We start from the raw sequence: 70,922 nt of genomic DNA, 5'->3' as shown, positions 1-70,922 counted from the left end.
AAAGGCACGTCTAGTGAATAGGTGTCTTCGTTCACTCCCATCTGCCTCCCTTCCCGTTACGGCGAGGTTTAGATTCAGATGTCCACTCAGGGAGGTTTAGATCTGAGATTTCCACTCACATTTCCACTCAGATATGCGAGACAAATGCATTTCCTTTTCTTAAAAACCAATTTATCGACGAGCAACGCGTACAACCGAACGGGCGATGGCGTTCTATGGACTCCCTGGCAGCGTTGCAAGACGCTGTCGCGTTTCACTCTTGAAGGCGAAGCTCAACGTCTTAACACATCAGTGACACAAGCAGCAACACCGCGCTTAAGGCTTTCGCCTCACCGCACTTTAGGTCAACAAAGTGCCCTTCTGAATTTTGAGGAAAGGAATGGCTAATAATTGGCTGCCTGGTTCAATGGACGCCTCAATAGCGCTTTCAGGTACGTGGCGGTGCTGAGAGATAGATATGGGCTTCATTGGCGCAGATATGGTGGTGGTGGTGGTGGAAAACATTTATATACAGGTATAATACAGGAGGTTATGCATGAGCTGACCCAGAGGGGGCCAGCCCTTACAAATACTAGGTGGAGGTCCCTAGTTCGGGACCCCAGTGGCATCGGCCGCCGCCCAGGCTCGCGCGACCAAGGCCCGTTGGGCCTGCAGGTCAGAGCAGCCGAGCAGGGTCGCCTCCCAGTCCTCCCGGGTTGGGTTGGGGTGAGGGGGGATAGCAGGGTTGGAGGGGCAGGCCCACACCATGTGGTAGATGTCCGAAGACTTCTCCGCACAGTGCGGACAGCTGCCCGAGAAGGAAGGGTCGAAGTGTTTCAGAGCTGCCGGGCACAGCAAAGTATTAGTATACAGGCGGAGCAGAAGCCGCTCCTCCGCCTTTGACAGACCTTTACACGGGCGGGGATAAAGACCATGGCCAGATTGATAGAGTAAAACGATGTCTTTGAAGGTGTAAGCTGGAATAAATTCGAGTTCCTGATCGTCAGGGTCGGAGGGGAATGTCCGGTGAGAGAGCGCGCGGGCGGCGGCGTCAGCTGCCTCATTTCCCTCAAGGCCCATGTGAGCGGGAGCCCAAACGATACGCCGGTGCGCGGGGTCACCGGTGTAGACGCTGTTTTGAAGAATGCGGTAGGCTAGATACGGTACCCAGCCCTGCTCGACGTTCCGACATGCCCCTCGCGAGTCGGAAATAATTGTTTTTGAATTGGAATCAGATGCAGCCAACGCAATGGCGACCTCCTCCGCGTGTGTTATGTCACGGGCTCGGAAAGTAAGGCCGTTCACTGTTTTGGATTGGTGGACGACTGCGGCTGTGTACCATCCCCCATGGTGGGGGCCTGAGGCATCCACGTAGAATACGCCGGGTTTCGATCCATAGTGGCGGGCCAGGGCTTCCGCCCGCGCCAGGCGCCGGCCATTATGGTCCTCACGGTTCATGTTCGCGGGAAGAGGGCGCACGTGGAGGGCGCATCTCCACTGGGATGGAATACGTACGCGCTCTTCCATGAGAGTGGTATGTTGGATGTGTAGCCGGGCAAGGAGGCGGCGACCCGACGATGTCTTCGAGAGACGTGTGTATTGGTTAGTCAAGTGGGCTTCCCGGAGCTCCCGAAATGTGTTCACCATGCCTAGGCCCAGGAGGCGTTTGTTGGAGGTGGTCACGGGGAGGCCTAGAGGCCGCTTAATAATTTTGCGGAGGATGACTTCGAGTGAATCCTCGTCTTGCTTCCGCAGGTGGAGGTATGGAGTCGAATATAGAATTCGACTGGTTACAAATGCATGCGCCAGCCGCAAGGCGTCCTTACATCGTAACCCCCCGCGCTTGTTAGAAACCCGGCGGACCAAGCGGCCCACCTGGTCCCCCACCTGACGGAGTTTGGCCAATGTTGTTTCTGACCGTCTGTCTTGATGTATAAAGAGCCCCAGTACCCGGACTTCGATATTTTCAGGGATTGGACCTGTCTCAACAGACAATGAAATTTTGGCTGTGCACTTTGGTGAGGGGCGTATGTGCACAAATTCAGACTTTTGGGTGGAGCATTGGAGGCCGCAGCGGCGAGCATAACGGTCCACTATGGTCGCCGCCTCCTGCAGGTTAGCCTCAATGTCTGCAAGGGAACCGTGCGTGGCCCACAGGGTGATGTCATCAGCATACAGCGCATGCTGCACACCGGCGACAGCATCCAGCTGGGCCGGTAGGCGCATCATAGCCAAATTGAATAAGAGAGGAGAGAGCACCGCGCCCTGGGGTGTACCCCTGGTTCCTAAATGAAAAGGGCCATGTTCTTTATCCTGGATCCGAATGTAAGATTGTCTGTCGGTTAAAAATTGCCGAATGTATTGAAAGGCATTTCTGCCGCAGTTAGTTTGAGAGAGGTGGGTGAGAATGATCTCGTGGGTAACGTTGTCGAATGCACCCTTCAAATCCAAGGCGAGTACGACCTTGTCATTGTGAGGGCATTCCACGGGGTCGAGGACAGCCCGATTGAGGTGTAGCAGGACATCTTGTGCAGATCTGTGTGGGCGAAATCCGAACATGCTGTCTGCGAAAAGGTGTTTGGATTCGATGAACTCGGACAACCTGTCACGTACCATCGTCTTCATGAGTTTTCCCACACAGGAAGTCAGAGAGATGGGACGGAGGTTGTCCGTGTTGATGGCCTTGCCAGCTTTAGGAATGAAGGTGACCAGGGCGGTCTTCCACTCGATGGGTAGTGGCACTTCCCCAAGCCAGATTGAGTTAATGTAATTCAATAAAGACATGTATGCTGGGTCGGGGAGGTTGGCTAACAATTTGACTGTAATTTTGTCCCGACCCGGAGCGGTGCCGCGTTTCATTTTTGCCAGGGCCGCCTTCAGGTCGTGGAGCTGGAACGGTTGATCCAGCTCAACGTTCTCAGAACCTGCATAAGAGTACGCCGGCCCGCGGGAGTCCTGGGTGGTGCACAAGTACTGGTCCCGGAGCTTGTGCGCCAATTGATTTGTGTTGCCCTGAAAGCTGTGTATTGCTCTTTGGAGGTGTTTTTGAGTTTCCGTGCGTGTTTGCGTTGGGTCAATTAGGGCGCGAAAGAGTCGCCACGTGTTCCGGCTGGACATTTGATGCGCGGCCGTATTGCATCGGGTCACCCAGTTGGAGTCGGCGAGTTGGGCCGCATACTCAGCCGCTCGTTGAGTGAGCTCGGCGATGCGAGCTTTAAGTTTCCGGTTGTGCTTTTGCCGGCGCCACCGACGGACGAGGCAATGCCGGGCCTCCCAGAGATGGAGCAGGTGGTTGTCCACATCCGAGACCGCCTCTGAGAGCTGAATTTGAGTTTCGGAGGAGCGAAGGCCAGAGACCAATTGTTGTGACCAAGACTGGTAGCCCTGCTCATGTATGGGTGTGACATTGTTATAATTCTGCCTGAACTTGGTCCAATCTGGGAGTCGGGCTTGTGTTGTTGGTCGCGCGAAAGGAAGGGTCCTAATCGTAGTATTCAGGAGGCAGTGGTCGCTGCCGAGATATGGGCGCCGCGTTCATTGGGTGAGCAAACTCGCGATCGGCTACTGTCTGCCACCTGCCAGGGTGGGAGGGTGGGCGCCCTGTCTACCCAGTGTCCGGAACGCACTTAACCTTATTGACGCCAAGGTGCGTCTAGATGCCCGATGCGCCACAGCTTTCTCTCTCTAGCCAAGTTCAACAATAGTTAAACCGCAGCTGTTTTCCCCTGTCACTCACTGTAGTACGTCGTACGTATGTACCACGTGTCCATGACCTCGTGCCTAATAGAGGCGAAACGCATACGAAGCCAGTCTGCTGGTCGATACCAGTGCACGTCAAAGAGCCTCGGGTGGTCGAAATTAATCCTCAACCCCTGACTGCTGCGAACCTTTGACTGCTGACTTTTTAAGCATGAAATGCTTTTAGCCCCCGTTGTCGGCAGTGTGGTGACGTCACGCCGAGACCGAGAGCCATCATCCGGGCACTGAAATCCACTCATCCGGGCACTGAAATCGAGTCATCCGGGCACTGAAATGGAGTCATCCGGGCACTGAAATCGAGTCATCCGGGCACTGAAATCGAGTCATCCGGGCACTGAAATCGAGTCATCCGGGCTCTGAAACGAGAACATCCGGGCACCGTACGAGACTTAACGAGATTTAACGAGACTCTGTAAGCCCTCCTACGCGACCGGCATGCAAGCAACGGTTGGTCTCCAAACGAGTCACAAAAAATAACTGCTGCCAGTGCCTTCTCAATGTTTATCAAGATATCAGTCGCGCTGTGCGTTTGATAATGCACGGAATTATAATTTCCGATTTCTAATAAGGCGTGCAAAAAGCACATAAATGCCACGTTACACTTCGTTTTCATACGTGATCCGGGGCAGAAGCGCTGCGTTCAAAGGGCAAGGCATCGCGCCGAACGGGTGGTGGCGTTCCTCCCTTCCTTTACGGTGCGGTTCGGGTGTCCACCGAGATGGCAGAGAATTACTGCGCCATTTCCTTTCCTCAAAAAACCTTGCATTCAAATGGCAAGGCATCGCGCTGAAAGGGTGGTGGCGTTCCTCCCTTCCTGTACGGTGCGGTTCGGGTGTCCACCGAGATGACATTAGGCCCGTAAACATTTCATGCTTACTCTACTCTCGTTTACGGGAGAGGCAGGGATTTTTTAGCCCTCCCGTATCCCCATGCTGCGCTTTTGAAGTATCGTTTATGGTAGGGTTTTACCTCGCAAAGCGAATCAGGCTATGAGGAACGCCGTAGTGAAGGGCTCCGGAAATTTCTACCATCTGGGGTTATTAAGCATGGAATAACATCGCGCAGTACGCGGTACTCAAGAAATTGATCTCCATCGAAATTCGACCGCCTCGGCCGGGATCCAATCCGTTTGTCTCGGGACCGAACCCCAGCGCAATAACCAATGAGGCACCCCGCCGGCTGAGCGCGCTCGATTACTGAGCCGGAGTTCCAGGGTTCGCGGCGGCTGCGTTTTGATGAAGGCGGAATGCAAGAAGCGGTGATATGCTGTGCGCTGTCAATGGACGTTAAAGATCACAAGTTGGTCGAAATTATTCCGGACATGCGCCCACTACGGTACCCCTTTCTTCCTTACTCTCTCCCTCACTCGTTTATCCCTTCCCTTACGGAGCGGCTGTGATGTCCACCGAGAAGCGGCAGTTACTGCGTCGGTCCCTTTCCTTAAAAAACAAAGCCAAAAAGATAGCAAAGGTCTCGTGACTAATGCCGAAGATATCGACGCCAGGGGGAACGCGAGACCAATGCGCGGAGGGAAGGTAGAGCGCGTGCGGGAGCGTGAGTGGTACTGGTGACGTGGCCTTGCGCCGAACACGACGTGTCACCCAGGTCTGTGCAAGAGATGCAGAGTGCCGGTGTCCGTGCCCCAGACAGGTCTTCATGAGAAGGCTCAGTAGCGGACTCCTTGAAGTTATCGTCGGCGCTCTGGAGGCCTTCTGCCATTTTCCTGGAACAATCGCGACCGACAGCTGGTTTCCACAGCGGCGGCCTCCCCGGGCGATCGACACGTCATAGCATAAGGTGAGGCCTGTGGTCCACTTATGCAATGCGAAGCGATAGCGTCTGCGAGGACGCCGAGGGCATTGAAGTAATTTTTTATCCAGACAATGTTTCTGACTGGAAGCCTAACAGGAATTATAGGCCGGTAATGAGACTTCTAGGGATCTTTGCAGTAGTCGTGGCGTTCGACTTCGCTCGACAGTCAGCGTTCTGTGCTCTGCCATCGCAAATTTTAAGCGTTCTGTGCCGGCTTTGTTCGACTATCTGCACTCGAGGCTTGGCCAACGATTGAGAGGTACAGCCAGGCATTGCGTGCGTGAGCCGGGTCCCGATTTCTGGGTGATATATGTCACTACATGCGAGCCTAACTGCCGCCTTCTTCCAAGTTCATAGTTCCCGTGTGCTTAGAAACGTGTGCGTTCAGAATGTAGCGTCCAGGAAGATTAACCCGGGACACGCACAGTCTACCTCGCAAAGGGTTTTTGAGCCACACGGGTGACTCACTGGCTGAGGCAAACCCACCGCGGTGACTGCGTGTTAGCGTGTCCGACTGCTGAAAAGGACAACGCAGGTTCACTTCCAGCCACGGCGGCCGCGTTTCGATTCGTGCGGAATGCTGGAAGACGCCGTATGCTGTGGGCTGTCAGCGCTCGTTAAAGGAACGCACAGGAGGGGCACTTTGATTGCATTTATTAACCCTAAATTAAACCAGGGACACTTATTTCTACATTAGATCCTCTGTTCCTTTGCCTCGAGGATTAGTTGAGCGGTCCACCCTGAACGCGTGCGAACGGCTAGCTGTTCTTTTTGTTCTGCAGGAACCCGTTCTTCACGCTTGCTTGAATAGCACTTCAGCACGCGTTTTAGACACACCCACGTTTCTGTGTGTGCTTTATTTTTTGCGGCCGTCTGGATGGCACCGAGGAGGCAACTTGATTTTTTTTTTTTTGCGGGAGCCGCATTTTGATGGAGGCGAAATGGGCGCCCGTGCGGCCCGGTACTAAATAATCGTACCTTATAGTGCACTATGGGACATTAAAAACGACTAAGGGACATTAATAAACTCGCTATGGGACATTAACTCGCTATGGGACATTAAACACGACATAACAATTTCTTCATCTAATTAGCACGGCAGTCTGTTCCTTCATGGAGCAGCCCAGACATATGTCTGCATTTTTTCCACGAATGGGGACCGCTTATAGGGAACCTGTACTATCCAGCCTGGGCTGCGGAGAACCAGTGTCCAAGAAACCGACACACACGCGCATGGAGACGTAAACTTGACTGCATTCTGAGCTGTGAGAGAAGCGCGCCTCACGGATAGCGTCTTCGTGTTTCATCACTGAGTGCGGTCATTAGCACTAATCGGCATCTGGCGTCGTTAAAGCGCTGCAAAGTTATTTCCATCTCAAGGCAGTTGTGTTACCACGCATATTAGCATAAAAATATCTGGGCATTTTCACAGCTTCTCCGCAGAGCGGAAGTTGCGAGTGAGATGCGGCAGCTTCCACAGCAAGCCCGCTATGTGTCCACGAGACAATCATGCGGGGCCAGTATTTGGAAGTGTCTGCGTACTGAGCTCTAGCATAATCTGAGCGCGTTCTCTCGCTCCTTAAAGCGGGGAGACAAGCCGCGTTTAGGTGCATAAAAGCTCCCACTACCACGCGTCAATTAAAGCTCTCGTGTTTCTGCTTTCAAGCGCTTTAATATTAATTGTCTCACAACTGAAGTGAGAAATTTTGTAAGGTTGAGTTTAAATTCAATCACAACTGAAATGACAAATATTGTGAGATTGACTTTTCGCTACATTGCGGGTGTAGTGGCAAGAGGAGTTTGAGCCAAGGTTCTGAAACCGGAAACAGGGGGTCAGCAGACGCCAGGCAGCTGTCCCTCCGCTTTTCGGCGTCCAGCCAACGGAAGAGCGTTTCTATGGCGTTCTGAACGGCGTTTCTAGAATTGCAGGCTTAGGTGTGGAAGTCGCTGCCTCGCGCTCGTAATCCACGGCGAAGAATCCGTGACAGACCTTCAGTAATGCGTTCGTGCAGGCGACGGGGGACGGTACACAACCGTTGCAGCGGAATGGGTGGCAGCATAGAACGCTTCGCAGAAGAGCCGCTGTATCTGCAGGACCCGTGCGGCACATTTCAGGAAGAATTATACCCACTCAACCGTGATCTTCATCATCAGCCTTAGCGCTGCTGTGCAGCCTCGATCCTCGCCTCTATGTGCGGCTGCATACAACCACCTTTGCCGATCAGATGCGGCGCTGGGTTCTTCTATTCCCAGACCCTTCTGCATTTCAACGTTTTGCTGGCAGGAGCACTGCTGCCGCCGTGTACAATGATCATAGCAGGCACGAAGCGCGACCTCCAAATACCGATATTCGGGCCTCTAACCTCTTGGTGGAACCACGAATCGCCGCCTGTGCTTCAGGAAACCATGGCGACCGGCACTGTAAGACTTGCTTTCAATGTGAGGGCATGGTTTTTAGGTTTTCATTTTTGTCTTTTCTAATTACCATTAGCATGCAGTCGTAAGGCAACACATTCACATAGGTCGGTTTGTTCTCCAAAACGCAGCGTGGTTTTGTTGCCTATGAGTTGCGGGTTCGGCTCACAGTCTGAAAGTCGTGGGTTCATTGCCCCGCACCTACGGAAGGTCGCTTTCGGACCAGTGCCATTGGTCAACGCCGACGCCGGTTTTTGTTGCCGATGAGGCGTACAATAATGCTTTCGCAGTTATAAAGTGGCCGAAATTTAAACAATGGTAGTGTCCAAATTAAACCCTCCGGCATTGCTCCAAGTAGACGAACGCAGGGTCATGGTATTGACAGTGAAGGGATATGCCTTCATCTGATCTCATGATCTCATGATCGTTGCTGACCGCGATTTCTTGTTAACCTGCAGGCGGCTGATCACGTCTCTCATCAGGCTAGTGTGATCCCAGCGTTGCTGAAGGATGCGGAGCAATCTGGAGGCTGAAGAACCGCAGTGAGCGTCTGCAGCGCTTTCTCGGCGTGGGTGTCAGCTGCGTCGACGCACCAGCTGGTCTTGTCCTCCCATGGTGCGGGTAAGCACATGTATGCACGCCGTGGGGAGGAGACCGCGACCAGCGTTACGCTGAAGTTGATATACTATGCTGCACTGTGTGGTTGTGCAGCAGAAAAAATTGGAGGACGCTTTTAAGCGCCGCCTTTAGCAATGGAACACGACAGGGCGTTGCAGCGCTTCCAGGGAGTCCACGGAACGACATCGCCCGTTCGGCGCAATGCCTTGCCCTTTGGAAACACCTTTGTGCGCAACGCATTTCTGAGGAGAGGAAATGGCTCCTCAGAAATGACGCTGTAGTTGTCGCAGATCTCGGTGGACACCCGAGCAGCACCGTAAGGGAATGTATGATGGTGGGAGTGAAAGAAGACAGAAAGAGGTGCGGTAATAATGAAAATTGGATCTGAGGAAAGGAAATGATGCAGTAACTGTCTCACATATCGTGGTCAATACCCACAACCGCCGATTATAGGCCGCCGGTTCGAATTCCTGCCGCAAGCTACGCTCTAACTTAGCTTGTAAGTTTATGCTGCACGAAACGCTGAATCGTGTGACAACGTCCGGATCATTTCACGGAACGAAACGCCACGCCGAAACGTCGATCACGCGGTCTACGTTCGCATTTTCTCACTGCGCGGTTCAAGTGTCCTCACTTGCAGTGTGAGCCAGGAATGCTCCTTTCCTTTCCTCAAAACCAGGCGAGATTCCTAGTCTAGCCTTATTCGCAGTTGGACGCTCCGCTGGATTTTGAGGAAAGGAAACTGGCCTTCTTTGCCAGTGCCTGTGGTGACCGCAACCGCACAGTTTAAGCGCTTGTTTCCAGGTGGCGTTCGTGTTTTTCTCTCGCGGAGCGTTTGAGGTTTGAGGCCTTCAGTTCTAGCTGATAGTCTAGACCACTTTCTAGCAACTAGGTCAAAACTACGAATAAGCCTGTACTGGGAACTAGGCTGTGTAATTTGATTCAAGCAAGTGCGCCGGGGTCTGTGCCCGGAAGGATTGAAAGGATCAGACCACGTTGCAGAACAACGCTCTGAACCATGCATGCGTCTCTGGACGCGCACAGTGCTTTCCAGCACCTGGCGCCTTCTCCGATACCTTTTAGACCTAAACAGTTGCAAAAAATCCTAACGACACAACTTTTACTGCATACTTCAACACCCCGGCTTAGACCAGGATCTTCTCGATGAACGTCTCTAGCACCGCCCTGCAGTAAAAACGCAAGCAACGCTATTTCAATCCTGACCACGGTAGCCGCGTTTCAACCTTTTTTTTTGTCACTACGCAGTTCAGGTGTCCACCGACAAAGTGAGCCGGTAATGCGCTTTTCTTTTACTCAAATTTAAAGTAGGGTCTCGACAGCGAATGAGGTTAGACTGCGAACAGGACAGTCTTGATTTTTTCGTGCAAGTGTGTCCTCGAGTCCGTTAAGTGTGCGGGAAACGCGGTCGAACTGAGACCGCATTCACGTGAGCGCAAAGACTCCAAATGGCCTGTCTCCTGTGAAACGTAAAAACGGGCCTCTACCTCCGGACCTCTAGGCCGATAACGAAAGCCAGCTTTCACTAACTAATGGGGTGAGCCGATAACACCCGCTTATTTGTTATTCCTCAACCGGAATAGCATGTCTCTTAAGAGCGCTAATTCAAAAGCCAGCTGCAACGAAATTTTTCCTTGGTAGGCTTCTTCTTCACATAGTGGGTTGTACGTCCAAAAACTTACAGCGACAATGTTCTGGGTTTCCTTAAGAACCAGTTCTGCTGTTATGAGCGTTCGAAAAGCTCTGTAGTAGACGACGCGTGCACCTGGTAGCTTGTCGGTCAGTTAGGGAACTTACCGGACATGACGAAGGTATTTGACGAAGAATTTTCGTCAAGCCAGACCCACTGGGAGTGAATAGATTACGGATGGCGGGCACTGAAAGGCTGGTGGCTGAAATGCGGCTTTGCAATCCTATTGGGGTACTGTACGGAAGTGTTCAGAAATTTTAAGCATGGATATCTTGCCAAAATTTTGCACACACATCGCGTGCACGAACGCAAGATTCCGCACACGAACGCTCACGCCCCGTGCGTTTACCAAGTGCGACAAACAGCGAACGTTTGGCGTTTGGCGATCTTTTTAATTTTAATTGCACATGGCGATCTGGCGGTTTCCTTGAGATAAACAGAAAGTCCGCATCGTCTGTCGCGGACTTGCAGCGCTACGTCACCTCTATAACACAGAAGCAGATGGCCTGAAAAAAATGATGGTCTCTCGTCCCGTGTGTTGGTTCGAAGCGCTTCAAATTCTAGCGATCGGCGTTCGCGTCGCTAACGGCACACGTTTGGAAGGCGTGCCCCCTAACTGTTGGGGCGTTTCATTCCCTCCTAAGGGAGCGAGAAACACCTCCTGGTGACAAGTGGTCCGATTTAGTGCTATCTGCGACGCAATATAATGGCGGTCTTTTTATGAGTTTCGGTTTGAAAACAAATTTTCGCGAGCTTCCCCTGAAGTACTCGCTTATCTTGCAAAAGTTATCTTCCGTTTTTACAGTTCCCGGGCTACGCATGCGGGTGTATACGCCAAGCGCTTGGTGTGCCGGACGGAGCACAGGTGGCAGCTTGAGAAGGTAGAGAGAGAGGAGCAGAGTAGAGGGCGTGCCGCAAGTCCAGGGTACACAGACCACAGAAACAACGCAGTACAGAAATATCGTTACGACGCAGCGTTCGCTTGATGAGTGGAACAAACACCATTACTCTGTACTCAGTACTCTTAACCTGTACTCTTACCGTGTGCTCTGTAATGCTTGCGAATTTTGCCACGCACTCTAAAATCGGATAAAATCACAGCCGCAGGGTTACTGAGGCACCTTTGCGACAAAGACATTCACCTTTGCAACAAAGACATTCACCGCTGGTGCGCGGGTGAAAAGAAACTTCTTAATTTGTTTCTGAAGAATGCTCACTGATCACTCAACAAGAATGAAATATAAAGCTGAGTGAGATATCACGCAGTGCATGGCTTGTGCTTTTTTGTGTGTGCATATTTGTACGGAATTAGTGCTAGTGGGTTGTTTCCACCTTACATTGAGGAGCGCAGAGACAAGGTTCGCTCAAGCGAAAAGCTACTTCAAATTAGACATGGGCAGTCATCAGTAAGATTGCATAAGCGCTTGTGTGCGACTTAAATGCAAAATGATCTTCCCCTCTTCGCAGAGCACGAGCTCTCCTTGTATTGTGGTACTTCTCTGAGGACCCTCAGGGTACCGACGAGGGGAGTCCAGCGGTGCCTCTGGCTGAAATGCAGAGGTGAGCTCGCCGCTATATCCTCAAACAAGTATCCAGGCTAGTTCAGTGAAACACGCCACTAATCTAGCATAGCAGTTTGGGGCAGTGGCACGTCGGTGGCCATATACAGCGTGTTGCGCAAATACGTGTGTGCCCTAGACATCCCAGCTAAACGGGTGCATTGTTCGAGCACAAATTTCGCACAGAAATGGCATTTGGGCGGCAAAATTGTTTTATACCTAACAATCGTTTTATCCTAACAAGTGACGCAGCTGAAAACGAGCTGCCGCCGCGGTGGCTCAGTGGCTATGGTGCTCGGCTGCTGACCCAAAAGACGCGGGTTCGATCCCGGCCGCGGCGGCTAGAATTTCTTTGGAGGAGAAATTCTTGAGGCCCGTGTACTGTGCGATGTCAGTGCACGTTAAAGAACCCCAGGTGGTCGAAATTTCCGGAGTCCTCCACTACGGCGTCTCTCATAGCCTTAGTCGCTTTGGGACGTTAAACCCCATAAACAAACCAAATAAGAAGTCTGATATTCACATCGTCTGCGGTGACGACGAAGGAAATTAAAACAGCTCTGTCAGCGATCGCACCGGTTGGCGCAAACTTGTTTCTCGGCCGTGGAGATTCGGCAAGAGAGAGGGGGGTCGGGTTGTTTTGCAAAAAGGTTTTGAAGACGCTTTTTCAGCTGCTTTATCGATGATCACAGTAAACGTAGTTTGGCCAAAAAAACCCCTATATCTCATGTCTTATGTGGAGTCTTGAAGCAATCTGGGCGGTCAACAAACGAGATGGCCCCATTGGTGCGATCGCTGACAGAACGGCTTGATTTCCTTCGTCGTCGGTCTCGCACAATGCGGTTGACCGGCGCATTCACTCCACATGAGGATGACCCTGGAGCCTCTCGTGCCTAGGTGCGCATGCGTGTCACGGCCGCCGACAGGTGTGAGCGGTGGCAGTATGGGCTGTGCTAAAAGCTCTCCGCTGTATGCGTTCTCTTTTTTCCTGAAGGAGCAAGGACCGACAGCAAGGCAATCAAAAGCGGAGGAGCCTGAGCCGCCTGCTGAGTCATTCGTCGTGTGGGTGTCTGCAACGTCCTCAACGCCAGCATGTCTCTCGTCCCGACCAAGTGGATGGGGCAGGAGAGAGGGAAACTCCACGACATGCCGCAGGTGAGGGAGAGTGCTGTAAGAGCGCACGTTAATTGACCTTCGCATTCCATCAGAACCGCTGGTTCCTGCATGCATATACAAACCTGCCAGCAAACATCATTATGAACGGTCTCTGGCTAAATGTGGTCGTAAAATAGGAAAAATTACAGGATTGCTCTTGTCTGCTGACGACCAGAAAATGCGAAGGCCTTTCCCTTTCCTCTCTTTCTCCCTTCAGATGAGGCTTCGATGCCGGCCGCGGCAGTGCAATTTCGTTGGAGGCGAAATGTTAGAGGCCGGTGTACTGTGCGATGTCAGTGCACGTTAAAGTACCCCGGGTGGTCGAAATTTCCGGAGCCCTTCACTAAAGGCGTCCCTCGTAGCCTGAGTCGCTTTGGAACGTTACCCCCCCCCCCCTTAAATATTTTTAATTCGCACGCGCCGTTGGATGAGGGCAAGACTGGAGATGAGCGAAGGGCTAGGGAATCCGGGACTGCGTACCCAGCCGATCTCCACTGAATGTTGTTGCGGATGGAATTGGTTTGTTTACAGATGAATGCTGGGCCGACCACGGGGAACGGAGCAGGCAGCCAAATGAACGTCCTTCGTGCGTCTTAGCCTCGTCCTCCATCAGCGCGGTCTCTGCGTCGCGCAACACAGTGCTCAATATAAGTAATGAGTTTGAAAACTAGTCCGAAAATCTACCTTTACCCCTTTAGGGGAGTCCGCATCTTTTGACTATCTTCTCATTCTTACCTTAACAGCAAAGCTGTAATAACTTTGTTATAAGCCATTTAAGGGGCACAACGGCAGCCGTGACGCATTACGCGTATGGTTACCCAGTAAATAAATTGGTAAATATGTTTTTGAGGAAAGGAATTGGTGAATTATCTCTCTCACAGATTTCGGTGAACACCTGAAACATGCCGTAAGAGAAGGGTGGAAGTTGAGAATGAAACAAGAGAAAAAGAGGTGCCCTAGTGGAGGTTTCCGGAATCTTTTGCATTTCTCACTGCGCGGTTGAAGCGTCCTCACCTGCAAAGTGTGCCAGGATTGCTCTTTTAAGGTGGAAGCCCTTAATGCCTCATCGTTGTAAGCAGCAGTTGTGGACAGAAATGGCACGCTTTTAAATTGGTCGAAACGGTCGTGACGTCACAGTGCGCGAATGTCAAACGGGGCCAATTGTATTTTGGCTACTAACCATGCAACCAATTAAAGGGATCGTATAGTGATGCTCCAAGTAAGTGGTACTGAGTTTAGTTAATTGATTACTTAACCAATTAGCCTAATTAACCTTTCTAGTCATACCAGATAAATAAAACCGAGTAGGAAATTGGTCGAGCTCGGGAATCGAACCCCGATCTCCGGAGTGCGAGACGAGCACGCTACCGCTCCGCCATGCCCGCTCGATGTTTTGGTATGAACAAAGGCGCGTCTAGTGAATACGGTGTCTTCGTTCACTCCCATCTTCATCCCTTCCCGTTACGGCGAGGTTTAGGTGTCCACTGAGATATGAGTGACAGATACATTTTAAGGCGAAAGCCTTTAATGGCTCATACGGTCGTGACCAAGACGTGTTAGCAAATTTGTCTGCGTTCCAGATTGGTCGATATGGTTGTGACGTCACTGCGCGAGATATTTGACGGGTGTCCACAGAAATATGTGAGACAGTACTGCACAATTTCCTTTCCTCAAATACAATTTTCGACTGGTGTCCACCGAGATATGTGAGACAGTTACTGCATATTTCCTTACCTCAAATACAATTTTCATTTTCTTCATTGCGGTCCCTCTTTCTTTTTCAACTCCACTTCCTCCCTTCCTGTGCTGTGCTGTTCAGGTGTCCACCGAGATGACAGAGAATTACAGCTCCATTTCCTTTCCTCAAAAAGCGTTCCGTTCAAAGGGCAAGGCATCGCACCGAACGGGTGGTGGCGTTCCGTGGACTCCCTGGCAGTGCTATAGCACGCTGTCGCGTTCCACTCCTCAAGGCAAAGATTAAGCGTAATTAATTGGCAGTTAACGCACCAAGAGAATGTGAATTGAACAATCGCGTCGCAGAATGCAGCACTCATGCTTTCGCCTTTCACCACTTTAGCCGCTAAAGTTCCTCGTAATTTTTTCTCAAAACCAAGAAAGTGTTTACACCAAAAAAAATTCTGAGCACACTTAAATAAGTCTGCTTACGTGAAGGAATGGAAATCATGTTTTGAAGGAAGGATAGGTTTTTGAGGAAAAGTAAGGGTTAATTGCTCTCAAATTTCACATCTCGATTAACACCTCAACCACTCCTTCAAGCAATTGGAGGTGCATATGTCATTGACCCAAACCCCTTTTGCAAGCTAGCCTCCAACTTGACTAGTAAATAAAAGCTATATGCAAAGACAAATGCTTCACACACCACCCGGAATGCTTTAGGACGAACGGTTGCTCAAATTTTGATGAATATTTTCGAAAAAACTGCCACCACAGTGAGGTCGACCAGTGGTGACATTGCTTGGATTTCGTCTGTACCTCCGATGTCTGTTGCTCAAGCCAGGGTTATCGCTTCGGCGGTCGCGGTTTTGCACCACACGTCTGTTTCCGTCGTTCCTCCTCACTCCTATTGAACGTGGCAGCGATCGTGACTTAGCTCGGGTGTGAATCACTCTCTAAATTTTGCGTTATCCTGTCACGTCGACTCTCACGCCGGAAGCCCCGGTTCGATTTCCCCCTAGACCGCAATTTTCTTGCATTGCAGGGGAAAAGTTCCGGCAACCCAATCTGCGGACACCTCCGGCGTCAGCATAGCCATCTATAGCTTTCGCAGTAATAAAATTCTTAATCTAGCCTTATTCATGGTCTGGACGCTCCGCTCGATTTGAGGAAAAGAAGCCCAAGTCGCACACTTTGACTGTGCGCGACCTGAGAGAAACACGAATGCAGACTAAATGCTTGTCTCCAGGTAGCATTCATGCTTTTTTTCTCACGGCGCGTTTGGGGTTCCACAAAATCTTCTTCCCGTCCTTGCAGAGCACGACCTCTCCTTCTGATGTGGTACTTCTCTGCGGACGCCCAGTTACCGGATGAGCGGTGTCCTGCGGTGCCTCTGGCTGATAAGGAAGGGTTCTCCCCGCTCAAGGTTCCCATGCTTATCTCCCTTGCCCCCTGCAGGAGGTCCGGGCGTCTGCACGGCAATTTCTCCCTCATTGACCTGGCGGGGAACGAGCGGGGTGTCGACACGTCGAGCACCAACCATCAGACTCGTTTGGAGGGCGCCGAGATCAACAAGAGACTGCTAGCCCTCAAGGTATGCCGACCTAGCATTGGGGTCAAGGCTGCGAAATGAGGGAAGCCGGACGCGAAGTGAGGGACGCCGGAAATTTCGACCACCTGGGGTTCTTTAGCATCCACTGACATCGCACAGTACACGGGCCTCCGTAATTTCGCCTCCATCGAAATTCGACCGCCGCGGCTGATATCGCACCCATGTCTTTTGGGGTCAGCAGCTGAGTGCCATAACCACTGAGCCAACGCGGCGGCCACAGTCGATATTATATTATTGGGTGCTAAATTAATGGCATGCCATTGTCGACAGGGCAGCGTGCGGTGACGCCACCGCAGGATTGCAGATCATCGCTCTGTTTTCAGAGGGCACTGGACGAAGCCAAACGTAACGCCCGTACGAACCTTCAAAGAGCTGGCGGTCGAGCTCGAAATCGACCATGAAATTATCAAGTAAAAGGCATTGCATGCAAAACAGTCGCGTGAAAGACGCTGGGTTCCCAACGTTCTCGCCGGAGAGGCTGAAACCCCGCGTAAAAGACACAGAAGTCAAATTTGTGGTTTATACAAAACCCCGAGTCACAAGATCAGTACAGAGAGTGCCGGGGAAACAAGCTAGAGATCATCATCCACGTTACCGCAGTCGTGTAATCTCCATGTATTTCTTTCGAACGAAGAATCATTCACTGCCTTAGGGTTATTGCACACTGTTCCTGTTGTACTAAATTGCAAACATTTCTGTCCATCTATTGGTCGAGCCATTACTTTGCAAGTGCACTGCTAAGTTTGGAAGTCTCATGCTATAAACAGCATCAACAAAGCATAGCATACCATAACAAGCTATATCATTTTTGATGCGACGTCTAGAGGATGCTTGAGCCGCCGCGGTGGCTCAGCGGTTATGGTGCTCGGCTGCTGACCCGAAAGACGCGGATTCGATCCCGGCCGCGGCGGCTAGAATTTCTTTGGAGGAGAAATTCTAGAGACCCGTGTACTGTGCGATGTCAGGGCACGTTAAAGAACCCCAGGTGGTCGAAATTTCCGGAGCCCTCCACTACGGCGTCTCTCATAGCTTTAGTCGCTTTGGGACGTTAAACTCCATAAACCAAACCAAACCAAAACCTAGAGGATGCTTGATGAATTAAGCTTAGTGCAGATGCCCCTTCGTGGTCTAGTTTTCGAGCAATGGCCTCCGGTAACGTGCCTAACAGCGTATGCAAAGATGTCTCAACACAAACTATAACGTTCTGCGAAAGGAAACTCTTCGTTGAATGCTTGCCAATTTTGGCACACAGCCTAAAATGCTCCAAAATTAGGAAATCACGGCCTCAGAATTATTCAGTCACCTTTAGCTTTGCACGAAGACATTCACCACTGGAACGTGGGTGAAAAGAAACCGCCTGAATTTGTTGCTGAAGAATACGCACTGATCACAAAACCAGAATCAGATATAAAGCATTGTGAGATATGAGTTAGTATGTGATTTGTTTTTTGTGTGTGTGCATATTTGTACGGATTTAGCGCTAGTTGGTTGCTTCCAGAGCACACTGTGGAGTGCACAGACAAGGTTTGCTCAAGGGAAAAGTGGGAAAAGTAATTTTACTTAGACATGGACAGTGATCAGTAATCTTGCATATGTGCAAAATCTTCTTCCCGTCCTTGCAGAGTACGAGCTCTCCTTGTAATGTGGTACTTCTCTGAGGACCCTCAGGCTACCGGCCGAGTGGTGTCCAGCGGTGCCTTCTGGCTGAAATGCAAAGGTAAGCTCGCAGCTATATCCTCAAATAAGTATTCAGTCTAGTTCAGTGAAACGTGCCCCAAATCTAGCATACCAGCTGGGGGCAGTGGCACATTGGTGGCCATATACGTATGGTCATTCGCACACCTTCGATCCAGGCCAAGGTAGTGCGATCGAATACCGGACTCGGCGGCTGCATTTCGATGGGGCAGAAATGCAAAAGCGCCCATGGGCTCCGCTATATGTTAGTGCATTTTAAGAAGCCCATGCGGGGTGTAATTAATACGGAGTCTATAATTGTTGACGTGCAGTCTCATGGCCTTGAATCTCGCACAACATATAACATGCAAATAGACTTTACGGAGTTTCACATTATTGTTACTGGCCGGGTGTTACGACTGTGGGCACCTGGTTTTCCCTCCAACGGGATTTCTGTGCTATCACATAATAAAAACATAGAATGTGAGATGCCTAGCACCATGTTTGGAATCACTGCCTTTTTTCTGTCCAAACAGGAGAGTAAAGATGGCAAAACTCGGAAGATTTACTAATGCAACGCAATAAACGATGGTAACAACAAAGTACAGGCTTTGTCACAAGTTTATAGCCTAGGGGTTTGCCTTCTAAGCCGTGTAGTGGGGCTCCTGTAGCATTCGTGAGATTCGTACCCATCGGAGAGGCCAGAACCAGAAATCTTCTTACCTTTAGCCGTGATGCAACGCTGAGGATACAATACGAGCCACAGGGTGCAGCTCAAAAGCATACTTTTGATAAAAGTTGTATGCATTTTGCCCCCCTGACTATGAATACTTTCTTCTCTAGACAACCTTTTAAGAAGGGACGGTATAAAATTGTCGAGCATGCACACAATAATGCTATTCAGCAGGGTTGTCACAAACAGTGTATCGTTCATGTCTTGCATCTCCTTTTTATTAGTTCAATATCGTATCACTTGCCTTGGCACTTGTAATCAACAGCTCGAGTACAGCCCATCGTTTTGTAATTGGGGTTGGGCTTTTTTTGGCGAGCTTAACTTCCGCACCGCTATGCCCTAGACAGAGTCATTCTGCTTGCGTCGCGTCTTGGCGGCTCCTCCCAAAAATCATGGGCGGCTGCACGTCCTGCCGAGGACTCGATGCTCAATGTATTCTTGCGTGCGAATGTAACAAAACACACCTTACTGGATTGCTCATTGGGCTAGGGTGGTAGCAAGGTGTCAAAATGCCGGACGTTGACCGTGGCAAGAGAGGGACACTGTCAAACCTGTTCTGTGTCAAACTCCAGGGTGCCCGCTACTGTCTCTCGTCAGGCTCGCACATTCCTCGCCAAAAAAAGCACGGGGCGACTCATAAAACTGAAGAAACCCTGCTCAGCGCCGGGTATGCATTCGTCGCGTGGGTGTCAGCGACGCCGACGAGCCCACCTCCGTCGCCCTGACAGCGTTGGTCGGGCGGGGAAGAGGAAGCTCCTTGTAAGTAGGACTGCCACCTTTGTTGCGCACGTGACCTACCGACGCCCTTCGAAGCTTCAGTGGACCCACTTTTCAACTTCACTGTTTTAGAGCGCAGCTCCTGGGCGCCCGTTTCTGCGTTTCGCGGCGTCCCAGTCGCTCTTGTTCCTCGTAACCAGCGCTGGACACCTCAGTCGCGTTTTAAGCTCCAATGGAGCGGGAGCTTAGAAAGCAGAGGGAAGGCGCATAACTGCCCTTTTCGAACATTGTACACTTCAATCTTGCTTTAAGGTACGTGGCTGTAGTGACAGATGTGCGCTCCATGCGTTGCCATTGACGACGTTCTGCCAGAAACGCTGCGTTGCAACCATAGGCCGTCGGCGTTCATTGTGTTATTGGCGTTTGCGGTGACATTTTACACTCCGATCATTTTAAAAGTGAGCATAACTAGCTCCCTATGTCAGTGGACGCCTGAGTCGCTCTTATAGGTACGTGGGGTGATGAGCAAGAGATGTGGGCTCCATGCGTAATTAGCACTGCCAATGGTGAGCGAACTCTCGCGATCAACCATTAACTGCTACCTGCCAGGGGGGCAGGGTGGGTGGGGACTTTAATGTCGATAGAAAGACAAACAGTAATTTCTTACCATTTATGCGGGTGAACAACCCATTTATCTCGCTCGTAACGCCTCCCACTGCTGTGACAACCTCGTGAAATACTTGCATACACCTCGGCTTTGAGAAGCAGGCATTGGTGCAGCAAGTCGAGCATACATGCATTTCTCCGACCACATAGCTTCCTTTATGACAATCAAGAACTGTTAGCGTCTTGAGGAAGGAATATGCATGTATTGTAACAAGTTTCCTGCAATTCTGCATGCATGTCTTGCTTGAATTCTTTGCCTCAATCGAAAGGCTGAAACAGCTGATGACCTGTGCTCAAATTTTGCTTTCGGAAGTAATGTAATAGTCGGCAATTTTTTCTTGTGCTGATCACCTCTGCCCGCTAACAGTCGAAGAACCATATTTTCTTTTCCTGCATATCAGCTTGCGAAAACAATTGCTTATTGCAATAACCGATACTTTTGGGCCGACAAAAACGGTGTCCAGTGTCACCGCAAAAATTTTCTGTGGTATCCTTGTTGAAGTGAGCGAGTACAGCCTGATCAGTCCCTATCTGAATGGAACCCAGCCTCTGCAAAATTTGTTCATGAATTCTTTGCTTTCGACAATACTTTCGACAAGAGCGTATGGGCCTTTGCCGTGCAGTGGGCGTAGTTAGGATCATGATGCCCCTTGGAAGCGCCATGCGGCTCCAGATAGTTTATTCTTGTGCAGATGATGCGGCGGTGAAACGGTTGTGTACAACCCCTTCGTCGCGTACGCGGGGGCCTTGCTCGCCATCGCAAAGCATCAGCGACTCCTGCTCTTCAGGTAAGCGAAATCAGGTGTGAGAGATGTTGCGGGTTGCTGGATTCATTAATGCGTGCATGAAGAAAGTGAGAAAACCAGTAAGCAACGATGAGCCACGAGGCAGCGATCTACAAAATGCGACACAAATAACACATTGCACAGCTTTAGCATACTTTATACCGAGACAGCGGCACCGTTACTGGAGTACCGGGAGCCCGCGGCCAGTCAATGCGCATGCGCAAATCGCCTTGACGGCGTCAGATGTCGCCATGTACTCGTCGGGTGTGCGTGCGCCTGCAGCATCACGACCAATCCGCGCGTGTTCACCGCCGGAGGGAGGGCTGCCGGTACTGCGGTAAAGGAAACACGATACACAGTATATGCTAAAGGTGTCTACTGTTTTTGTCGCAAGACCTCCGTAGTCAGTAACCTTCGTTTAACCATGTACAACCAGTAAGTCAGCTTCCACAGTCTTATTACCTTCATATAAGGTCTGCGAACTCTGGTATACCGGGTGTCCCACCTAACCAAGGTTTTAAACAAGGCGGAAATGTCTTAGATCATGGAAACCATGCCTGTCGTATTGTGACGCGTGGCCTAGTTTTAAGCAACATTCGTGTCTGCAGGCGACTCCAGATTCACTGTTCTGTGGTAGTGAGATAGGGGTGGCGGGTAGATGAGGATCACAGCGCGCGAGTCTGCAGTGAGGTCAGCAGCTCAGTATCCTTTTAGCCATAGTTGGGAACAAAGTTTAATTCAGAAGATGATGATCATTTTGAAAAACAACTGGCTGAAATGCTTGCACCAAGCTACCATTCACACATCTTTATTCACTGCCCTTGTGAGAGAGACCGCGAAATAAAGTTCCCACGCAATACCTGCTGACGTTTACCTCGCGCGCAAGCCCCGTCTGGGACAGCGCTCTGGAAAACAGCCGGCTTAGTTCTGTGTTTAAACGTCTTGGGACAGTGAAGCAGCATTTTGTTTCGACTCGAACGGTCTAGGCTTTCAAGACTGCGTACCCCTTCCCCATATCCACTTTACTCGTGACATCAATATTTGAAAATTTCGCTACTTATTCTGCACTAATTTTCCAGTACGAAAAATACTACCGGCTGATGAATACGACTCAAAACCAGCACTCATTTGGTTAGGCTCGTCTAGGACGCTTTTTTTAAACCTAGGTTACTTTCAGCTGCGACACCCATACACATATTCACTGTTTTAGCTCAAAAACGTAGCTGTGAAAATGAGGTGCTTTAATCGTAACAGCAATAACATACGCGTGCATTAGCCGTTACTGTCGTCACTTACCAGCATCCCACTACAGCCTGGAGTGAGCTGCCCCTGGCTTACTCGGGGCTCATCAATTCATCCCATTCCAAAGCAGGTGTGGGGATACATCCCCACCCAAGCTGATGTCGTGACGAATGATCCTGTAAATATTTCTTCTAGAGTGAGATCAAACACTACTGCTCCGTGGCAAAGAAAGCGTGCGGCTAAACCCTTTGTACTTTTTTTGTTTCTTCCAGCTTTCTCTAGCTAGATAGAAACATTAAAACATTAACTTCCTTTTCTGCTACGATTGGTATGCGGTGCGATGCATCACCCTTTTAGCTACAGTGTTCTGTTGCCAACTGCTGTATCTTTTAAGTTCCATCATACTATGAAATCACAGTTGCTAGCTGGATGTTAAGCATTCTGTTCGTGCACTTTTTCTCTTGAAGCAGTGAGAACAGGCGGCGGCGAGGAAGCCCCCCGGAGCTGGGAGGAGAGCACACACACAGAGGGCCCATCCTCTGAAATGCATTCGTCGCGTGGGTGTGAACCCCGACGCAAGCGCCCTCACCCGCCTCGTCCCCATAGAGGGGATAGGGCAAGAGCAGGAAGCTGATCCCGGTAAGATGAAGAACCTTTAGGGGACACTTAAAGGGCAACTCCGGCGATTTTTCGATGTGCATCGATTGAAATGAAATTTTAAGTCTGTATTCTTTATGATAGTCTGATGCCTCATGTAAAATTTCGCACCTGAAACCGGCGTAGTTTTTCCGCAAGCGAATTTTGAAGACAAGCGCTCCTCGACGCGAGCGGCACCCACTGATCGAGCAACTTCTACAGGCCACCCTGTTCTGTGACGTCACTGGCGGGGCGGCGTGTCAAGCTGGTTGGGCGCGCGCTGGCGCTGGCAGTGCAGGGGTATAGCAGGGAAAAACTGAAAATTGGTTTTGAGGACAGTAAATGACGCAGTAATGGACACCGGAACCGCGACGTAAGGGAGGAGTGAAAGAAGAAAGGAAGAAAGAGGTCCGCAGTGGAGCTCTCTGGAATTATTTCGACCACCTGTGCAATTTAGCGCCATCTCAACGTGCCTTGTGATGTGTACGCCAGAGCGATGGGTCACGGCAACTTCTGTTGTGCTGTGGGTTGCACAAATTCTTGATCTGTGACAACGGGTGTGATCTAGCGTAGGTTTCCTATAGCGATAAGAACCTTCGCGACAAGCTGGTGAGAGCTGTCCGCCGTGTAAACTGTTCTCCGAGGGAGCATTCCCGCTTGTGCTCGGAACATTTCGCGCCAGATTATTATGAAGACAGCGTGTACTTCAAAGAGAGCTTTGGAATCGCTAAGGCTTCGTTCAACTGGCGCTTGAAGGCATATTCTGTGCCAGCGTTATTCTAGTACAACCGTCTATCGCAGCGGCCAGCTGAACGAAGCGCGGCCGTCAAGAAGAAGCGGTGTTGGATTGTAGAACTGTAGCTGGCGCGAACTCACTTCCAAAAGCTCGCCGTCGAGATGAAGCTTCGCAGAGAGGACTGTTGGTGATACATGCCCCTGTAAGGACGTTGTGCACCGCGGCAACGTACCGGCAGCAGATTCTTTCATCAGGCTGGGTCGGCCGGCACTGGCCACACGAACAGCTGTCGGCGGGAGCATCTCATTAACTTTTGTTCTGACGACTCTGTCACAAATGTATGCACGAGAAAGTACTCAAGTAATCACTTCTCCGAGTTCAGACCGTCTCCGTGCTGCAGGTGACGCGGCCTGTGGTGTGACTCGGCTGGCTCGCGCGGCGGTGGATCATACGTGAAAGGCGACTCCTCCAGTCCAAAATCGTCGAATGAGTCGTCTTCTAAAGACTCGCAGGTCTCGGAAAAGCTGTCCTGCGCGCTTTCAGTCATGTCGACAGCGCGGCTCAGGGTAGTTGTGATACCTTCGGAGACTTCACAGCGTGGCGAACCCGCTCGTGACGTCACAGTCAATACCGCACGAAGGCACCTCCCCGGTTTCGGTTTCCCGGTTTCGGTTTCGAGTTTTGCGTTTTTTTCTGTTTAAAAGTTATTTTAGGGTCGCTTTTGAAAACCTTGTAACGTACACATTACAGGAGATTCTCAGCAACACAAACCAGCCATTAACTTAAAATGGCTGAAAAATCGCCGGAGTTGCCCTTTAAGTTCCACCTTAAGGGTATGATTAGGACATATCACTTAGCAGACACGGACGCTGTTCTTTCTTTTAGCCGTCACATAGAAGTTAACCTACCTACAGAGCATAATGCTACAGCATTATAGATATGTCCATCGCTACCACCCCAAACACTGTAAGACGAACGGTTGCTCGAAGTTTTGGTGCTAATGTTGTCGAGAGTACTGCCGCCGCACTGAGGTCAGCTAGTTTATTGTGTATGAGGTCTAACGTCCCAAAGCGACTCAGGCTATGAGGGACGCCGTACCGATGTCCACTGCGGTGTCCGTTATAGCCTGTATCGCTTTGGGACGATAAAGCCCATAAACCAAAAATTAGCTGACCTCAATGTGGCGGCATTAATCCCGTCAACATTTGCACCGAAATTAGGAGCAACTGTTCGTCGTACAGCGTTCCAGGTGGTGTCATAAAATTTTACTTTGCCCACAACCCACATGTTTTAGTTAAGTTGGAGGCTAAGTTGCGACAGTGCTTCAAACTGATGAGGCGCGGTTCAGGTATTCACCTAGGTGTCGAATTACGCCAATTCCTTTCCTCAAAACGCAATTTTCGTATTAAAATAGTGACTCAACAATCAAGTGCACATCGTTGTAGGTGGTGTCATAGGGTCTCTCTTTCCATATGGCTTCCACTTTTTAGTCAGTTTGAAGCGCAGCTCGCGACATGTATGCGAACAGTGTGTCCGATTGTTTCACTTGGACCTTTGTGGATTCAGCGTTTGAGGAATGGCGTTTGCAGGAGCATCTTCGTTTCATTTTTTGGTGCACAACCTACATCGAGGTCGAATTAGATAAACTGATTTCGCCTTCTGAGCGCGAAGCAGACTTCAAGTGCCCTCTGAATTTTTTTTTGCAAGCTTTGTAGCCGCGGATGTCGTTGGCAGGATATTGAACATTTAGACCTCAGTTTTGTTTTTTTAAATTTTGTGTATTACGTCACAAAGACTCAAGGCACACAAAGCGAGGGCACAATCGCACGAGGTTAGAGGAAAATGGTGCGTGAGACCATGCAACAACTCCCCTGGTCGACAGAGCTTTCTAGCCCTTCCAGTAGCACTAATCTGCATGTGGCTCTCGGAATGCACTTAGTACGCCACAGCACGAGCGATCTAGGTTTCTCGGTGTGGCGCATTGAGTGCCCAAGGCCACGATTTGCCAGCAAATTAATGAACGCGTTTGTTCGTGGCAGACTACATGCTTAACCAACATAGGTCCAGGCCGGCTGAAAATATTTGCCACCTCAGTTACGTTTTTCAAGCACTTGTCGAAATGTTGACATCCCGCCGTCTGTGCGCTATCGGAGAGCTAGGAAATGTTCTATATCGGCTCCTAATCTATTCATCTAATTCATCTATTTTAATTTGCGGGCAAATAACCCATAAAGCTTTGTGAAAAATCAGCATAGAAAGCGCAAGTTGTGGAGTAGTCCGCGTCATTGCACATAACTCGGGTGGCATTTATTGTTATTAAAACGTTGCGTAGAGTAAAAAAATATAGCTGCGGTTGAACTACTGCTGAACCTGGTTAGAGAGCGAAAGCCATGGCGTATCGGGCAACTACAAGCGGCTTGGCGTCTGTTACGTTGATGGTGTTCCGGACACTGGATAGGCAGCGCGCTCACCCTGCCACCCTGGCAGGTGGCATTTAATGGCTGATTGCGAGGGTTTGCTCACCCACTGAATGCTGCGGCCTATTGCAGCAGTGCCGCGTGTCTGCCGCAACGTTGTCAGCGCTAACGCATGCAGCCCACATCTTTCTCTTATCAACCCACGTACAGGCGTGGCCATAAGTAAACGGAGCACGCTGTTGCGTTCGAAGTGCAATCACGCTTTCTCCATTTGTAATGAAGAAGCGTTGTTTGTCTACAAGAAAGCCCACTAACCTCCGCTACCAGCGTGCGCGCACCACTGCTGGAAATTTCAATTAGGTGGCGCGTGAAAAATATGCGAAGACAGTTGCGTGCTCCGTTTACTTTTGTCCGCGCCTATACCTATAAGCGTGATTCAGGAGTCCACTGACCCAGGGAGCCAGTTATGTGCACTTCCTTTCCTTAAAAATCATAGAGTGTAAAAACGAGTCAATGCCAACGCTAATGAACACAATGAACACCGATGGCATATGGCTTCAGTGCCGCGTTTCTGGCACAAAGTCGTCAATGCCAACACATGTCACTAGCACACCTGTAACTACCGCCACATAGCTTAAAGCATGACTGAGGTGCTAACTATTCCGAGAGGGCAGTCATGTGCCTTTCCTCTGTTTTCCAGCTCAAGTTCCATTGGGTTTCCGAATGGTTTCATAGCATAAAGCGCGACTAAGGTGTCCACTGTCTCAGGGGGCCAGTTATGCGCCTTCCCTTGCTTTTGAAGGTCAAGGTCATTTGAAGGTGAAAACTAGGCACACGGTCGAAGCACGAGGTCGCTTAGTGAAGCTTTCGCTTCAAAAAGGTTGTCTGCCTTGGCTACGGAAGGTGGTTTGTTCGAACCCCACTGCCGGACAAGGATGGGTAGAAGCGTCCCCCGGCCCAGCGCCCAGCTTCTGGCTTTAAGCATTATGTGTGGCGTGGCAGCACACATTCACGCACTTGTAACCGTCTTGTTGTTGTTTTTTTTCTAGAGCGAAAGCGCCACCTTTCGAGGTACAGAGTTTCGCCTGGCTTTGCGCGTCTGACCTTGAAGCCCAAACAAGGTCAAACCAAGTACACACCCCAAACACTAACAATACATGGTCTGTTCTGAAAGTAGTAGGACTCATTTTTTTTAAACAAAATTTATTCAAGAGAATGGTACAAACGATTATAATTTTTCAACGTAGCACCCTTCCGCACCTACACGCTGCTGCCAATGAATTTTACAGTTTTGTAGGCCTCCAGGAACGCCTGGACCGGAATGCTGTTTAGCTCCCTCGTCACGGCCTGTTGAACCACCTCTACCGACCCGTGATGATTCTCCTCGAGTGTCGATTTTATTCTCGGGACAAGAAAAAAGTCTGGCGGGGCCAAGTTGAGGCTGTAGGGGGGCTGGGGCAGCGTTGCCACCTTGTATTGGGCAAAAAATCTGGGTCCTCATTCACATCATGAAGAAGATCGTACCGGTTGGCCTTTTCCTCCTCTGACAACACTACCGGCACCAACTTCGCGCACGCTATCCTCATGGATAATTTTTCTGTCACGATCTTAAAAACTTGGGTTTGAGGAAAGCTCAAGTCATCAGCAATCATTCTGATACCTATTCTACGATCACTGTTAAGTAAAAGTAAATGTTTCACTCGCTACACATTTTCGTTGGTCTTGCTGGTCGAAGGGCGTCTGGAGCGGTCGTCTTCCTTCACTCTTTCCTTACCTTCTCGGAAAAGCTTGTGCCACTCAAAAAACATCTGATCTACCCTAGGAAGCGTCACCGTAGGCCTCCTTAATCATGTTGCGAGTCTCTTTGCCCGTTTTACCAAGATTTACTCAAAATTTGATCGCGTATCGCTGATCCAGTAAACGCTCGACGATTCTGCGTGACGAGACGTTTCGACAGGGGTTCACAGTACAAGCGACCTCCTCTCTTCAACGGCCGAGAGCCGACTGCCGATTTTCCCCAGCATTCCCAAAATCCCCCTTCAACGATCCTGCACGCGCACACCACCTTTCGTCCGTCCGTTCGCCCAGGAAAAAACCAGTCCTACTACTTTCAGAACAGACCTTGTATATGACGGTATCTTGCTGCACATAGCCCTGATATGCCTGTATGTTATGGTCCTAGCTAATGACCAGCAACCACGTGACCGATGGCCAGTAGTCTCTTTACCTTTGACCTTGACCTTATTAGACCTTTGACCTTGACATTTATAGCTGAGATTCGTATTGCCTGATGCAATGTCATACGAGGGCGTAGCAATTACGTTGCACCATTGTTCGTTATAAATGCTGCCGGATTTGCTTTCGCTCATTTAGTTATTAGGCTCAGCCAGGTTGAATCAACATCAGGCATTTTTTAATGGTCCCACTAGCATTGCGCACTAATGAATTTTAAGATCTTATATTTAAAGTACACTATCGGGCACCTTTATGCATTGTTTTTGAATGTCGTTGTTTTATTTTCAGTAATTCCATCTTTATATTCTAGGTGGGAAGACTACATGAGTGTACAATCCAGTGGTCATCATGAAGGATTGGCTTGCCTTCAGAGTTGCAGGGCTGGGCCTTGCTCAGGGTAAGTTCTCGTCCCCACCTTACAAACTCTTTAAACAGTAGCATTGATTAAAGAAATGAGATGCAGAAACGAAGCACGTGGTTCCCGCACGCATCGTAGTGTCCTTGCCAAACTTAGATCTTAGCGCAACAGTGCAATGGCATTTCACATTTTGAACGAAGCGCAGCCGTCTTAACCCAACGCTGGGCGGCGGTTTTGTTTTCTCTACCAACCCAACATGGCACTCCTACTTCTCTGAGTGCCGAGAGATGGCGCTGCACATGTACACCACGTTCTTGCTTGCGTGTATTCTTTCAAACGATGCTTTAAACATTGCCATACATGGAACATTCCGTGGTGTTCACCTACGACCACTATTGTATTTATAGTTGAATTTGTTATTTACACTATTTCGGGTTTCATCCACGGAACTAGGATAGAGATGCGTATAAGGTCACGTGAGGCACGCAAAAACTGCATTATAACGGGTGATATGCCGTTTGTTGTAAATTTAGCTCTTGAAGCAGGTTGGTTTAAGTACTGTAGTGAGCTGAACTACGTATCAGTGTTTATATTGCAGCTTTTCCGTCCTCCACTGTGGTCTAAAGGTCAATCATTGTTGCCGTCATGGAACCGAGACAGCATGAGAGAGAGAAAATTTAATTTTAAATTATTTAGTGGTGTAGGCAAAAGCCACGTTGGTATTTATGTACTCTAAGCCCTAAGACATCATTTGAAAGAAGGAAACAAGCAATAAAATTAGGTGTTCAACCGGAGTACAAAGAGCCTCAGGTGGTCGAAATTTCCGGATCCCTTCATTACGACGTCCCTCATTGCCTGAGTCAAATTGAGACGTAAAACGATCATAAACAATAAATATAGACCAGGTTCAATCCCTGCCGCCGCCATGTCATGTAGGATGTGAGCGCAGGTTAAAGTGCCGTGGGTGGTCTAAATCCTGAGGCCTCCGGCCTGGCGTCCCTCAGAGAAGCCCATGCGGCAGCCGCGGTGGCTCAGTGGTTATGGTGCTCGGCTGCTGACCCGAAAGAGGCGTGTTCGATCCCGGCCGCGGCGGTTGAATTTCTTTGGAGGAGAAATTCTAGAGGCCCGTGTACTGTGCAATGTCAGTGCACGTTAAAGAACCACAGGTGGTCGAAATTTCCGGAGCCCTCCACTACGGCGTCTCATAGCCTTAGTCGCTTTGGGACGTTAAACACCATAAACCAAACCAGAAGCCCATGCGTCCCTTTCCGACATTAAACATCGCAGTTTACAATGTAACTTCATGAATACGTTAGAGGCTGCTTCCACCTATTGCGTCTTGGCATATTTTAAATGTTCGACGAAAGTTCCTTTGTAAATCAGTTATAATGGCATGAGCCATGCTCCGTGCGCTGGAGAGCAACCAAAATTTTGCATACCATTTCTCCATGGTAACATTCTATAACTTCGTGTATAGACACATCTACTGCCTCTTCAAAGGGTAGATTTCCGACATTGTCATTGTGGAGGCTCACATATATGTTCCTGTTGCCAAGGCCCACCGGTCGTCTGCAATACCTGCGTCGCATGCCCAAGCAGCCTTCGTTCTAGATAGAAAAAGCAACTGCTGCAGCATCCAGACGCTAAGCAGATGTTCTGCGTTCGACTCTTGCATAGGCAGCTGGGCTTCTTAGGATGCAATGTGCAAAGATGCTCGCGAAGGGGTACGTCTTCGTCGCACTCGATGACTGGATTCGTCGTAGCCTTTTGGCAATAAGCGTAATTGATAGCAGGCAGGTACACGGGCCTCTAGAATTTCGCCTCCATCGAAATGCTAGAGGTTCGTGTGCTGTGCGATGTCAGTGCACGTTAAAGAACCTCAAGGGATGAAATTTTCCACACCACTTCAATACGGCGTCCCTCCTGGCCTGAATTGCTGTGGGAGTTTAAACTCCCATATACCAAACCAATAGCAGGCAAGCGCAAGAGAAACTCGCGTAGCCGGCAGCTGTTAAATGATGCCTTATACTCCGTTTCATACATAGCAGTCAACGCTGCCAAAGGTACGAAAGTAGTCCGCTCCAAAAAAACAAGCGAAATGTATCCATCCGCCTCGCGTCGTGGCTTAGTGGTACGAAGCGCGCGCCTGTCTGTTCATTTTATGAGGCCAAGGTTCGGCTCCCGTCTTGGCTGGTTTTTTTATTTATTTTTTTTATTTTCCTTAAAAGATTCATTAGGTGAAAACTCGAAACTGTCAAACTCTAATACCTACTTTGAAAAACACAGCGCTGTTTACTTGTTTCGAAGGGAAAAGGCAGGCATACATACGATGTAACTAGAGTCGGATGGCGTTAAGTGCAAAGCTGTCACATTTAACACTGCGAGAGCTAGATATTGTCACCTTTCTAGGTCGTTTTTGCGGTGATCTTATTCCAGTAGAGGGGCCTTCTTTCTTGAGCCTCGCAACTGTCCGAAGGCTCACCCCGGTCATCTCGCCCACAGTTTCGAGAACTTCCCGCACAGTCTTCTCCGGGAAGCGCTTCCTTACGCTAGGGTAAACGTTGACAGCCACCTGCTTGCAGTCTTTCGAAATTTTTGGAAACTTCAGCTTGAATAATAGGCGAGCAGGAGATGTTTTTGAAGCCGCAGTGGGCGAAGAAAACAAGCGAGTTCGAGATAGCGGTGCCATTTTCGCAGACTCAGACACCAAAAGACGAAAGCAGACGACATGACCGGCCGGCCTAGCTTCGAAAACCTGATACTTGAGGAGCCGGAAAAAATAAAAAACCAGAAAACTAAGGCACTCTGTTTTGAAGTACATAAAAGAAAAAGCAATCTTTTTGCAAAAAAACAAAACACTTTTTTTATTACACTACAACATCGACCAACTTTGACTTTAATTTAAGTTCATTACTCTTTTCACTTTCGACACACTACATTACGATGCGAACGAGGAGCGCGAACAGGCGCCGCAGCCTTCGCTGCGTTGACTGCTATGTATAAAACGGAGTGTAGCTTCGTGTGCGCCACAACATCCAACACACAGCAGATCACCCTTTTTTGAACTTCTATAATCACTGCTGCTTTGACAGGAAGGATTTCGAAACGTTTTGTCCTTATATACCATCAGTTCGGTATACTACTTAGAAACTCTGTTCGGTACAGTTGAAATGCTGCCTAACTTCTTTCATGTGCCTCTCCTAGGAGGATGAGTGTTCTAAATTGTTTCTCAGTAAAAGCTGATGCCACCCTCTATGTTAGTTTCTTAGTGCACGGAGCACCATTTTTACGCCACATCACTCAGTCACTTATGCTTCCTTTCGAAGATGCACAGCCCGAGCGTTCCAGCGCCGCGACCCTGACGCTATAATTCATATACGCAATCCCACGTATTCCCGATTTCAAATGAATGCTGCTGTTGAATATAAGATCCGGTAAGAGCTAATATTTGTGCAAAACGTAAGCTTCGGTATTAGGCTTAGTGAACTGTGGCACCTACCTCTCCCCCGTACCAAGTATTTCCTTCAGATGCTGCAGTCAAATATTCCACATGCACTGAATTAGTTTAAACTTCCATTAGACAAACTGTGTTTCTTATCAAAACATGTCTTTCGTTCCATCTTTACTTGATGTAAAAGATTTTCCTTTGTGTTTTTATACTTGACTTTTATTTAGCTTTCTTGCTTTCTTATCCAGCGGCTCTTGCTGTTACAATTGCCATATGTAGGGAGTGGGCAGGGGGGTCATCACACGGCTGCATCACACAACGCGCAGCTGCATCACACAGCGTTTTTCCTGCTCTTCTCACCACAAGTCATTTGTAAGTCTTCTACACTTGTGTGGCGAAAAAAAAAACGGGAACATATTAAGTTCCCTTTACCAGGAGAACAGAAGTACTGACTTTCTTCCTGTATCTGTACATAGTGTCGGCCTACCCCTATCCTTTCTTCTTTGGCTCCCGCCTTTATTTCTCTTCTCCCTGTTCTTTTATTCCCGCTAGCCTCCACTCAAGTGCTTCAGGTTTCTATGGCAGATGCAGCTGCTAGCAACATAGCCTAGCCATTAATAACATTTGTCAGGAACTAACCGCCATCTGGTACGTCTGAACGCACGCAACAGCCCTGTCTTCCATCAGGCTCATCAAGGAACCGACGCCCTATGGAGGTAAGTGAATAAACCCAGCAATCGGAACTCGTTGCCTCCAGTGCAGTTTTTCTGGAATGTCTATTCAGCATGCATGTCCAACAATCTTGGACAAAGATTTTGAACATTGGAAAATTGTAAGGCCCTGTGATGGAAACATTGAAGGATTTGCTTCATTCTTCTTGTGTGTAGCTGCACGGGCATCTAGAATTTCTTCTTTGGAGGAGAAATTCTAGCGTCCCGTTTACTGTGCGATGTCAGTGCACGTTAAAGAACCACCCCAGGTGGTCGAAATTTTGGAGCCCTCCACTACGGCGTCTATCATAGCCTTAGTCGCTTTGGGACATAAAACCCCATAAACCAACCAAACCAACCAATCTGTTATTTTAATTTTTTTCCATGCCTCGAACCTAGCATTTAAGACTGCGTAGAATGGGGAGTGTATTTGACGAAAGCAAAAACGTTAATACACGCTTTAGCATACAGTGTTACCGTTACCACTGCTGGAGTACTGAGAGCCCCCCCGCCGCCGATGAGTATGCGCTGATTGGTCCCGATGCTGCAGGTGCGCGCGCAGCTTCCGGGAACCTGGCGCCACCTGGCGCCGTCAAGGCGATTTGCGCGTGCGCACTGAGTGCTTACAGCCTCCCTGTACTCCGGTAACGGTAACATGTACAGTCGGGGACAAAAGTCTTCGGACCACGTGTTCTTCTAACGAAGCCGATAGCTCTGCTATTAGTCGGCAGCTGGGGACCCTCTTGTGGAGGTAAAAGTTAATTTTTTGTTCTCTAATCTCCACAAGTGACATCTCCAGCCGCTGTCTGATAGTAGAGCTATAAGCTTCGTTTGAGGAACACGTGGTCCGGAGACGTTTGTCGCTAACTGTACACGGTATTCTAAAGGCGTCTAATAGCAAAAAATGCGAGCCTGCTGAAGGAAGATCTGCCGATGCATCGATTTTTATAGTGAACTCTTGCAATAGTATATGAAATCGCGTTCATAAACTCTTTCCGGATAAAAAATACTATTGTACGGAATTGTTGGGTATAATATGCGTTCTTTGTGCTGAAGGAGCAAAGACCGATGAAGAGGAAGGAGGGCCCTGCTGCGAGAGGGATCCTCCCAAGTGCACCCATCACCGAAGTGCATTCATCGCGTGGGTGTCTAAGAAGGCGCCGACGCCTGGACCCTCCATCCACAAGCCCATACACCCGGGGCAGGGAAGAAGAGAGAGGCCGCGCTGCCACGGGTGAGGGAGGCTGCCTCCAGGGCGGGACATGTATTTGGTCACCGTAGTATTTCAACCGCTACTGAGAATGAATTAGCAAACCGAAAAGTCCCCATCACCACTACTTGCATGACAAAACCCAGCATCGTGTATTGTTGATGGGCTAACCGCGTACTGGTATTATTGGTTCTTGCGCCCTAAGCTAAGAAAATTGTTTTCGAAGCGCCAGAGTTTGTCTTCCTTCAGCTGCTGTTCTTCTATTGACTGCAACAGCTACAGTGATAATATCGTCCACCAATTACCGCAATCTTGAAATCAAGACCCATAAAGAAGCTCTAAAAAAGAAGTGCCTCAATATATAGGACATGATATAAGGTAGAGTATGATGCATCGTCCTAAGAGGCGTGACTGGTGCCCAAGCATCGTGGTGGCTCAGTTGTTATAACAGTCGGCTGCTGACCCGAAAGACACTAGTTCGATCCCGGCTGCAGCGGCCGAAGTTCAAGGGAGGCGAAATTTTATGAGGCCCGTGTACTGCGCGGTTTCAGTGCACGTTAAAGAACCTCAGGTGGTCGAAATTTCCGGAGCCCTTCACTGTGCTGTCCCTCATAGCCTCAGTCACTTTTGGGCATTAAACCCCAATAAACCAATAAACCAGATGGAACCAGTTGCCACTCCAGCTCTAACCGGGTATTCCCACTTTTGGGCTCGTCGTGACTCGTGGTGCACAATTAGTGCACTGTACCAAGGTTCAGACCAGTCCCGTGTGCTGTGCAATGTCAGTGCACGCTAAAAAACCCCAGGTGGCCAAAATTTCCGGAGCCCTTCACTACAGCGTCCCTGATAGTCTGAGTCGCTTTAGGATGTTAAGCACCCCATAAACTAAACCAAACTTCCTGAACTGAACCGTTGCTGTTGCCGTATGGGAAAATATCGTGCCCTTATGCCTAGAGTGTTGGTATGGCAATGCTTTAATTTTTCCAGTTAGATGACAACGAATTTATGCTTCAGTTGCTCTGACATTCAGTACCTTAGTTGCAGTAGGTAACGTATCCCCATATTTGTGATTCATGAGGAAAGTGCGCAATAGGTACAATGGATATTGGTAAACTGCCATTCGTGTTCTGAGAGAACCTGCCAAGTTCGCTCCACCTCATTCTTATTTTTCTTGTTATTTCGCTCCTGTGATTCGCATCTGCGCTCACTACCTGCCCTAAGTAGACTTGTTCCCCTGTCACTTGCAGTTTGGTGTTTTGACTAGGGGGCGACTGGTGTTTTGACTAGGGGGCGAGTTCAGGTGGGCGGATGAGGTGGTTTGTGGGGACGGCACGGCTGCATCTGGCACAGGACAGGGTTAATTGGAGAGATATGGGAGAGGCCTTTGCCCTGCAGCGGGCGTAGTCAGGCTGATGACGATGATGAGGTGCAGTGGTTTGAGAAAAGCAGACATTGCGAGCGCCAAAGTGGCGAGTGATGCCTCTCTGCACCGACGACTTTGTTTAACTTAAAAATACCTTGAGAGGATATGTGCTTTCGGTGCATTTTCAGCCCTCTTAGGCTCCAGGAGGGGCCAAATTTGGAATGCGTTCCAGCTTTCAGGTTGAAGATCCTGCCTATGTTCGCTCGTATGCTGCAATGTGTTTCCTTTTCTTCCTAGAAATTTGGTTATGTTACTGTTCCACTACAGGCTGGAAATTGCATATTGCTCTCGCGAAAATTTTTTCGAATCAGAAGTTGGCAGTAATCATCAGTAAGAGTTTAGATATGCTTCTGTACCACGCACCTTTATTTGGACGCAGTATCTCGCTACATTCTATTCACCTCCTAAATGGTCAAGTGGCATCTTTCGCTTTTCTAATAACTGGCTGTGTTCCCAGCTGTTCTTGCAATGTATATAAGGATAAAACTTCAAAAAGTTATTCACACTGGGCTACAGTCCGCAGACTTGTGTTACTCCATTTGAAAATCATAACAGTAAAGGAAATTAGCTTTTTAATGTCCGACTTCATTAAATGAGTCATTCATAAATACTTTAGAACTTATAACTTGTTCTTGTGATTGGCTTCTTGTTTACGTGATAGAAAAGTTTCAGATATGGACTACATTTCTGACGTGGAGGAATTCTGGGCCGAGCTTCAATGCCAACTTGTTGTATCTGGCTGTAATAGCGAGATTAAAGTCGACTGCTGCTGCTCTTCCCAGGTTGCCCTTCCCGAGCAACCTCAAGGACACGGACAGCGGCTTCGGGCAGATAATCTTGGGATAGAAGGTTTTAGTGCTGGTGCACTAAAAGCGAAGTTTTTTTCATTTCAGCTGCTCTTTCTCCGCCACTTACCCGGCTTCGTCGAACTTTGCTTCCTTACAAAGACATGTAAGACCCTTTCCAACGATTCTCCTTGCGCAGTTCAGCCGGAGCTGGAGCCGGTCGTGCGGAATAACTGCGTCGCGCCTGGACGAAGTTCACAAGCGAGCCATTCCAGGGCTACTGCGCGCTGGTAAGCTATCTTCGCTCAGATAATTGGTGTCGAGTTTAATTTTTTAGGCACTGTGGCGACCAAATATTCTGGGTCGTTGACCCCAACTTGTGGGAAGTGATTATCCCTGCGATAAAATGGCTATGAACTGATGTCCCGAGTCATCAAGGGAAAGAGTTTATGAACACTATTGTAAGATTTGACTACAACAATGAATAAATCCGTACATCTCCCGTCGGCAGTCTTTAAAGGGAAACTGCATAGGTTTTAGAAATCAACGAGCTTAAGAGGGTCGAATGTGTGAAACTTGCAGATAAAGCATGCGAAGTCTTTTTGGGCTAGCACTTTAAGTAGTAAAATAATCACCGATTAAAATCCGGACGACCTTCAAGCTTCACGCAGCGCACAACGCCAATTGGGGGGCGCACGAAGAGGTCATCGAAGGTATACCGGTACATTTCCAACGCACAAACGGCCGCTTTGAAGGAAAAAACCAAGGCCACCAAAGGCAAACCCTGCCGAGAGTTGTTTGACAGCGTCTAATGAGTCAGGGTAGGGTGTGGCTGACGACAGCGATAATTTGAAATCCTACCTTCCGTGACGTCACGCTGAATTTCCCTGCGCTCCTCTGGTGCATTGAGGAGAAGCGCAAAATTCAATCGTCGATTACGTCACTATTTGAAATGCGAGTGAAAAAACACTTAGCATGCCTTACCTACAGCCTACATGCCTTACCTATAGATATGAATCCTTGAATATCGCGAAATTCTCAAAAAGTGCTGCAGCTGCCCTTTAAGACCTGCTCGCCTTATGACTGCCGAGGCGAGGCATGGCGCTCAGTTTACTGGGATATCGGAGGCCACGAAAAGCGTTTGCAGTGAATCCAGCACGGCAGTCTGTAGCGCGAGAGCATTCTCGATAGCTACAAATGCGTGTGTGCAGAGTAACTTTAGGTGGTTCCTGGGAGGCGGTTCGCCACAAGCCTGGAACTGTTGCAGTCAGTTTGATAGCCGTCTAGCTGGCTTAAAAGCGATTTCACAAGGTGTGGCGCCACTCTGGGGAGTGGCGAAAATTTATCTGCTCCCTGTTGATAATAAACGCACTTGAGAGACGCAGGTGCGGTCTGGTTCCGCAAGGAGCCAGCTGCGCGTGCGAATTGACAAATGTGTGCGTGCTTGGCAGCTACCGCCATCTGTCGCATGAGCCTCTCACTAACTAGAACTGCTCATGCGCAGTAGGGGAGCTTGAGGAGAAGAGGCACACATGCACAAAATGAGTAAAACACGTTTTTGGGCAAGTTGGTAACATTCTTGATTCATTTTGAAGCGAAGAAGAACGAACACACGTAGAAGGAACACACAAAAAACACGGACGAACGCTGCACTCACAACTGGTTTACTGCGAAAAGATTTCGAGCTTAAAATGGCTCACGCATCTGCGCACTACAGAAAGAGAACCGAAACAAACACGTGCCAAGAAATAACATCTTATCATAATGCCGCAAAAAGGTTGAATTCCGAAGCGCACAAAAAAACGGATGCATCACTAATGCAGCAATCTGCTTTTTCCTTTATGTGAAAGGCCTCCAGGAGTTCACGTGCCGTTTTATACTTGCTTCTGCTTCTTCGCTGCAATATGAATAAAAAAAGCACAAAATGACATTGTGGAATAGATGGACCCTGCTCAGCTTTTGTCATTTCCTGAAATGTTGCCAATGAACCCATGTTGCATTATTGTTAACTGCAATGCTTTTGGAGTGATCAGCAGGACAGATATTGCTGTGTTGATATTTGAACATGAAGACATTGCTTATCACGTTCGCACGTAAGCCTCCAATAAGTTTGAATGTGCTCATGCACATGATATTTGAGCTTTTATCACGTTCCCACTGATGCTCCCAATAAGTTTCGAAATCCTCGTGCACTTGAAATGCGATTTTACCGACGGGTTGGCATTGTCGCTGGCGTACATTTGCTGCTAAAAGCGCAGGGTTTTTAAGTATGATGCTTCACACTGCAACTCTCACTTCGCTTGCACTTGGAGGCTCCTGGCGCTCCTCTGGAAGCGGTACGAGCTCCTTCTGAGGTGCATGAGATGGTGCAGCTTGACGACACCACAGGTGCATTCCTAAGACCGGTTGTACTGTCCGCTTCTGGATAAAGTTAGTAAATCTGTTTTTGGATCAATCCCAGCTGCTAATTAGCTCGATGTGCACTTCGCCTCTGCAGCGGAGTTATCGGCGCATTGGATGTGGCACCACGTCGGAGGCTGCCAGGAAGTCGGATCCAGGACCATCCTGGCCACAGCTCCGGAGCCTCTGGGTAGCCCAGGAAGGTTGGCACAAATCAGTCTCTCTGCTACCTTCCTACGTATCTTGAACCCACGGAGTAAACAAATGAAAAACTTATGTGTGGCATTCGGGGACTCCACACTGGGGCGCCCAGAAGGGCACTGAACGCAGGCCATTTAGCTGAGGTGCCCTTGGGCTACCTTCACTCGTTCAGGCCCGCAGGTACCGGCTCGGAATGATGGTGTCGGACTTCGTTACGAACAAAACTGTTCCGTAGATTTATTTTACATTTTTAAATGAGTGCCTCTGCAGCAGAGTAACAGAGCATCAGCCCGTTAAATACACTTCGTATTCCTTAGATCCCCGGCTGGGGAATAAAGTTTTGTGAACGATGTCCAATCGGGGATGGCGTTGACAGTTGGGGAACCTCGTGCCCTGCTGATGCACTCTCGCAGCTCGGTAGACTGACGTGTGGGATAAGGGTAGGGGATTTTCTAGGGATCTAAAGGTCTGTAAAACTCTAAATAATTATGCAATATGAAATTGTGCCTGCCTCTCTCGACCATGGGCTCACAAGCCGAACGCGAGAACCATTGAGCCATAGGGGCGTGCTATCACGAATCAGTACTAAGCTGTAGCAGTTAGTACCGGGGTTCGGCTGTTGACCGTGAGCTCGCTATTTCCATCGTAGCATCTCACTGAAAGTGAAATTGAAAAACGCCTGAGTAGGAAGATTTCAGAGCATCTTTAGCATCTTGTGCTGAGCACCAGCACCTGTTACCTTATTTGCGCGAATATATACTGCGTAAACGGCACAAGTTATTACCGATTACATGCGCTGCGTTCGTATTCTCTCAGTGATGCCAGATTCGGCTCTTTCCTCATTTCTTCCTGCACTAGAACTGAGTTCTGAGAGGAACATGTACTGTACAGTCTCATGTACTGTACGATATCATGGCACGTTAATGAACCCCAGGTGCTCAAAATTTTCGGAGCCCATCACTATGGCGTCCCTCATAGCCTGTGTTGTTTATACACGCGAAGCGACATATAAAAATTTCTCCAAAATACAAATCATAAGCGCCAACAGCTGATCCACACTTGTTCTGAGATTATGTAGAAATGGAGACGGCTTGATTGATCACGATACAACTGGGCATTGTCTCGTGGTGGCATTTGATAACTTTGTGGACAAAATCCCACCTGCTGGCTCTCTGAAGCCTTAATTTCAAATTGCATAATGACGTGGGCTGACGCAACATTCTCCATGCGCAGGCCGCCAGGCGTCCAAGCACATCGGGTCGCACGAAATTCCTTCGTCGCGTCGCGAGTGAAGAATCGCGGCGCCAGTCCCACGCCGCACCGTTCTTTTCACTACGCGGTGTCATTGTCGAGCGAAGCGACTACTGGCGTGGCATGTTGGTGAGAGCAGTGTTCAGTCTAGCATGTTCGAACGTTTCAACGGGAATCGGACTTTGAGGTGCAAAAACGCCCACGCAGTGGGATTTTTGGGGAACTTTTTTATAGTAACCAACACATTCAAGTCATAAATGCGCAATGTAATCTGCCTGACCGCGGTGACTCAATGGTGACAGCGCTCGGCTGCTGACCCGAAAGACGCGGGTTCGATCCCGGCCGTGGCGGCTGAATTTCGATGAAGGCGAAATTCTAGAGGCCCGTGTACTGCGCGATGTCAGCGCACGCTAAAGAACCCCGGGTGGTCGAAATTTTCGAAGCCCTTCACTGCGGCGTCCCTCATAGCCTGAGTTGCTTTGGGACGTTAAACCCCAATAAACGTAATGTAATTTGAAAAAGGGAGTGAGAATTAGGGAAGATTCAGTGGTTGTGTTCGATTGCCCTTTCTCCACTTGCTTATTCGTGGCTGATGATGATGATGAAAACGTTTGTTAAAGCCACAATTCCGTAGTTGAAGGGAAGGCTGATCGGGTCCCTAGTCCAGGACGCCGTTGGTGAAAGCCGCTGCCCGTGCTCTGGCGACGAGGGCTCGTTGTTCCTCGAGGTCCGAGCTGGACAGGGCCGCCTCCCAGTTCTCCCGCGTTGGCTGATTTATGATGTCAATGCTGTCATTTTTCTGACAAGCCCATACCATGTGGTACAAGTTTACCTTCTGGCCACAAAATTTGCACTCTGCCGAAAAGGACTCGAGCTCAATGGCGTGAAGCGTATATTGATTGATTTACATACCCTAAAGCCAAGTTGCCTATAAAGCACAAGTATAAAGCTCTGCACACAAAATGAGACAGCAGCAACACATGTTCAAAACATGCTAAAAGGAGGTAAAAAAATCCCGCTGCGGGTGATCTTCCGAGCGCTCCACTACTGGATCCCTCGTTGACGTTCGGCTCTTCGCTTATGCGTAACGTCTATTCAAAATTGTCAGAATCTCAGAGGGTGACAAGTGTGACAAAAAGTGATTCCTTTTGAGTCAATGGCAATATACAGAGTAGAACACCTGGACTATATCTCCAGCTTTCATAGAGAAAAAAAAAGTGTATATTGGAATATTGTAAGGTACTGTTATCGAAATATTGATGGCGATGCTTGATTCTTCCGATGTTGTTTTTCCATTGCTTACATCGAGTATTTAACACTGCCAAAAAAGGGAAACGAGTGCATTTTCGATCATAGCAAAAACATTATTAGCGGAAATGCAAGCCTCCTGACGGGAGATCTGCAGACATATTTTTACAGAGATACCCTTCAAAATAAGAAAACATTATGCTTATCACCTCTTTCCTATTTAAAAGGCCGCCGCGGTGGCTGAGTGGTATGGTGCTGGCTGCTGACCCAAAAGACGCGGGTTCGATTCCGGCCGCGGCGGCTGGAATTTCTTTGGAGGAGAAATTCTAGAGGCCCGTGTACTGGGCGATGTCAGTGCACGTTAAAGAACCCCAGGTGGTTGAAATTTCCGGAGCCCTTCACTATGGTGTCCCTCATAGCCTGAGTGGCTTTTGGATGTTAAACACCCATAAACCATACACCAAACCGTTTCTTTGTTCTCAGTAAAAACGACTCTGTGGCTCTTTCTAGGTACAATGGAGTTTGTCCTGGAGCAAAAGACATGTTTTGCTGGGGGCAAATTAAATGTAATAATTTTCCCGTCTCTCGAAGGTTCACTCTCCACATCTAAACGGGAAGAACTCCGTGTCTGTTTTTGAGTGAATGGTTGTGCATTGTGACCTCTGGGCTGCGCGCCCAATAAGGGGAGTCGATGAGCTGCAGTGTACTTCTATCAAGAGCAGGTTGTAACAAAATCTCTCTTTAAATGTGAAGATAGAGACTTTGCTAGCCGCTCGGCTACTTATCCAGATGATCCGGATTCATTCCCGGCCGCAGCAGCCGCGTTTAGGTGGAGGCGAAACGCAAGACTCCCATTTTCTGCGCGATGTCTCGCAGCCCATGTGTCACTTCAAAACATTAAAGGAAAACTGTAGAGGTTTCAGAATTAGACGTACATAAAGGGGTCTAATCCATGAAACTAGCACACAAAACAGGTGAAGTCCTTTTAGGCTAACAGTTGAAGTGTTCACATAATCGCCAATTAAAATCACAGCGGCTTTCCAGCTTCAACGCAGCGCACAGAGCCTAGGAAGGGGGGGGGGGGGGGGGAGCTTTATAACGTCATCTATAGTTCCGGTACACTTCCAAAGCTCAAACGCTTGTTTCGAAGGGAAAAACACCAATGCCCGTAAACACGTAAGCCCGTGGAGCGTGGTTTGTCAGCATCCAACAGCGCACGGCAGGGTGAGGTTGACGGAAGCGGAAGTTTGAAATCTTGCCATCCTTGACGTCACACCTCTCTTCTCCGTACTGTACTGGGGCTGTACGGAGAAGCCTAGCATTTATTTCGTTAATTACCCTGTCGTTTCAAATGCCAGCGCAAACATTCTTGGCATGCATTACCTACAACCTGTATGGATTTGAATCCTTGAATATTGGGGAATTTTGAAAAAGTGTTGCAGTTGCCCTTTAAGCCCCAGAGTCCGTTCGAATGCGGTAATGTTCAATTTCACCTCCATGTAATAATGCTAGTTACCAAATATGGAGTGAGGTGAATGAGCGGCACATGACCTTGTCTTATTTCTGTAAGCCTCGCGCGGTGTATTATCTCATATATCTTCTTATTACGTGCAAACGGTATGTATTTGTGCAATCGAAGTCACTCGCAGACGATTCTATAAGACGTCCTTCAGGCAGGTTGAGGCAGTATAAGCGCGTTGTCTGAAGCGTTTCTAATCATGTCGGCCGCTCTCAGGTTGGGTCCTACAACCGAGAGCGAAGATAGCCGTCGGCGCTTCCTAGTGTCTCTTTTGTTTTTCGGACCCTGTTTCGCCCCTCGAATTTATAGTTGGGAGGATCTGCCTGCCTGTCTGCTTTGTACAGGCGGGCAAGAATAAAGAATGCGTGACTTAAGGCAGAATGGCGGCGCCGGACTGCTCCGCCGCGCTACCTAACAAGGTCGGCGGGAACTGCGCGGCTCTGAAAGCGCAGAGAAGGAGCCAGCCGTGGAGCCCTTTCTTGCACCAGCCCTAGCATTATGACGCTTCGAACGAGCGATTACGAGACGAGGGCTCCACGGCTGGCTCTCTCTCAGCGCATGCAGAGCCCCATAGTTCCCGCCAGCTAATCCAGGCGACTCTCAACATATCTCACTTGGTTTCGCGGGACTGTTCCACTTAGTGTTTTTAAGCATGAAATGCTTCTAGCTCCCATTGTCGGCAGTGTGCTGACGTCACGCCGAGACCGAGAACCAACATCCGGGCACTGATTTCCACTCATCCGGGCACTGAATTCCACTCAACCGGGCACTGAAACGAGAACATCCAGGCACCGTATGAGATTTAACGAGATTCAACGAGACTCTCTAAGCCCTCCTACGGGACCGGCATACAAGCGCGGGTTGCTCTCCAAGCGAGTCAGAAAAAATAACTGCTACCAGTGTCTTCTCAATGTTCATCAAGATATCACTCGAGCTGTGCATTTGATAATGCACGGAATTATAATTTCCGATTTTTAATAACGCGTGCAAAAAGCACATACATGCCACGATACACTTCGTTGTCATACGTGATCTGTTAGGGGCTTTGAGAGAATGCCGCTTAGAGAAAGAGGGGAGGTCCAGGGCGAGAAGGGCTTTCGGCGGAAAACTGCTTTCGCTCCCTCCCCAAGGATGGCGCTACGGTCCTACACTCACGCGTGTAAAAGTCCGGCAGCTGGGCCTTTAGCACATGCCAGTTTCCCCCTCTGGCAGGCTATACAGAGCGTATACACGCTCGCGGAGTATTCGAACGCACTGCATATACATTCGTGTCAGGCCTGCGTCTCGTCGTGTCCGCGTACGCTTCTGCATCGTCCTGTATTTCAATGCCGCCACCGTCACAGCTGCTTAAGCCGAGCAATGAAGCCCGAAAAACGACAGGTCGGAAGCGTCTTGCTCGAAGCGATCGCTTTGCGAGTGATACGCCAAAGAAGAAGACTGCTCGCCCCTGCCCTGCCAACAACGAACACTAAACCCATTTCAAGATTTGGCTAGTACCATCTACAAGCAATGTGTTATGCCCGTAAACATTTCATGCTTACTCTACTCTCGGTTACGGGAGAGGCAGAGATTTTTTAAAAGCTTGATTAGATTAGCACACCTGATATATAGGCTCATCTGGAGTGTTCATAATGGCAGTAAGACGTCACCTGTCCATGTGGTCCTCTTCCCGCAGTCGGTGCCATCTGAGCTCTGCACGAGAACGGCACAGAGAGCCGTTCTGCAACATCGACGCGTGCCAACCAGCAGGCAGCAGCCCAAAACCAGCAGCCTTTGGTTAATGAGCGCTGGCGTTTTCCAGGGTATGACGCAGGACAAGAAACGTGCATCGTGGACATGCTCGGGAACACGTGCACTGTTGGGATAAGAAGCCCGTTTGCCTTAGGCGGTGTGGGCTGGGCAACATTTCTCCTTTTTCTCTGCCATTACTAATATATGTTGGGATAAGAGGAATTCCAGCATATCCTTTTGAGGGAGTTAACGGTTTTCTTCATTTCTAAACAGTAATTCGAGGAAGCAGCGCACTCCTTTTGGTGGTATTGATGTGATTGCTCCAGTTGAACACTTCCATTGAAGGATGGGTCGCTGCTGTGTAAAGTATTTCCACTGTTATTCCAATGTCTATCAACTGCCGATTTAGCCCCTGTTGGGAGGCGTGTGGGGTAAAAGGACTCCTAGGGAAGCAATGCTCTATCTAACATGGAGTTGTCTTGCAGTTGTCTTGGCAAGTTGTTTTGCAGTTTCCGTTATCGACGACGAAGCCTTCCATGCTTTACGCCTACTGAGGGCGTTTGCGCAGAAAATAGAAATGAAGAAAAAAGGAAGTCCAAGCCAAGAGCGCTCGCTTCCTGCTTTCTTCACATAACGTTTTAAGTATCACGCTGTTTCCTCAGCGAAGAAAAATCTGAAGCAAACCTCACTAGGTGAACTCTGAGTGCAATGAAGAGAAGCAGAGATACAGTGTCGCCCGCTTCATCCGTTCCCCTTTGGGCGCAGGCGGTCCTCCGTGAAGGCAGCACGTGCCTGGCAGCCTGGCACAAGCGGTCAGCCGAAGGTGAGGGCCGGTTCCGCTCCTGTCTTAAACACGAAGTGAATCCCTTGGAAACATGTACGCAGCCTCCTATACATTTCGTCTTGTCCCGCGTGTGTGGTTTCCCCATGTCTGTCGTATAAGAGCAGCAGGAAGGACCGAAGTGTTTTTGTCAATGACGCTCAAGGAGGCTTTAAAAGACATCGCTGTACACACCTGCGAATAGGTGTTCCAAGCTGCAGGATGCTGGTTAGGACAATTTTAAATGGGCGCCGGCCGTCTTCTGTGACTCTTTTGCAGTGCAAAAAGGCTATGTCGAAAAAATCGGGAGAAACTGGGGGGAGAAACTGGGCATGATTTTCTGACACGGCTTGTTCAACCGAGTTCACATAGGAATTAAAATCGCTGAATATTACTGAAAGGAGCAGTGGGAAGCTGCCCTACGCGAGAGGCCCACCCATCCTAGGACCTCTCTCCCTCTCCCGCTGCCCCCTTTCCTTTGGGGGATAAATAAAGTTGTCAGTCAATAAAATAGTAATATGTCCGACTGTATATCTCGTCGCAAGCCGCTAGTGCGCATGCGCAGAAACCCCAGAGAGGGGTGCAGGCCTGCTGCTGGCGCCACCTGCCCCTCTGATTCATCTAGGCATTAGTGTCGGTCGCTGGTTGTCCCAGTATGCGGTAATGGTGCATGTACACCTTGGTGAAACTTCGCCTGTTTGAAGCTTCGGCCTCAATTACAGCAACATCTTCCGCACTTGTTCCCTTTTGTAGATACTTTCCCCTGTCATAGCCTATCGCTAGGGTTTGGAAAGCAGTGAGTGTTAAAGGTAGCTTACCAAGGCGCTGCTGATAGATGGACAAAATGCAAGCGATTCCTTGCGCTGCGCTCTCTCATTGCAAAGTAACGAGCCCCAGTTGGTGCAAATTCTGTATACGCAAGCGTATTGGGGGCTGGCGGTTGTAGTTTGCGGTATGATGCTGACTGTACACGTTCGACATGCTAAAACTGAAAGTAGTAAAAAGGCAGCAAAGTTGTCCTCTAGTGTACACCCTTTAAAAAGGGAGCGTGCCAGGGGACAGCTTGCTCTCTCTACTCTCATATAAGTGTATTCGTGTTTAGAGTATAAAGGACAGCTTACTCCCATTTCACTCGTTTCTGTTTAGAGTGTTTGTGTTTAAAACTGCTGCTGAGACGACCACCTCGCGGAAAGCAGTCCGTGTACGAGTGCGTAATCTAGCCGCTGCATCTGACGTAGGCAAGACTGGTGGTACGCCGTTCCAGAATTGTGGTTCCTCCTCTTTCACCCCTTCCTGACTTTTTGCAGCGTTTCTTTCAGTAAGCGACGTGGTATATGATTTTGACTGATTCACCTCGTGCAGATTAGCTGGCGATGTGGACCTCGTCGTGTGAAATACCTTCGTCGCGCCTGGATGGCTGCCTGCAAGAAGCCATTCCAGAGCTACTGCGCGCCCAGGTGAGCGATCGGCGGGGAGAAAGATGGCGCTCGACACGTTCGTTCTTGTCCTGTCCTCTGGTTGTCATTGCTGGAGAAAAAACTGTTGCATATCGCCGTAGCTGAAACTTTGGGTCTTTGTATTATAATGATTTCTTCCCATTTTATACCACCAACCTTCCGCCCTTCGCTGCTGTCTGAAGCGATGGCACGACATGGGCTTCAGTGAGTAACGGAGACCCGGCGTGGGGCGTGTGGTGTCCCATTGGCCAGTGACGAAGGGGCGGAACTCAAAGCTGGAAGAGATTGGTTTCAATATTGTTATGGGGCATGCTGTGTGTACACATAAGGACGAAGCATTCACAGATACGGACAATCTCAGCACTCACAAGTGACTTTTTGCACCAAACCATGGTGGACATAAACGCTGCATCGTGCATGGGCGCACAGAATACAGAAAGAAAAGACCATTTTCATTGCCGGCAAAGAGATACTTCTTTATTGGCAGTATGAATAGATAATGTGGAACATTTCGAGAAAACTAAAAGTCATTAGAATCGAATAGGGCTAGTGAAAACTAACCGAATGCACGTGCTTGTGCACGATGTACAGGAAAAAATACTTCCGCTGCTTTTCCAGGGCTGGCGCTTTTCTCTGGATGTGGTACCTCACCGCAAGGCTGCTGAGTCGGTGGTGGCCGGCGGTGCCTTCCGCTGAAACACGGGTGAGTAGGCAATCATTTCTGAAGTAGCCAGGTTATTTCGCAGTCACTGACCACAGTGGCGTAGCCAGGAATATTTTTGGGGGGCTGTTATACGTCCCCGGTAAAAAAATAACAGCCTGCTTCCAAAACAATAACTTAGCCATTATTCGGCTTCAACAAAGCCGAAGAGTTAGTTGTTTCGTTCACCGTAATGTTTACACAAAAAAAAACGAGTGCTTGCCGTACTATGAGGACTTCATTCGTAAATAATATTTATCTAAAAAAACGCTTGTATGAAAAATCACGGATATTCGCAATGTCATTTGTCAAAACTTCTACCTCATACACGTGAACCTGCGTTGGGCTGTATAGTAGGTTTAAAAATAAAGCACAAATTTTCGCGATAGCTTGTGATCATTTCAGGACAGTGGAAAGGATGAAAAAGTAGGCTGACGTGAAAAGCTATGTTTAGTTCGGTGAACTGTGCCTACAATTCAAATGAGTGCCATAACTTGTACGATGACAAAGAGGAGCGACTCTTTCTCTACAATAAAGTGCGCTTCCTATTATCGAGCCCCGACTGCTTACATCAGTCTTATAGAGAATAAACAGAGAACGCAAATGCATCATAACATTCCTGAATAATTACTGAAACAGAAAAATAAGGGCCACTCTCAGAAACTCAAATGCGAAACTGTCGGGCGAGAAAAAAGAGTGCTATTAAAATGTGGTCGCAGCAATTGTGAGTTTATCTACAAGCTGATCATTAATTGCAATCGTGTTCTGGCGCGGGGGGGGGGGGGGGTTCTGACACCGAACCCCTACCCTGATTACTCCCCTCACTGACCGCTTATCTCTCAGCTCATTGTTTGCGCGCATGTGAACCATATGCGGTCTTGAGTTTGCGCTCTTTCACGATGTTACTGCACGCGGCGCAAGGTTTTGCATAAAAAAATGTTTAAGCTCTGCTGCGTAATGCCCTTAACACAGCAAAACTTCTCGCTGTGTTCGCATCTTTTGCTTACGACTAACACCTAAGGTCCAAGACCTGCAGTCATTGAGGCTACTACGTCCATCGCAATGGATGCACGATCACGTGTCTGAATGTGACACTTTGGCGCCCTGGTCACGCGACCATATGAAAGGTGGTGAGGCTTAGCCTGCTACTGCATACCAGTGTAACGGGTATGGAGGTGTGCTTTCTGCCTAACAGGTGGGCAGCTTGACGATGACTTAAGCAATGTGCGTTAGTCTCAGTGACTGTATTAACCTTGTCGTGACTCAATGGTCACCCCTGCAGTCGTGGCCTAGTGGTTTGAGCGCCCGTCTCGGCTGCGAGAGGTGGGTGGTTCGACACCCATCGCCGGGCACCCACCGGTCAAAAGGGTACAAACGTCCCCCGGCCTGGCGCTCGGCTCTCTTTAGGGGTGTACGTTTGGGAGAAGTAAAAAAAAGGGCCACAAATTGGGCTCATGCCGCACGAGGCGGACTTACGGTTGCTTGGCGGGGGAACTTATCACTCATCCGTCAAGGCAACTGTTTGGTCTAATACCCTTTTCTCAAGCATTTCACCCTAGAAGAGCCGAGCACCAGGCCAGGGGAAATCTTGTACCCATTAAAGAAACCGGTGGGTACCCGGCGGCACTGGGGATCGAACCCACCACCTCCCGAATGCAAGGCGGATGCTCTACCACAAGGCCACGCTTCGGTCTCAAGAAGTTTTCGGCCTGCCAAAACAGCCTCCCCCAGCCATACACAGACTAGGCCAGGGCCAGGCCACTTCCCAAGTGCAAGTCTCTTGCACAAAGTGCGTGGTGCGCCCCCTCACCAGAGACTGTTCTTGTACCAATTTAGGTTTCGTCGTCCTCGGGCTCGAAAGCCCTCCCATCGAGCGTGGCGGACTGACGAACTACTGCCACCCCGATGGTCGTGTGTGGGTCCAACCCACGAGCTTCGGAAAGGCGGGGTCGCTAGGCCCCGTGGTGCACCTCTGTGATGTGCACCCCTGCCAGACGCCGAAGCGCCCTCGACTTCGGGTAATCCCTTCGCGCCGCACTGCAAGCGGGAGCCCGATTCTACCAACTTTTATTAAGCGTCTTGGATTTGACGCCGGCCCTGCAAGCAAGACCTACCGCCTACGTACCCGCAGTGCGAGTGTGGGCTTCATCCCACACCCGTACGGGTCTCACGACGGTGCTACTCACATACGCTCAAAGGACGCAAGCGCCAGTTCTGCTTTCGCTTTGCCCTCGCTCTCTTAGCCTACTGAAACGCCCGAAGGCCTCAGCATTTCCCAGAGATGGCCCTAGTTTCCCGGAGGGGGAACGAGGACAGACCCCAGCAGCGCTCCCAAGTGATCTTTGGGCACGGGTTGCACAGGGACGCTCCTACCCCTGATAACTTTAGTCAGCGGGGATTTCCCTGCAGCGAATCGGCTGGAGACTTAGCCGCAGCAGCCTATCCCTAGACTGCCGCAGCGTATGAACTCTCTCACTTTAAGTCCTGGGATAGGATCGCCACAGACCCTTCCCAGGATCAAGATCCTGGGATGCATTAGCATCGCCTCCTATTGACTGGATTACAGGAGTACGCAACCACTCCCAGCGTTACGCCTCAGGACCTTCATCGCCAGTGCCATCACACCCCGCTAGGTAACTAGAGGGCGCTGCGCCTCCCACTGTTAGCCGTCCTGCGAGCGACAGAGTACTCCACAGCCCCAGCCGCAGCCTTTCGACTGTGGCCAGGTAGCCAACCCTCCGGTTGGCAGCCAGCAGCAAGCGGTGGTGCTGTGAAAAGACACAGCACCCCAGTCAATCCGGCCCTCGGAGCCGTCATCGCCGGCGCCGGCCGACCTCTCCACCTTTCCCTCATTAAAATTCCTTTCTCTCTCTATCCCTCCCAGTGTTAGCAGGCCTGGGAGCAACCCTAGTACTCCACAGCCCCAGCCACAGCCTTTCAACTGTGGCCAGGTAGCCAACCCTCCGGTTGGCAGCCGACAGCAGGCGGTGGTGCTGTGAAAAGACACAAACCCCAGTCAATCCAGCTCCGGCATTGGGCGTTCATCGCCGGTGCCATTACACCCCGCTAGGTAACAGGAGGACGCTATCCCTCCCAGTGTTAGCCGGCCTGGAAGCAAACCTCGTACTCGACAGCCCCAGCCACAGCCTTTGGACTGTGGCCAGGTAGCCAACCCTCCTGTCGGCAGACGACAACGGGCGTGGTGAAGTGAAAAGGCACAACACCCCAGTCAATCCAGCCCTGAGACAAGGCTGCTAACGTTTTGCGTGGGGCTTCGGCTCACCACACACCGAGCACCGCCAGCCCCGAGTCTCCGTACACCCTTTAGGGAGCACAGATTAGCCCTATTTTAACAGGGCCGCCTCGGGTGAGAGTTCACCCATGCGCTTAGGAACCCAACCTCAGCCAGCCTTTGGCTTGCTTTACAGGCTCATGCCAAACGAGCCCGGCTGAAGAGACAGAGAACTTATGCAACACATATCTCCATCTCCTTGTGGGTAGTCGTGGGCCAGGAGCCCACGACTACCCACAAGGAGGCTGCTGTTACATCAGATCGAGTAACCAACTATTTGTGACGCCGTCTGGCGTCGTGATAAAAAAACTTCCGGATTTTTTTACGTACTCAACGAGATACATGCACAAGGGGTGTTCTACATGAAATTATGAAGGCTTAATGTCTCAAAGTGACTCAGGCAATGAGGGACACCGTAGTGAAGGGCTCCGGAAATTTCAATCACCTGGGGTTCTTTAACGTGCGCTCACATGGGCCTATGGAATTTCACCTCCGTCAAAATTCGACTGCCGCGCCGGGATCAAACCCGCTTTACATGAAACTAAATTACATTAATTAAAAAAAAAACTCATAGTCTCTGAAATACTTGATAGGGACTTTTTGGCGGTATTTTCTTCTTGTCTGTCACAAGACAGGCTTAAGTGGTGATCCATTAACAGTGTTGAACTGTTCTGCAGGCGAGCTATGACTATGAGGGACGCCGTAGTGGAGAGCTTGGGGAATTTCGATCAGGAGCCCTCCACTACGGCGTCCCTCATAGCCCCAGTCGCTTTGGTACGTTAAACACCATACAACCTTAAGTCTTAAGTTATGGTAGTAATAGCAAAGGTAGGTGTTTACTTTCCCCGAGTACAGTGAGCGCTTAATTCACTCAAATTAAACGACATGCATAATTGTGACTAGATATGGCTCTAGAAAAAAAACTCAGTCCCTCAAATACTTGAACAGCGTTGAGCTGTTTTGGATACAGGCTATGACTATGATGGACGCCGTAATGGAGGGCTCCGGGTCGGAGCTTGAGACGTTAAACCAAAACCTTCAAAAGACTTTTTTTTTTTCTTTAAGTACAGTGAGCGTTTCATTCACTGGCTTAAATTAGACACATGCCGCATGTACAGAGCACTGCGAAGGCCTGCCGCGACGTGGTACTATGGTGGTACGCTTCAATTCGCAAACATGGCGTCCACCGAATGCCTTGCAAGCAGCTGCCCACTAGTTCTCCTTCCTTTCCAAGTGACGGAGCCATCAATCGCGGCGGAATGATGGATGAGGAGAAACACACATATGCAGCACGCGTGCCATTTTGATTCTCAGGTGACCGTAGGCTCCACAGTAGTGCTGCAAATTACTGTACAGGTACACGCTAGTTGTTTTATCTTGGCCACTCTTTGCCCCGAAGTGTTTCAGCCAAATAAAAGGCCGTTAAGCAGCAAGCATGCTCCGAGAATGGCGCATCAGCTAAGCTGTTTTGATATGCAGTGGATCCTGAATATACCGAACTCGGATCTGTCCATCTTTTGCTTGTATTATAAGTCAAAGCATTCCCTTGAAGATCCTTTACAAAAGAATACCACCACTCAACGCGTTTTGTCCACCTGCCATTCAGCGAAATATTCAGTCTGTCGAACAGCGCGCCCCTGCATGTGCCGCTCCTCCAAAAGGCATTCCCGTGATTCCTCATGCGTGAGTCCGCGTACGTGCCCGCTGCCACCACTGGCCGCATGAAAACGCCTTAAAGCTGTTTGACGTGAGGAAAGGGTTGATTGGTTGTTGTGACCTACGGACTCGTGGTCCCATACCGCTTTAGCGCATACTACATTGGTTGTCAGGTGGTGACGCTAAATTAGCTCGCCGAAGTCTGTGGGTGGCCTTCGCCATACGCGCTCTATTGCCGAGAGCATCGCATACAACTGTACCTTAATCTCAATTATTATTGTGTTATCATTGTGGGGATAGCAAAATTAGCCTTTTTATAGCCGTGGGTTGCTGCAAGGGATCGTCCACGCGTTTTCGATGCGACGCAAGATAGGCCTAGCGAGATGTCATGTTTACATGAATACGACAGATGCGCAAGGCATTTACTTGCGTTTCCTAGTTCATACCTCCCGGCCACCATGTCGTCTAGGTATCGTCTGCTCGCGGAGTGTGCTGATATGGTAAAAGAGATAAATCAACGCTATCTTCAAAACGTTAGCGTATGCGCACTTACACGTACGCTAAACGCAGGCGTTTTGCGAGTCGTAACACCATTTCTTACGTTCTCACTTCAATCTATTCAGTCTATGCAGAAACACGATAAGCTCACTTTGTGGCACCATCCGATTGTTAAGACGAGGATCATTTTGTCAACAAACTGAGGCTTCTCCTAAGTCTAAAAGTGGAAGAATCGTCACAGAAAATGAAAAAGCAAATTTAACGCTCGTGCTTCCTGCTATGGGTGAGGTGAGACGATGCGAAAATCCGGTGCCCCATTTATTGCCAGTGAACGCACTGAAAAAGGCAGTAACGACGATGAATTCAGTCCGAAGCGAGGGGAAGGGCTTGGAAGGGAACCGCCATGTTTGTCCCCGCGGGAATGAAACTTCTTCCTCGCCGTCCTATTGGCCGATGGAAATCGGCAGAATTCTTCCGGCGGCAGAAATCTGTCCTGGACCGATCGGTTTTTCCGCTGGGCATTTCGACGGTATCTTCGCCGTGGCTGCGGATTCCGCCCATTGTTGCCGCTCCAAGTGAGAACGCGCCTTGACGCGGACGCGACCGGTGATGCGCGGCGCTTCTTAATTGTGGCTGTTGCTGAACCTTCTTCCGCAGATCAGCCGCATCTATCGTGTGACACACCTGCATCGCGTCTGCACCGTTTGCTGAAAACGAAGAATACCCGCAACCCACAGCTGAATGGAGGTAAGCCATTTTTGTTGAGAGCGAAGTGTTAGAGGCGACTCTGAGACGAGTATAACATTATTGGCGTATTCTAGTAGGTATTTACCTGTGCTGATAATAGCGAGGGCAGAACTCGAAATTTTGGCGGGAATTTCAATTCTACAATTGACAAAAACGTGAAGCCAGAGCCGATGGTTGCGCCGTGCTGTGCGAAATCCTTGTGGCTCTCTGAGTAGTCACCTGGGCAACATCTCGTGGAGTTCATTGATTTGGCTTTATGGGGTTTAAAGTTTCAGATCAACTCGGGACTGTGAATGACACCGCAGTGGAGGTCTCCAGATGATTTGGACCACCTGGGGTTCTTTAATGTGCACTGACATCACACACCACACGGGCACCTTGCATTTCGCCTGCACCGACATGCATCTGCCGCGGTCGGGATCGAAACCGCATCTTTAAATCCACAGCCGAGCGCCATAAACATTGAGCCACAGCGGGGGCGTGCGTGAAGCTACTATATACTTTATGAACAGTAATGAAAGCAATGCGTAGCGTAACTGTTATAAAGAGGCGCATCATGTTATAAGGGCTCCGGAAGTTTCGGCCAGTATGAGCTCGCCGCTATATCCTGAAATAAATATCCAGGCTAGTTCAGTGAAACTTGCCGCTAATCTAACCGCCGCGGTAGCTCAGTGGTTATGGCACTCGGCTGCTGACCCAAAACACGCGGCTTCAATCCCGGCCGCGGCGGTCGAACTTCTTTGGAGGCGAAATTCTAGAGGCCCGTGTACTGTGCGATGTCAGTGCACGTTAGAGTCGAAATTTCCAGAGCCCTTCACTACGGCGTCCCTCATAGCCTGAGTCGCTTTGGGACGTTAAACCCCCATAAACCAAACCAAGCTAGTAAAATGAATAATTAATTAATCCACAGATAAGTGAGAGTTACTGCGCCATGTACTTCCCATGAAAACCAGCTTTCTCTTGACTTTGAGGAAAGGAAATGCACATAACTGGACAGCTGATGCACTAAGTGAAAAAAAAATGAAATGCTAGCTGACATGTTTTAGGCAGCGGTACATGTTTTCTTTCTAAAGGAGTGCTTGAGGTGTCCTCTGGCCAAATTAGCCAGTTTTCAAAAACTAAACTGTCATACATACTTAGTGCAAATGGGTGCTGGCGTTTCACGAAAGCTAGCCACTGTTTTTCAAAAGCAGTTTTTTTTAGGCAAATAGACGCTTTTCTCGGCACAGCTATATTGGTATTCGCGAGCAGCAAAAAAGCGGCACAATGTTATACTACTAAAATGAATAATTCATCCACAGATAAATGAGAGTTACTGCGCGGTGTCCTTTCCGCAGTTCTCTCTTGACTTTGGGGAAAGGAAATCAACATAACTGGACACCTGCGGAACTGGAGACAGGCGCCAGGTTGCAATTCGAGATTTGTAGCTGGCTATTAGTGCAATGGCTACATTAGTGTTTAGAAAACGAAATTACTTTCGGTACTGTGGCTGTATAAATTCTGGCCATTTCTGGCTCAATACGATCGTGCGATCAGCGATGCCCATCTAAACGCGTCACCCTGTGGCGCATGTGTCACGTGACACTCCCTGTCCAGCCTGCACTGCGGTGCTCGCCGTTCCTCGCTGCACCAGCCGATGCGAGGCAGAGGTGGTCACGTGGTATGTGCGTCACGGAGTGACGCAGTTTGAAGGTCATCGCTCAGCGCGAGCACCGCAGGCACGCGGTTTTCATATCCAGCGCGAAATTTCAAAAAACTAATGTTGTTATTCTTAATGGCGAGCTAGAAATCTCTTGACTGCAACCAGGTGCCCATCTGTAGTCATTAAAAATTATTGGTATTTAGTTACTAACTTTATGGTGTCCGCCAGCACTGGCATTACACTCCAAAATACGGATAGGAATATTTGGGAGTAAAAAGGAGGGAGTAAGCTGTCCCGTATTGCACAGCCTTTCAATGGGGAAGGTATTCTGCACAAGTTGTGCAGTAGACTTGGTCACAAAATATAAGGAATGCCAGCCCTCGGCAATAGAGGCATATTCCCACAGCAGAGCAGAGAACAGTGATGTGATGCAGTTAGAACATGGGAGGTGGTCTTTAAATGCGGCGTCGGCGGTCTTGAGGTAGGCAAATAGATGGGATTGAAACCTCGGTTACATCTTTTTAAGGGATAGAATTTCGCGCATTCTGAGGAGGTAATTTATTTCCGTTGCCCGCCGTAAGTATTCCGTGTGTCTAGAAATAGAAACCTACTTCAGGACCTGGGCTGCATGCGCTGCCCCTAAAAACAAAATATGCCAGAGGACGGTTGACTCTTTTTACTCCAATCTAGGTTAATTCATGTTTAGAGTGCACTATGCCACACAAAATCTCTACTAAAGAAACATTTTTAGATAATTGATGGGCCTTACGACGTGCAGTTGCTGGCATCAGTAGAGTAACAAATCAGTAGGGTTGGGTCGACCAATATTGTTACGCATTCAGTGCAGTGCATTTCAGTGCATTTATTTCAGTCATGTACAATGGCTGAGGAGAAAGGAAAAAAAGCCGCGCACGCGACTTGACAAAGCTCCCATCTCCCGTAGCGGCTTGGCACGGCGATGACAGACAGCAGTAAAACAATAACAAGAGAATGCATGAAATAACAAATATGTACAATATCTTCATAACAGATCACCAGAATAGTCTCGGTACTGTTACACACACGCAAATGATAGTTTAATCACAGCACATGGACACTTTGTTTATTTTACAGTTGGATATTATTCCTTTTTTTGTAAGAACATATTTCTGACAGCGTTATATGAAACGGAAAGAATGGATTGATTAGTAAAAGCGTTACTATTAAGGAAAGATGGCAACACATACCTGAGAGTTTGAAAACCGTAATTTGTGCGTGGACAAGGTACATACCAATATTCGTAGTGTCTTGTGTTGTGAACAGCGGTATTTTCCCGCAGATTCGCAAGGTCGGCAAAAAATGTGGTGTCACTATGTACCTGAGATTTGTACTGCTGAATTACACGGTACTGATGAACAACCCTTGCATCCATAATGCGGTATTTTGCAAATAGAGCACTCGTATGTGCTAAGTACGTGGCACCCGCAATTGCTCTGACTGCATTTTTTTGTAATGTCAAAACCTTCTGAATATTAGTTTGCGTCGTTGTACCCCAGACCAAGTGGCAATATCTAACATGAGAATCAAAGAGGGCATGGTAAATAACAAGTTTTGTCCTAGTAGGTATCATGCACTTTAACCTTCTGAGTATGCCGACAACGCGAGCTAGCTTAATCTCCATTTGCTCGATGTGGTAGTCCCATAGCATAAATTCATTGAAGTGAACACCAAGTGTTTTTACAACATTAGTTATTTCTATCATATTACCACCCAATACTAAATCTGTATGTACAGCCCATTTGACATTTTTAGCTCTAAAAAATATCGCCTTTGTTTTCCGTGTGTTTATTAGTAGGGAATTTTTTTCAGACCATGAGTTAAGTTTCCCAACACGCTGTTAGCCTCTTCTACTATATCATTCGCGTTGGTGCCAGACAGAAATAAAGTAGTGTCGTCAGCGTAAAAACGTATTCTGTTTCGGAGTCAATCTGTACTAAGTCATTAATATATACATTAAATAATAAGGGACCAAGGATACTTCCTTGAGGTATACCATGCTTTATTTTATTATAAGTAGAGCGATGATTATCTATAGAAACGTACTGATATCGGTCAGTTAAATAGCTGGTGATAAGAGATAGTGCCTTGTTCCGGACACCGTATGCAGAAAGTTTAAGAAGAAGAGTTTCGTGATGAATCCTATCGAATGCTTTGGAGAAGTCTATGTATATTCCAAGGGTTATTTGCTTACATTCAATGTTATTTAAGATTATTTCTTTTTGCTTCAGGAGAGCCATTTCAGTAGAGGACTTAGGTCTAAATCCAAACTGTCTTGGAGTTATCACGTTGTATTTTTCAAGAAAATTGGAAAGTCGTAAATGTATTGTTTTTTCCAAGCCCTTAGAAAAAATAGGCAATATAGACACTGGTCTATAATTACCAAGATCGTTTTTCGAACCACCTTTATAAAGAACAACTACTTTTGCTATTTTCATGTCCGAAGGGAAAATGCCGGTAGTCAAAGACAAGTTATAAATATAAGTTAAAATTGGGCAGATAATGTCCAAGACGTACATAACAGGTTTCATTTTCAGTCCAAAAGCATCTTCACTGTTTGTATTGTTCATGCCTTTATATATATTAAGCACCTCATTTTCGTCACAACATGTTATAAAAATACTATTACTTGTATGATTCGTAATGTAATCCAATGCCATATTATTGTGTTCACTATCAACAAGTCCACTGAAATAGCTATTAAACTTATTTGCGAGTGCGAGTACGCTATAACTAATGCCTTCCATTGTAATACTTTCAATTGTATTTGTAGAGTTAGGGTTCAAGACTCGATTCAACCTATTCCAAACTTTCTTTTGATCGGTCAAGCCAGCGAACATGTTAAGGTGATATGCATTCCTCGCTTTTCTTAAAGTTAAGTTCAGGTTGTTTCGGTACCTCTTGAATGTTGCCCACGATTCTGGACTGCGACTTTGTAAGAACTTCTGATAGAGGGAATTTTTCTTGGCAATCATTCGAAGAATATGCAAGGTAATCAAGGGTTTACGAGCTCGTTTTGGTTTCTTTACATCTTTGTACGGAAAACTGTTACGATATATACAAGCGAATATCTTCAGAAAACAACTAAACGCTATGTCAGCAGTCAATGTAGCAAAAACTGGTTCCCAATTGACGTTCATTATTTTGCGTCGAAATGTTTCTAACGTAGTTGAGGTGATCTGCTGTATTTTTACATTTGTTTGTTTACAGTTTGATTTTAATGCAGGCACACTATTACATACGATGTAAACAGGCAGGAGGTCACTAATAGCATAATTAATAACCCCGGTTGAGAGCACATTAGTTGCGTTATTTGTAATCAGCAAATCAAGAAGTGTTGCTGTAGTGGGTGTTATGCGTGTAGGCAATGCCACAACGTTTACAAGACAGTATGATTCCATTAGTAATGATAGTCGTGACCTTCTGGGTTTATTTTCATGCATATCGACATTGAAATCACCCCTGTGTAATCACCCCTGTGTATAATAACCCTGTGTATTCGCCTCCGCAGAGGAGCTCTCGGCGCATTCGATGTGGAAGCGCTGACCGAAGGCGCTCTGTGGAAGCCGCGACGAGGACTTTCCACCTCCTACCGGCTTTCTCAGCAAGTAAGAGCGTTAGTATATGCATTCGGCCTCTTCAGTAATATTCTGAGCATGGCGAAGCATCCACGCAACACCATAATCCGTCATTTTCACACGGCTCCTCCGCGCATGCGCGCCTCTTCTCCTCCAGCTCCACTGGTCGAAAAGCGCAGCGCCTATTGCGCATGCGCAGTTCCTGTTAGTGTCAGGCGCATGCGGCAGATGGCGGCAGCTGTCAACACACACAACGCACACCACTTCGCAGGTGTAGCTGGCACCTCATAGAAGCAGATCGTGCCAGCGTCTCCCGCGTGTTCGCCTTCAGTCAGCAGCGGACAAATTTTTGGCACTCCCCAGAGGGCATCACTTCTTGCGAAAAAGGCCGATTAGGGAGAAAAGCAACTCTCTGTACGAGGGAAGCTCAGCACCATTGGAGGCGCATGTAATCCAGCCGTCGCTGAGTGCTGTTTTCCAGGCTGCATTGCATTGTTTGCCCAGTGGTTCCTTGTTACAGCAAGCACCGAGCGTTGCCGGAAAATTAGCGATGAATACGGCCGAGGCTTTAAGATAACAGTTAAACAGAGCAGGCGTGAGCTGCTGAGGAACTGAGCAGTTCATGGCGTGGCGCGTGGCTGCCTACCGATGTAGTAGTAGGAGTAATCCACCCGGATCTGTTTGGACGACTGGACTAATCACATACCGAATTCACCTTGCGCTCTGTAGAAGGGACGACTAAAATGACGGGATGACATTCGGCAGTTGTAAATACGACCCGCGCACAACGGTGAAACGTTGTTTGGCCTTTAAGAAGATACATCTGATACTGAGTCAATATGAGTGCCTAAATAAATAAAAGGTAAACTAACGGCATCGGAAAAGGCGAACTGCTTTAAAAAGTGAACTCCGATAATGATTGTTTTAATTTAACGCCGGAATAGTTAAAGTGAGCATCGATAATTGGTTCAATTTAGCGCCGGAATAGTGAAGTAGGGATTATCTTGGATCTGTCGTGATTGTTACTGAGAATCATCTCATGTTCAACCGCAGCTGCCTGCTCCTGTTTCCTGCCAGGTTCATCCATCCAGTCCTCCTCTCAACAGGTACGTGAAAGGGTCCGTAGCCCAATATCCTTGCTTTTGGCATCCCGCGGACTCCGGTAGAATTTCAACACACTTTTCTTCTTTCACATGCACTCACAGCGCGCCGGCTTTTTGTATTTACCCGCTACAAAAATGCGGCCGCCGTGCCAGAGATTTTGTTCCGTCACCTCAAGCTTCGCAGGTCATGGCCAAAACACCATTCACCCAGCGACCATGGCGCTTTCCGTCCCAAAGCAACCGTTACGATTGCTTGAGTCAATAGGTGTGCCCTGCCGATGACTTGTCATCCTCGGTGTCGCCATTCAGAGATTGCTTGAGTCAATAGGTGTGCCCTGCCGATGACTTGTCATCCTCGGTGTCGCCATTCAGAGATTGCTTGAGTCAATAGGTGTGCCCTGCCGATGACTTGTCATCCTCGGTGTCGCCATTCAGAGATTGCTTGAGTCAATAGGTGTGCCCTGCCGATGACTTGTCATCCTCGGTGTCGCCATTCAGAGATTGCTTGAGTCAATAGGTGTGCCCTGCCGATGACTTGTCATCCTCGGTGTCGCCGTTCAGATTGTCGGCAGAGCGTTGTGGCGCAGGGCTGAGTATTATTGTTATGTACACAGTTGGACCATGAAGGCAAAGAGGGCTGCAAAGTCACGTCATACGTGACGTCACACTAAAATGGTCAGCTTTGTTCAAGCCTGACAGAGGAAATTACGGTCGGAATCTCGGCGGGGGTGGGGTCTGTGTCTGCTGTCTTAATTGAAAAACGTCAGTAAAAGCGCGTTTTTACACTGCGATACCTCTTCTTTCCCGTGTCAAAATACCGTCATTACCCTATTCTAACGTGCATCAGATACTCATACTCGCGAAATCGAAAAAGCAATTAACTTTGCACGCTACGCGGTGAGCGGTAGCTGTACGCGCTGCGCTAAAAGTCTATATACGTAGCAGGGCATAACTTAATGCGAACCGTGCAAACGCAAATAGGAGTAACCGCCATCTTGTGATGGCAGTGACGCTGGGATTTTTGAAGCGTACTTGCGGTTTTGCAGCGAAAGTTACACTACTATAGCTGGGACGCATTTCGTCATGAGCCTCCCAATGACCATGAAACGACCTTGAAATAAGTCTTGGCTGGTGTTGTAATGCACATATACTTAACCATGTGTAGTCAGTCCACTAGGTGGACCACCTTTCACCTTCAGCTTTGACCCTGACCTTTGACCTTGAAATCTGACATTAAATTTTCACTTTGTAATTTGTAGACAGACGTAGTAAGAAAGCACCTTGTCACGTGATTCAGTTCACAGTTGTGAGGTCAGGTATGGGGCATATTTAACCAGAGATGTGCGCTTGACTTAGACGCTATAGAGGAAGGTGAGCGTGCTGAGGAGCATACGTGTAGTGAACTGGATCTTCGAACATTGCGGCAAGCCACTTCTGACCGCCTGGCAGGCAGCTTGCTTATGTGGCCTTCGCTACGTGAAACTCTGTTTGGCAGAGTTGAACCGCTGCCTAACTTTTAGTATGCGATTGTAATCCGCATGCAATTTCGAGACTGTTTTCATGGGAAAAAAAAGCCATTAAAATCGGCCAATTACGGTACGTGATTAGTGCCTCTGTCACTATATACTGAGATATACAGTTTCTGGAACAAAGTCATTTGAAACACGCATTGGTGATGAGTACTCAATGCATACCATGTGATTTTTTTTTCACGTTCCCAGATTTCCTTTTAAACTAATACACATAGGTGAAGTCTGTGCATGTCCATTGCAAAGTAGGGCAGACATTACGTCCGTCATGATTATATTGCGAAATTGAAGTACGTCGGCATCCAAGACGAGCCCAGTTTTCAATACTTTTTCTTTATTGGCAATGAAGTTCGAGATATATAATGCTAAAAATACGTATTTGAAAGCTCACTGAGTTGTCTTTCTTGCACCGCGCATTTATATAATGGAGTGACCTGAATTTATAATGCAACAAAGACACATTTATATATATATGACTTGAATTTGTGATGCAACAAATAGACACACCGTTTACGTGTTTCGTGGCGTAAAAGTAGTTGACGAGATATCGGCGACGGGACTATGCGCACAGACGTTTTAAAAATATGCAACGCAGAAGGCTAACTCATCATGCTTTGAAATGCACAATTTTGATGTTCGACATTTCGAACCCCCATTAGCCTATTAGGAAAATGAAAAAACACTGCTCAGCCTCGCGATATTATCTTATCCATTTAATCAAACAAAAAAGGTTATTAGTTAATTAGTTAATTAATCATTTAATCACTGGGCTGTGTCATCCCCTGTGCCCGCCTTGTTGCTGTAAATCCAGCTGCACAGACCGCACCGAAGTATCGCTCATAGTGTTTAAAATAAGAACCTGTAGACATTAAAAGAAAATAATTCTGTATAGTATATTAGCTTGTGTACGATGTGGCCTGCAAATTTCGTTTCAAACGTTTGCAGAGTCTGTGCTTTCCTCTGAACGTGGTGCCCTCAGTTCGACAAATGGTGCCTTCCGCTGAAATGCGAAGGTGAGTTTGCACCTATTTTTGCAATATACCATTGTATGTTACTACTCTGTGTTAGCAGCCACTTTGCTAACAGCTGCGTGTGCTTTCACGTATGTGCCCCATTCAGTGTTGTGTACATCATAGCATTTGTTTGTGCACTGTAAACAGGAATACACCTGTACGGGAGAAAAACGGGAGTAAGCTGTCCTTCCATACGCGCAAATATCTAATGGGAATGCCGCACTACTTTTTTAAAGGATGCTGGAAATAAATTTATTGCATACTTAATGTTGCCGGTAACGTTTCGAAAAATTTCGTTCCCAAATAAATTCTGGACAAGTGAGTGGTTTCAGCCAATTAAAGACTTTCAGCAACCTCCGTGGTGGTGGCTGCCGATTTCAAGGACGCGAGTTCGATTCCGCTTGCTGTACGGCGTCACTACACGTTGAAGAGCTTCAGACGATCGAAATCAATCCGGAACTCTCCATTAAAGCGCTCCTCGCCCATGTGACCCTTCGGGACTTGAGCACTTTATTTATCAAAGCCGTTCAGGAGGAATATCTGTCTTGCATTTCTTTGCCATTTCATTTGCATTCGTGTAATGGGTTCTGTTTGTGAAGTTAAATACAATTAAACCAAGTCATTGACGCACGTATAAATTATTCAGGGTTCGTGTTTCAATGCAGAAGAGTGGCCTTAGGCCTCACTTGCTGTCATTTAACTCCTTTTGATTCACACTCCGGAATTAATCTGGATAACAGTAACGACCAGCCGGTCTTAGTAAGCGTGCACTTTATTTGCACTGTTTATGCAGTGTAATCGGGCTGCATACACTGTACATATAGGTCGTGAGCAGTACGAGAAAGTTTCAGCATTCTTTTTTTTCGTTACTACATAATTATGCGTGGCAAGCAGACCTTTTCTGTTAAACCAGTTTTCATCTTTGCATAAAATTTCTTGCTTCTCATTTTTCTCAACTACTGTACAGAGCACACATGACCGCGTAATGTGATCTTGGTAATAAAACTGGTTAGCGTGTCCAAAGAGAAATGAGGCAGTTACTGCACCTTTTCTCAACACCCAACTTATAAATTACTTACATAGAGGCCCTATAGATGCACAGAGGTGGTCAAAAGTTCCCAGGCCACAGGGTCTGCTTTGAACAGTCTGGCCCTTAACACCGCTGTTAATCTAGAAGGTTGTGAAAGGAGAGAATGATGGTTCTCCTATTCCGTATAGATATATTCATCTTCGTGGTCGACGTAAATGATCAGCCATGTGGCTCAAAAGCAGACCATGTGGCCTGGAAACTTCTGACCAACCACGTACATCAGGTGGAGTACAGGCACTTCTACGGGCAATTTATGGGAATGTGTATCTTTTGCTGCAGCAATGTTCTTTTTAGTTTTTAGCATTCTAATAATCCTCATTTCACCCTCGACGACAACGCCGTGTCCAGGAAAAACATCAGCAGCCAACACACACGTGCAACAGCCGCTGTACCGGGGCAGAAGAGTGCGAGCAAGTTACTTCCACCAGCAGTCCTCCCATCTCGACGAACCCCACAAGCCCGATGAAGGTGCACGAGTGCCTCGGATTCTCATTTAAAAGCCGCCTTTCGGAACGTGCAATCGCAGGGATGTCTACAGCACTGTAGTGTTGAACATCCTGCCGATCAAGCATGTCATAATAAAGGGCGTGCTAAATGGTGTGTCATACTGAAACTTGGTTTTGACATTACGACAGCCAGGAACCCATCCTCCAAAAGGAGCCGTGGTAACCTATTTTTACTCAGAACACTAACTAGATGTGCTGAAGGCTGATGATAACCTGAAATTGCCCATTTTCCTGCACAACGGCAGTCTTCACTAATGCCACATCGAATAAAAAATATGGAGGATATGGCGATACCGGGCCTGTAGCACACAGAGTGCCAGCGCCAGATAATTTTTCTCTAGTATTCTTAGCACCAAACTACCTTGCTGAAAGCCATCGTTCGTCCCATTCTACGCGCTTTTGCTACTATGGATACTAGATAGTTAGGGCACAAACAAGCCTGGGGTGCAGTCAACGAGGCAGCGGTTTGGAATGTGCTCTTGAACATCGCTGAAACTCCATACCGCCTAGCTTTGCTCCTGCGCATGCTGTGGTGTCTCATTGTTTGAGTCTACAGAGACTAAAATTGACTTTGGGATGAGCACAGTCTCATTTTCGCAGGCAGTGGAAGAGCGGATTTGGGCACGTTGAATTAGGGGGAATATGGTGAAAGCCTGAAAGCATCCATTGATCACCATGCAAGATTTAGTGTACCGCAGCGGCACTTGGACCCCCGGGGACACCGACGGTGCATAAACATAAACGTACGCTGATATTTCACAGCACAGTGGCGCCTTTTGAGTTCCGCAGCCTGCTGCGGAAGAGAAAACCAGCGACGTTAGGATCAGCAGCAGATGTAGTTAAAACTTTAAACCACAGTAGGTGGGTCCACCCAGTTGTGTAGATACCATGAAGCCGCAACACTGTGAGCACCCCTGAAAAAGGCTAATTTGAGATAATGGCCACTCGGCCAAGATGTCCTGCATTTTAAGGAAACCGCTCTCCCAGAGTATGTCGTAGGGAACCTTCCCTAGGCGGCATGCAATGTATAAAAGTGTTCTACCCTGTATACAGAGCTCCTATTTTCATTTGTCACAAGAATAAACAGTTAAGCTTTCTCATGCTCAGCCTGTCCTGCTTCCGAGATCCTCATCTGATGTCCAAAGAACCTCAGGTGGTTGAAATTACTGCAGCTCTTCACTACAGCATCCCTCATAGCATGAGTCTCTTTGGAACGCTAAACCCCACAAACCAACCACCGAAATCCCAACAGCCTGGTGTGTCACCTGGTGAACGCTACTCCATGGATCCACTGTGGCGCGCGTACAAGTTCGACTGCGTCTGTGCGCGGAAACCCTCCCCCGAGGTATTACGCTTGCCAAGGAGTGCATGCTTTACCGAGGGTTCACGAACCGGAGGGCGGGTTTGCCGGTGGAACCCTTCAGCACGCCAGAATCTTACGGGGAGGCAATGAAGGCGTTGTTGGGAGCGCACAAGAAGTACTCGACTCCGGCGGATATCCTCAACAGAGAGCAGGCCACGACGCTCAGACTACAAACAGACACCTACCCAAGCAGAGCCATGTATCATAAAATGTGGCCGCACAGATACGCGAAAGAGTGCGTGTGGTGTGGGGGCTACGCCACAACGTACCCCGCCACCTGGGGCTGTGAAAAAAGCGCTTCCTACCAAAGGTAAATAAACCTAGTCTAGAGCAGTGGATGGCCCTCCAGGCTGACTACGACCCGAGCGCACAGCTTATGCTGGTGACGAGGGCCAAGGCAGCGGCGGAGGCCAACGGGATCCTGGAATAGGGAAGACCGACCGCTGAAGCTCCACATCTATCTATCCCCGCCCCCTACTCCCTAACTCTTCCTTTTGTGACAATAAATGTTTTTACTGCTACTACTACAGCGAATCTGGGTGGGCGTTTCGGGAACGTCAGCCATAACTTCGAAGCGGGCTCGCATTTGAGAGAAAACTTAGGGTTTCTAGTCTGCAAGTACCTGAATACTGAGGCTGATAATGATACGTGCACCTTGAAGTACCTACCTAGTGCCTTCCTAGTAACAACCTAATACCTACCTAAAACCTACCCAGACCTTGAAGTGCTTACCTAATAGATACCAATAAGTACCTTGATAATTATTAGCTTCAACTGAACATTGCTTCACTTTTTTTAGAACAGAACGTGACTGCCATTTCAGAGGAAGGCGACACCGATGGAGTGCAAGCGATCAAGAAAACTTGTAGGGACTTCTAGTGACAGTTTAGAAATTTGGGCGACTTTGCGGTGCACATACAGCGCTCGTGTGTACGTCTCTTCGCTGCGTCAATGTCGTGTTCGCGTTGTTTTAGAATACCCTTCCAGATAATTCCCACCTCACTAATTTCTCACCTATAGCACTTGCTTGCAAGCAGTATATAACATTGCCAGCGGAATTAATACAGGTGCGTAAGGACTTTCTGATATTGCAGTCACAACCAATTATAAAGGTGTCTACTGCACAATTTTTGCCTTACAACGAAGCATATTTACCTTCTTCTGCTGTGTGTCACATATTTTTTCTTCAATTTCGCTGATTCAATAATTCAATAAATTAGTTTCCTATTTTCAGTATACTGAAATCCTACTTTAATTGTATATGATATGAAGGGTCGACACTGTAATGTTGCAACAAAAGCTCGTATGTTACAGTTTTTAAGCATGGCACTAACTTTTTGAAATGACAGTTGTTAGGTTGAAATACCATGTAAAGGTGGGTTCTGTCATCTGTGTTATCATTCTGCTAGAAGCTTCTGATAAACAGTCAATAACCAAAAGCAAGCACTAAAACCCAATATTATGCGATTAAAAACCACGCGTTGATGAGCGTTCTTGATGAACCCGATCCCGGCCGCGGTGGCCGAATACTGTGATGTGAGGCCCGTGTACTGTGTGATGTCAGTGCACGTTGAAGAACTTCAGGTGGTCGAAATTTCCGGAACCCTTCACTACGGCGTCTCTCATAGCCTGAGTTGCTTTGGGACGTTAAACCCCGATAAACCTAAACCTTTCAATTTTTTTTTAATGTTCAACACCTGTACAGCTGCGCACATTTTAAGAGCACTGCAATACAACAAGGTGATGGAGATCACTATGTATTTTTCTGGCGTACACCTAAATGTAAAACTAAATAAGTCCAGTGCGAAAAAATTGCTCTCCAATCATTTCCAAAGCGAGAAAGGCATGTTAGCCTAATAGGATAGGATAGGATAGGAAAACTTTTAATTTCCAACAGAAAGAGGGTAGCCAGAGGGCTACCCGCCTAGACGACGGCCGAATGGTCTTGACTCTCGGCGGCGGCTTCGGGCAGTCGGACGAGTTGTAACTGAGTCGCCGGGTCGGAGCTCAGTAGTAAGGTCTCCCATTGATCATTTGTGTTTATATCTCGTCCTTCCCGGGGGGCATGAGGACATTCCCATAGTATGTGGTCCAAGGTGGCCCTAAGTTCGCCGCCGCGGTGGCTAAGTCGTTGTGGTGCTCGGCTGCTGACCCGAAAGACGCGGGTTCGATCCCGGCCGCGGTGGTTGAATTTCTTTGGAGGAGAAATTCTAGAGGCCCGTGTACTGTGCGATGTCAGTGCACGTTAAAGAACCCCAGGTGGTCGAAATTTCCGGAGCCCTCCACTACGGCGTCTCTCATAGCCTCAGTCGCTTTGGGACGTTAAAACCCCATAAACCAAACCATAAACCAAGCAGTTTACACATTTGTCTGAAAATTGTCCTGGGTACATAAGACTCCAGAGGGCCCAGAGGGTTTGGAAAGGTGTAAGTTTATAACCGGCGCCAGTTGATGGCTTGGTATCTGGACAAAGATCTATCCGCTGGAGGAAGTCTAGCTCGTTGCAAACGATAGTGCTGTGTAATTTCTCTGTGGGTCACCATGCGATCCCTGTTTGTAAAGACCACCTCGCTCTGGTCCGCCCGGAAAGAAAAGCCTCGGGCGAACTCGTGGGCCGTCTCATTACCACTCAGGGATGCATGTGCTGGTGTCCAGACTAGTGTAATTTTCCTGTCTATTCCATGACGGCTTAGAATTGTATTCGTTAGAGGGGAGACCCGGCCCCTGCTGAAATTTAGAATAGCAACTTTGGAGTCACTGATCATGTACCTCGCTTTTGTGCCTACACAAGCCAGTGCTATGGCAGCTTCCTCTGCAGTCTCTGGGTTACCCGAGAGTATGGAGGCACTTATTTTGAGGTGTTGTTTATTATTAACGACCGCGACGGTCATCGTGTTCTTACCATACTCAGCGGCATCCACGTAGACCACGTCCTCGTCTTTGTAGGAGCGGAAGCGTTTCTCTAGCGCCTCTGCCCGCTTGGTCCGGCGCACTGAGTGATGAATAGGATGCATATTTCTGGGTAATGGGGGTTCAACTATATTGTCCCGAATTTCTCCGAGCATGTCAACTTTGGCGGTTGTTCTGTTATCTCAGCTCAGATTGAGTTTTTCTAGAACGGCCCTGCCGGTTTTGGTCCCGGCTAAGCGCTCGCATTGAGACGTTCTCACTGCTTCAGTAATTTCGTCCAGGCTATTATGCATGCCTAGCTCTAGGAGGCGTGAGTGGATGTACGGGTGGGCAATCCTAGAGCTTGTTTTGTGCACCGCCTGGTAATTCCATTTAGCTTTTCCTTTTCTGAAACTTTAAGATCAAAGAAGGGGGCAGCATACGGCTCGTACAGGCGTTTGTAGTTATCCGTATCTCGTATGCTAGCCTAACATATATTTCTTTGCTGACACGAATTACTAATGATGCATGTGAAACTAAAGAACTATGATTTAGTTGCCGAAGCGCAAATGTTAACCGAGAATTATGAGCAGAACTTTTCCAACAGAAAAACAAGACTGCGGCGATTGCATAGTCGTCTCGCGCAGCGGCCGTTTAGGTTGATCTGTTCGCGCGCCGCGGGTCGAACATCCCAGTCCCAGTTGTTGATATCAAAACGATTTCTTTTGCAAGGTTGTGAACCTATGGATATGCATCGGCAAGAAGCTATATTGCTAGGCTATGGACCTTCGGCCTACTGCTTGCGCACAAATAACCAACCGGCCTTCGTTGGTGCGGGCAGACTCACTCCGATGCTTGCATTCCCTGTGAAACTTGTTTATCGTTTATAAAGGGTTTAACGTCCCAAAGTGACTCAGTCTATGAAGGACGCCGCTGGTGGGGGCGAGGTGTAGGTGCTGTAGGAAATGCTAACCGGTTTCTTTGCGGGCTAGTCGAAGTATCTGGGTGCTTCGTTGCGCTTCCAGTTGCGCTTCCAGGGTGCCCGTTGCGAGTGATTAGTGCTAACATACTGTGGTAGGCGGATCGCTATGGTGGTCGCCTTTCGAATAAGAGTGTCAGCTTTCATTTGTGTTGTTTTGGTTATCAAGTGATAGTGAACGTGATAAGTCAAGCGGCTGGTGATGAGGGCGTCTGTCATAGTACGGGATTCCTAATCCGACAGGCCGTGGTTGTGTGCAGCCACTCTGGTAACTTTGGTGGTAAAGTTATGGTGTCTGGGTACTTTTGGTCTAGTCCCCGGGTCCATATTGTGAAGCTAATATAGCTGATCGGCCAGGGAGCTTGTGGATGTTGTTGGTTGATGGAGATAGAGTCGCTTGAACAATGCGCTGCTTGCGAGGAAGGTCGCGGAAGATCAGTTCAATTAGGTAGTCCCTGGCAGCTTCATTTTTGTCAATGCGTCGTTCACCGGGACCTCTAGCCTGTACGTCATGGTTTGAAAAAGTTGCGTGTGTTCCTGCGGATGTTGTGTCATATTGGCGACTTTGGCGACGAAAACTGCCATCATGCCAGTGAGTTCAATACAGAACTGTTGCGTATTGATGTATTCCGGTATTGCTTGGTGCGTGGTAGACAGGGTGTGGGAGGTTGGAGGTTAACACGTTGGAGGTGTATTAAAGGGGCATTTAGGGTTGGAGTAGGGGGAGCCGCTCGTGCGTGTTCCTCTTCTGTGGAAGCGGTGGCCCGGGAGATGGAGGCCAGTAGCTAGGTGGCGTTCATCCTGGTTACATTGGGTTCCTAGGCGGAGGGTAGGCGGGCCGAAGATGTGTTGGAGCCAATGTTCGCCTTTTGGATGGTAATGAGATAGAGTTCTTGGAAGCAGTTCGCCCTATTTTACCTCCAGTTTTCCAGTAGGTAGGGGGTCCTTCCCGGGGGGAAGAGTTGGACTGTAGAAGGTCTGACCCCTTCCGTGGACTTTGAGAGGGAATGGGATTGGGTATGCTAAGGTGTGCCTTTTCCGTTTGTGCTTTTCTGTGTTCAAACCATGCGAAGCCTATATTTTCGCCCTTTATGAAATAAGATCGCCAGCTGATAGTAAACCCTCGTGCTGTCCGTCTTCCCAGTCCCGTCTTTTGTGCTGCTTCTCAAGATGCGCCGAATTTCCCAGCACCTCTGTAGTGATGTGCAACAACATTAAAGTAAGAATAAAATGAGAGCCTTTAAATAAGAACATTAAAATATGACAAAAGAAAAATCACATGATTTGCATGGCGTTTGCAATAATAGGTTAACCGTTTAGACTTTTCGCGGAAAAAGCTCATCACTTTTACCCTTCCACAAGTCGCAGCCATAAGCCTGTTTGTAATAACAGAAGAAACAAGCGCGAAAAATATCTTTCATAGAAATTCCACATGCTGCAGATGTAAATCACGAGCAGCCCTTGATATAAAACTACGATCAAGATGAAGAGATTAGAGCTAACAGATCAAATAAAAGCGCACGTTTATGGAAAGCGAACGAACATCTGTGTCTATTGTTAAGGCGTTCAATTCCCACTTCTCAGCAACACCTGGAACTATTAGACAGCTAA

General features: G+C 48.5%; 2 protein-coding genes across 7 annotated transcripts; both read left to right on the top strand.

Annotated features, from left to right (window-relative positions):
- Nucleotides 1-5,282: 5,282 nt before the first annotated feature.
- Nucleotides 5,283-22,620, top strand: LOC149348054 (uncharacterized). Of its 6 annotated transcripts, none has more exons than XM_089587892.1 (7): nt 5,283-5,535; nt 8,424-8,586; nt 12,842-13,002; nt 15,994-16,270; nt 19,268-19,454; nt 20,771-20,866; nt 22,576-22,620. In XM_089587892.1, the coding sequence occupies exons 2-5, from the start codon at nt 8,578-8,580 to the stop codon at nt 19,418-19,420; spliced, it is 600 nt and encodes a 199-aa protein (XP_089444018.1). In that variant the 5' UTR covers nt 5,283-5,535; nt 8,424-8,577; the 3' UTR covers nt 19,421-19,454; nt 20,771-20,866; nt 22,576-22,620. The 6 variants fall into 6 exon arrangements, with proteins under 6 accessions (XP_089444018.1, XP_089444019.1, XP_089444022.1 ...); XM_089587893.1 differs by having other exon boundaries at nt 8,424-8,580; nt 22,573-22,618; XM_089587896.1 differs by having other exon boundaries at nt 16,135-16,270; nt 22,573-22,618.
- Nucleotides 22,621-33,834: 11,214 nt separating this feature from the next.
- Nucleotides 33,835-62,485, top strand: LOC149348053 (uncharacterized). The gene is made up of 13 exons (XM_089587890.1): nt 33,835-33,879; nt 36,263-36,353; nt 38,561-38,666; nt 39,898-40,003; nt 44,358-44,458; nt 45,179-45,236; nt 46,596-46,690; nt 47,309-47,394; nt 50,906-50,947; nt 53,494-53,583; nt 58,773-58,869; nt 59,893-59,945; nt 62,417-62,485. Exons 3-11 carry the CDS (start codon nt 38,581-38,583, stop codon nt 58,805-58,807), a joined length of 699 nt encoding a protein of 232 aa, XP_089444016.1. The 5' UTR covers nt 33,835-33,879; nt 36,263-36,353; nt 38,561-38,580; the 3' UTR covers nt 58,808-58,869; nt 59,893-59,945; nt 62,417-62,485.
- Nucleotides 62,486-70,922: the final 8,437 nt, after the last annotated feature.

The sequence above is a fragment of the Amblyomma mixtum genome, chromosome 4 (assembly GCF_055824585.1).
Source record: "Amblyomma mixtum isolate Tamu chromosome 4, ASM5582458v1, whole genome shotgun sequence".
NCBI lineage: Eukaryota > Metazoa > Arthropoda > Arachnida > Ixodida > Ixodidae > Amblyomma > Amblyomma mixtum.
This window is presented reverse-complemented; position numbering and strand designations above follow the sequence as displayed.

Excerpts from the sequence above, each read along its gene's own strand:
- LOC149348053 (XM_089587890.1), top strand. The coding sequence starts at position 38,581 with ATGTGGCACCACGTCGGAGGCTGCCAGGAAGTCGGATCCAGGACCATC. Across the intron at positions 46,691-47,308 it reads CAGAGCTACTGCGCGCCCAG|GGCTGGCGCTTTTCTCTGGA; the intron begins GTGAGCGATCGG and ends CTGCTTTTCCAG. Across the intron at positions 47,395-50,905 it reads GCCTTCCGCTGAAACACGGG|CCCACGACTACCCACAAGGA; the intron begins TGAGTAGGCAAT and ends GTGGGCCAGGAG.
- LOC149348054 (XM_089587892.1), top strand. Across the intron at positions 13,003-15,993 it reads AACTCCACGACATGCCGCAG|AGCACGACCTCTCCTTCTGA; the intron begins GTGAGGGAGAGT and ends CCGTCCTTGCAG. Across the intron at positions 16,271-19,267 it reads AGAGACTGCTAGCCCTCAAG|GGTGCCCGCTACTGTCTCTC; the intron begins GTATGCCGACCT and ends GTCAAACTCCAG.